The 71403-nt window shown below is 41.0% G+C and overlaps 1 protein-coding gene across 1 annotated transcript; it reads left to right on the top strand.

The window, feature by feature from the left end:
- Positions 1–38965: 38965 nt before the first annotated feature.
- Positions 38966–66398, top strand: ZNF318 (zinc finger protein 318). The gene is made up of 10 exons (XM_045843908.1): positions 38966–39721; positions 42537–42685; positions 47449–48085; positions 49440–50882; positions 52449–52548; positions 54861–55162; positions 59744–59947; positions 60404–60503; positions 61621–61739; positions 62006–66398. The coding sequence occupies exons 1-10, from the start codon at positions 39269–39271 to the stop codon at positions 65306–65308; spliced, it is 6810 nt and encodes a 2269-aa protein (XP_045699864.1). The 5' UTR covers positions 38966–39268; the 3' UTR covers positions 65309–66398.
- The last annotated feature ends 5005 nt before the right edge of the window (positions 66399–71403 follow it).

Below are 71403 nucleotides of genomic sequence, written 5' to 3'. Positions count from 1 at the left end.
TATTTCATTTAACGTAATGTTTTCAAGTTTCATCCACATTGTAGCCTGTATCAGAGTTTCAACCCTTTTTATTGCCAAATTATGTTCCATTGTATGGTTATCCCACAGTTTATTCATTCATGAGTTGATAGAAATTTGGATTCTTCCCACTTCTTGGCTATTAAGAATAATACTGCCATGAATATCACATAGTACAGGTTTTTGTGTGGGTATATGTTTTCCCTTCTCCATGGTACACAGCTAGGAGTGGAATTGCTGGGTCATATGGTAACTATATTTAACATTTAACTACAGCTGCCAAATGGTTTCCCAAATGACTGCACCCTTTACAACTCCAGCAGCAATGTATGAGTGTTCTAATTTTGGTACATCCTCTCCAACACTTGTTAATGTCTTTTTTGTTATAGCTATCCTAGTCAGGTAAAGGAGAATTTCATGGTTTTAACTTGCATTTCCTTAATGACTAATTATATTAAGCATCTTTTTGTGTATTTATTGGCCATTTGTAGGCATTTTCGGGGAATGTCTGTTTAAGTCCTCAGTTAAAGTATGTTTATTTCTAATTATCTCTTAAACTGTGGACATAGCCCTTTGGGATGCCAGTCTTATTGGGGGTGTATTCTCTTAGAAGAACTTTGGGATGATCCTGACTTTGAACTGTGAGTCTCAAAATCCAGTGTTGAAGTTCATTTGGCCTGACAATACCCTCTTAGTGAAAGCTCCTACAATGATCTTTCTGTCTGGTTTTCTGTCTTTATTCTGTTTCTGGACTGAACATTTCTCATTATCTTCTTAACTCATGGGTGCATTCAAGAGGATTTTTTTCTTCTATTTTCAATAGCATTTTAGTTGTTTTCAGTGGGAAGTTTCAAACGTGACTCTTACTTTACCATGACATCAGAAGCAGAGGTTGACATTTTTTTGTCCTCACCTGAGGATATTTTTATTGATTTGAGAGAGAGAGGAAGGGAGGGTGAGAGGGAGAGACAGAAACATTGATGTGAGAGAGAAACATTGATTGGTTGCCTTCTGTACGTGCCCTCACTGGGAATCGAACCGACAGTGTTTTGGTATCAGGATGACACTCCAACCAACTGAACCACCAGACCAGGGCTCAAAAGTTGAATTTCTTAATAATTCTTCTAATCTCTTCTATTTTTGTTCAGTTAGATTTTTAATAATTAAATTTATTGAGATAAAACTTACATGTAAAATTTTACCAATTAAGTGTATAGTTCATTGAGTTTTGACAAATGTATAGATGTCCTCACATAACTACCATCACAATAAAAATATAGAACATTTTTCTTTTTTAAAAATATAGGTTTCTCTTTTTATTTTTAAAGATTTTATTTATTTGTGAACCAAAGTGTCACCAGTTCGATTCCCAGTCAGGGCACATGTCTGGGTTGCAGGTCAGGTCCCCAGTGGGGGCCACGTGAGAGGCAACCACACATTGATGTTTCTCTCCCTCTCTTTCTCCCTCCCTTCCTCTCTCTCTAAAAATAAATAAATAAAATAAAAAGATTTATACAAACAAACAAAAAGAAACGGAACACAATAGGAATCAGTGTAATCTAAACAGGACTTTATTTAAAACAGCCCAGGTGCTTTAAAAAAATATTTATTTATTTTTAGAGAGAGAAGAAGGGAGGGAGAAAGAGAGGGAGAGAAATATCAATGTGTGGTTGCCCCTCACGTGTCCCCAACTGGGGACCTGGCCCACAACCCAGGCATGTGCCCTGACAGGGAATATTTACCAGTGACCCTTTGGTTCCCAGGCTGACATTCAATTCACTGAGCCACACCAGCCAGGGCTGTACCAGGTGTTTTTGTTTGTTTGTTTGTTGTATCAATTTATCTACCGATGGGCACTTAGGTTGTTTACAAATCTTGGCTATTATAAATAGCACTGTTATGAACATGGGGTTGCACAGTAAATTCTTTAGAATTGTTATTTTGGGATTCTTTGGGTATGTTCCCAGCAGTGGAATCACTGGGTCAAAAGGCACTTCCATTTTTAGTTTCTTGAGGAAACTCCATACTGTTTTCCACAGTGGCTGCACCAGTCTGCAGTCCCACCAACTGTACACTAAGGTTCCCTTTTCTCCACATCCTCACCAGCACTTGTTGTTTGTTGATTTATTAATGATAGCCATTCTGACAGGTGTGAGGTAATATTTCACTGTGGTTTTAATATGCATCTCTCTGATGGCTAGAGTTGTTGAGCATCTTTTCATATGTCTATTGGCCATCTATATGTCTTCCTTGAAAAGGTGTCTATTCAGGTCCTTTGCTCATTTTTAAATTGCATTATTTGTCTTCCCAATGTTCTTTTTATATTTTGGAGTTTAAACCCTGGTCTGATGTGTTGCTGGCAAATACATTCTCCCATATAGTCATTTTCTTTTTTATTTTGATGATGGTTTCTTTAGCTGTGTAGATTTTTAGTTTTTTTCTAAAATATATTGTATTGATTATGCTATTACAGTTATCCCATTTTCCCCCCTTCACTCCCCTCCACTCTGCACACCCTCTCCCACCCACATTCCCCTCCTCTCATTCATATCCATGGATCATACTTATAAGTTCTTTAGCTTCTACATTTTCCATACTGTTCTTTCTTTTTAAATATATTTTATTGATTATGCTATTACAGTTGTCCCATTTCCCCTTTTCATTCCCCTCCACCCTGCACACCCCCTCCCACCCACATTCCCCCCTTTAGTTCATATCCATGGGTCATAAGTTCTTTAGCTTCTACATTTCCCATATTATTCTTGCCCTCCCCCTGTCTATTTTCTACCTACCATCTATGCTACTTATTCTCCATACCTTTTCCCCCTCTCTCCTCCTCCCACTCCCCTGCTGATAACCCTCCACGTGATCTCCATTTCTGTGGTTCTGTTCCTGTTCTAGTTCTCTTAGTTTCTTTTTATTTTGAAAAAGATGTGGTTGTTAATAATTGTGAGTTTGCTGTCATTTTACTATACATGTTTTTTATCTGCATTTTCTTAGATAAGTCCCTTTAACATTTCATAGGGCCTTGGTGATGATGAACTCCTTGAACTTGACCTTATCTGAGAAGCACTTTATCTGCCCTTCCATTCTAAATGAAAGCTTTGCTGGATAGAACAATTTTGGATGTAGGTCCTTGCCTTTCATGACTTGGAATACTTCTTTCTAGCCCCTTCTTGTCTGAAAGGTCTCTTTTGAGAAATCAGCTGACAGTCTGATGGGAACTCCTTTGTAGGTAACTGTCTCCTTTTCTCTTGCTGCTTTTAAGGTTCTCTCCTTCATTTTAATTTTGGCTACGGTAATTATGATGTGCCTCGGTGTGTTCCTCCTTGGATCCAAGTTCTTTGGAACTCTCTGAGCTTCCTGGGGAAGTTCTCCTTTATTATTTATTCAAATAACTTTTCTACCTGTTGCTCTTCCTCTTGTTCTTCTAGTGCCCCTATAATTCAGATGTTGGAATATTTAAAGATGTCCTGGAGGTTCCTAAGACTCTCCTCATTTTTTGGAATTCTTATTTCTTCATTCTTTTCCATTTGGTTGTTTCTTTCTTTCTTCTGGTCCACTCCATTGTTTTGAGTTTCAGTTTCCTTCCCATCACTATTGGTTCCCTGTACATTTTCCTTCATTTCACTTAGCGTAGCCTTCATTTTTTCATTTAATTTGTGATCAAATTCAACCAATTCTGTGAGCATCCTGATCACCAGTGCTTTGAACTGTGCATCTGATAGGTTAGCTACCTCTTCATCACTTAGTTGTATTTTTTCTGGAGCTTTGATCTGTTCTTTCATTTGGACCATTTTTTTTTTGTCCTGATGCACCTGTTACATAGTGAGGGGCGGAGCCTTAGATGTTCACCAGGGAGGGGCAACCCGCATCGCTGGGTTGTGATGCTATATGTGGGGGAGGGGTCTGAGTGGGAACAATGGCACTTGCTTTTCTCTGGTGGATTTCAGTCATTTCTGCTACTTCCCACAAGCAAACTGGGCACATCTGGTGCTGATTCCCATGTAGGTGGGTTTGTGTAAGTTCTAGGACCCTGTAGGTCTCTCCAATGAACTCTCCTGTGAGGCTGGGAGTCTCTGCCCACACCTCAACCCCCACAGGTGTTTTCACTCGGTGTTTTGAGGCTTTATTTCCTGGTGCTGGTGCCCTGGGTTGCTCGGTCTGTCTCACTCTCCAGTTTCACCTAGTTTATCTGTGTGCAAATGTGGAACCGCCCGGTCCGCCAGCTGCCTTGTGCGCTGCTCCCCTCCGCAATCCACTGCCTCGCTGGGTCCACCCGCTGCTGCTTTGCATGCCCAGGGTCTGCCAGCCAACGTGTTTTTTTTCCGCCTGGACCTGTTTGCACACGGCCGCCCAACTCCGTCCTTCTTACCGGTCTGGATGAATATGTCTTCTTTAACTCCTTGGTTGTCAGACTTCCATACAGTTCAATTTTCTGTCAGTACTGGTTGTTATTTTGTTTCTGAATTTTTGTTGTCCTTATTTTGGTTGTGCAAGGTAGACACAGTGTGTCTACTTAAGCCTCCATCTTGGCCAGAAGTCCAAGATTTTTAGTTTGATGTAGTCTCATTTGTTTATTTTTTCCTTTATTTCCCTTGCCCTAGGAAATATATTGGCAAAAACAATGTTACGCAAGATATCCGAAATTTTACTGCCTGTGTTTTCCTCTGTGATTTTTATGGTATCACAACTTATATTTACATTTTTTATCCATTTTGAGTGTATTCTGGTGTATGATGTAAGAGAATGGTCTAGTTTCATTTTTTGGCATATACTGGTCCAGTTCTCCCCACACCATTTATTGACAAGACTGTCTTTATACCATTGTATGCTCTTGCCTCCTTTGTCAAATATTAATTGACCATAGAGATATGGGTTTATTTCTGGGCTCTCTATTCTGTTCCATTGATCTATGTGTCTATTCTTATGCCAGTACCAGACTGTTTTGATCAGAGTGGCTTTAGAATATAATTTCATATCAGGTATTGTGATGCCTCCAATTTTGTTCTTCTTTCTCAAGATTGCTGAGGCTATTCGGGGTCATTTTTGATTCTGTATAAATTTTTGGAATATATGTTCTGGGTCTGTGTAATATGCCATTGGTACCTTAATAAGAATTGCATTGAATCTATGGATTGCTTTGGGTAGTATGGACATTTTAATTATGTTAATTCTTCAAATCCATGAACACAGTATATAGCTCCACTTACGTATATCTTCATCATTTTCTTTCTTTAGAGTCCTATAGTTTTCCAAGTAAAGATCTTTTACCTCTTTGGTTAAATTTATTCCTAGGTACTTTAGATCTTTTTGTTGCAATTATAAATGGGATTCTTTTATCACTTTCTCTTTCTTTTTTAAAAATAGATTTTATTGATATGCTATTACAGTTGTCTCCATTTTTCCCCTTTTGCCATCCTCCACCCAATACCCACATTCCCCCCAACAATCTTCCCCTCTTAGCTCATGTCCACGGGTCATGCATATAAGTTCTTCGTCTACTCAGTTTCCTCTACTGTTCTTAACATCCCCTTGTGTATTCTGTACATACCAATTTGTACTTCTTAATCCCTGCACCTTCTCCCCCCATCCTTGCCCTTCCCCCTCCCAGCTGATAACCCTCCAAATGATCTCCATATCTATGATTCTGTTCCTGTTCTACTTGTTTGCTTAGTTTGTTTTTTAGATTTGTTTGTAGATAGTTGTGAATTTATTGCCATTTTAATGTTCATAGTTTTGCTCTTCTTTTTTCTTATGTAATTCCCTTAACTTGTCATATAATAATGGCTTGGTGATGAGGAACTCCTTTAGTTTTAACTTGTCTGGGAAGCACTGTATTTGCCTTTCCATTCTGAATGATAGCTTTGCTGGTTAGAGTAATCTAGGTTGTAGGTTCTTGCTTTCCATCACTTTGAATGCTTCTTGCCAGTGCCTTCTTGCCTGCAAAGTTTCTTTTGAGAAATCAGCTGACAGTCATATGGAAACTCCTTTGTAGATAACTATCTGCTTTTCTCTTGCTGCTTTTAAGATTCTCTCTTATCTTTAAACTCTGGCATTTTAATTATGATGTGTCTTGGTGTGGTCCTCTTTGGGTCCATCTTGTTTGGGACTCTCTGTGCTTCCTGGACATGCATGTATATTTCCTTCACCAAATTAGGGAGGCTTTTTTTCCATTATTTTTTAAAATAAGTTTTCAATTTTTTGCTCTTCCTCTTCTCCTTCCAGCACCCCTATGATTCAGATGTTGGTACATTTGGAGAAGTCCCAGAGGCTCCTCATTCTATCCTTGTTTTTTTTTTCTTTTTGTTGTTATGATTTAATGCTTTTTTCTTCCTTATGTTCCAAATCATTGATTTGATTTTGGCTTCATCCCCTCCACTGTTCGTTCCCTGTACATTTTTCTTTATTTCACTTAATGTAACCTTCATTTCTGTCTAGGTCTCTCTTATGCTGTTAAAGTACCTAAGGAGTTCCTTGAGCACCCTGATAACCAGTATTTTGATCTCTGCATCTGGTAGCTGGCTTATTTCCATTTCATTTAGTTCTTTTTCTGGAGTTTTCTTTTTTCCTTTCATTTAGCCCATATTTATTTGTCTCCTCAGTTTGGTAGCCTCCTTGTGTTTGTTTGTGTATTAGGTAGAGCTGCTTTGACTCTCTGTCTTAGCAGCATGGCCTATTGTAAAACAGTGAACCTGTAGGTTGTATGGGGCAGAGTCTTATGTAATCACCAGGGTGGGACAGCCTATCACCACTTGTGGCTCTGTGTAGGGGAGGGCTAGAAGAGGGGACAATGCTGCTGCCTGGCCTCTTGAATTTTGCCCAGGAGGGAGCTGTTTCCTGGCTCTTGCCCTGTTGCCAAACACTTCAATTTCTCCCCGTATGCCTTATGCCACTGGTGCCCTTCCAGGTGTTGTCCTGGTGCTGAGTCCCAGAGGGGGTGAGTCTACATAAGTCCTAAGTCCATTGTAGGCCCTTTATGGGGAGTCTCCAGAGTATCCTGCAGTTTCTTCTGCCACCCCAACTGCCACTGGTTCTTACAGCCAGAAGTTATGGGACTTATCTTGTTGGTGATGGAATCCTGGGCTGGGTGGTCTGGTCTGGGGCTGGGATCCCTTGCTCTCAAGGTATCACTCCTGATTTTTATCCATCACATGTGGTGTTGGGACTATCTGTTCCACATCTCTGCATCTCTCCATGTGTCTCTGCATCTCTGCCCCTCCTGCCCATCTGGATGGTTGTGGCCTCTTTAAATCCTTGGTTGTTGGACTCCCATACAGCTCAATTTTCTGATGAATCTGGGTGTTATGTGTTTTGTAGTCTAGTTGTAATTTTTGCTGTAGTTGTGCAAGGAGGTAAAGAGTGTTTACCTACACTTCCATCTTGACCAGAAGTCCCATGCTGCTCCTGCACCTCCCCTGCAGGCGTGCTTTCAAGGTCAGCACTGCTCTAGTTTCTCTTTCTGATCATTCATTATTGGTGCATAAAAATGCCATCAATTTCTAAATATTGACTTTGTATCCTGCTACTTTGCCAAATTCATTTATTAGGTTAAGTAGTTTTTGTGTGTGGGAGGGGGGGGATCCTATGGGGTTTTCTATGTACATTATCATGTCATCTGTGAAGAATGACAGCTTTACTTGCTCTTTCCCAATTTGGACACCTTTTATTTCTTCTTGTCTGATCGCTGTGGCTAGGACTTCTGGTATTATGTTGAATAAGAGATGTGAGAGCGGACACTCCTATCTTGTTCCTGATTTTAAGGGAAATGCTTTTAGTGTTTGCCCATTGAGTATGATGTTGGCAGTAGGTTTTTCATATGTGGCCTTTATTATGTTGAGGTATGCTCCTTCTATTCCCATTTTGCTGGGTGTTTTTATCATAAATGGGTGCTGGGTTTTATTAAATGCTTTTTCTGCATCTATTGATATGATCATGTGATTTTTGTCCTTCATTTGTTTATGTAATGTATCACATTTATTGATTTGTGGATTATACCATCCTCGCATCCCTGGAATAAAACTGACTTGATCATGGTGTATAATATTTTTGATGTATTGCTGGATCGAGTTTGTTAATATTTTTTTAAAGATTTTATTTATTTTTTTAGAGAGAGGTGACAAGAAGGAGAAAGAGAGAGAAAGAAACATTGATATGTGAGAAAAACACTGTTTGGCTGCCTCTCACATGCACCCAACTGGGGACCTGGCCCACAACCCAGGCATTGCAAACTTTTTGGTCCACAGGCTGGTGCTCAATCCATTGAGTCACTACAGCCATGACCAGTTTGCTATTTTGTTGAGGATATTTCCATCCATGTTCATCAGAGATGTTGGCCTGTACTTTTCTTTCTTTGTTGTATCTTTTTTTTAAGATTTTATTTATTTATTTTTAGAGAGGGAAGGGAGGGAGAAAGAGAGAGAGAGAGAAACATCAATGTGCGGTTGCTGGGGGGCCATGGACTGCAACCCAGGCATGTGCCCTGACTGGGAATCGATCCTGGATGCTTTGGTTCACAGCCCACGTTCAATCCACTGAGGTACACCAGCCAGGGCCTCTTTGTTGTATCTTAACCTGGTTTTGGAATTAGGATAATACTGGCCTCATAAAAAAAAGTTTGCAAGTCTTCCCTCTTCTTCAATTTTTTGGAATAGTTTGAGAAAGACAGGTGTTAGTTCTTCCATGAATGACTGGTAAAATTCGCCCTGTGAAGCCGTTTGGTCCAGGGCTTTTGTGTGCCAAGAGTTTTTTGATTACTGCTTCAATTTCACTGTTGTATTTGGTCTATTCAGGTTTTCTGCTTCTTTCTGATTTAGTTTTGGAAGATTGTATGTTTCTAGAAATATACTCATTTCACCCAGGTTGTTCAGTTTCTTGGTATATAGTTGTTCATAGTAATTTCTCACAATCCTTTGCATTTCTGTGGTATCAGTTATTACTTCTCCCCTTTCATTTCTGATTTTATTTATTTAGATCCTCTCTCTCTTTTTTTTTGATGAGTCTGTTAAAAGTTTGTCAATTTTGTTTATTTTTCACAGAACTAGCCCCTGGATTCAATGATCTTTTGAATTTTTATTTTATTTATTTTTTTTTTAGTCTCTGTGTCATTTATTTCTGCTCTGATCTTGATTATTTCCTTCCTTCTACTTACTCTGGGCTTTGTTTGTTGCTGTTTTTCTAGTCCTTTTAGATATGGGTTTAGGTTGTTTATTTGAGATTTTTCTCTTGAATTTAGCTTTTAATACAAACTAATAAAATTCCAGAGCCTGGTCTTTAAAAGCAAGATTCAAAAATCAACAGAAAGACATTTCTAATGAAAAAATGAAGATGTTTTCTCTTCCTTACAGCAACAGAGGAAGAAATATCATTCTGCATTATAATACAAGTTCAAGGAATATGATTTGATAAGGTGTTAGAATAGGACCATTTACAAAAATATCAATCTTGTTTTCATTTTCTACTAGTGCAAATGGAGACTTGGTGACTATTCATAACTATTACCAACTTGCTCTGTTCTCTTTTAATATAAATATATCCTTGAAAGTATAACTTGAATGAAGGGGTCATGTAAGATTTTTTCCTGGGAAAATTACTTTCAAAATAAACCTATCATTCTTATTAGTTTTCTTACTTGATCATGTCCTTGATTTATCACCCAAATAATATTGTGCTAATTGGTATTTTTATGTTCCTAATACAACTACTGTAAGTATAAATACTGTCTTCTCAAATCAGAAGAGGATTGACATACTGTAAAACATAACCCCGCACCCCAATTCTGCTCTGTTTTTTATTACCACAAAGAGATTGAGCCTGGCCTCATATAAATTAATGAATGGGAATAATTGTAAAAGAGGCTGTCTACAGGGGAAGGAGAGCATAAGAATCATTTACACTGATAACAATAGCATACTTACAAAATCACAACATCACATGTGTGAAGAAAATATACATTATTTTCTATAACTGGTCAAATCTTCACAACCCTGATACCACTAGTTGATTGGTAACTTAAATTTGCCAACTAACAGAATCTCCATCTCTTTCAGTTTAAACAGATTCTTCTTGGTAAAATAACACTTTTAAGCAAATTCTCAGATCCTTAGAGAGTCTCCTACTCCTCTTGCTTCTTGCTAATATACCTTCAGGAAGTGCGAAAGCACTATGTGACCTCCTATGTGACTTTCCACATAGGGGGTGGAAAGTCTTAAACCTACTCTCACGGGGTCTCTGGCACACTTGGTTTCTGAAACAGTTTTCTGTCTTTCTGACCACTGGGAACCTTGTTGGCAACTGCCCTTGAGGTCTGCATGTAGTCAAGTATTGGTCTAATCTCTTGGCTCAGACAAGACTGAGCAGTGTCTCCATTGATAACTCAGTCTTATATTGGGTCTCAGATTGGCTCTTGTTGATCCTAAGATCTCCCTAAGTGCCATCTATGTTCTGCATGAGTTGCTGACTCAAGCTGAAACACTATTCTTTGGAAACACTGGGATGTCTCAGGAAATTTAAGCGGCTGCCTTGTGCCCTCTTTGCCTGCTTAGGGCACATTACCGTGTCTATGTTTCTGTGTATGGCCAGGGAGAGAGGGGAGTTGAGGTGCAAGTCACCCACTCTTGAATACCTCAAAGTCCAAGTTCTTTGCTTTACCCCTGACTTCCCTTTTCTTCCTTGACTCAAGGAATTTTTTATTTTTCTGAGACTATAAACAAAAACATCTGTATCAGAAAATTTTCTTTCAACATTATTCTTTATAAAATTTATGAATTGGGGTTGTCAGTCTCCTGGGTTTTTACACTAAAAACTTATCTCTCAAACTTTATCTACATAAGTTTAAAGTAGCAACTTTAAAATGGAGTTGATAAGACATCAAAAAATGCCATTAAGAAAGTAAAAAAGCAAGACACTATCTGGAAGAAACATTCACAATATGTATAACTGACAAATGACTCATGGCAGAATATATAAAGAACTCCTAAAAATCAGTAAGAAACAGGGAGACAATCCAATAGAAAAATAAGCAAGAGAATCAAGCAAGCAATCCACAAGAGGATATCTGAATGACCAATAAACCAATATTAAAAGATGCTCAATCTCATTTGTCATTAGGGACATGGAACTTAAAACAACAATGATATAGTACTTGAATCAATTGTGTCTGCAGGATTCACAGATGTGACTGGGTGACAACTTGGAGAGGCTAATGGCACTGAAAAGTTTTTTATTATTTAGCATTTCCAGGAGAATGGGGCACACACTCCATGCAGGGCCACATGGGGAAGCACCAGTTTGGGTCAGGAAGCAGAAGCAGGAGTGATGGGAAAGCATCGGCCACAGCCTTTATTGAGGCTTTTGCAAGAAAGGCAAGGCTAGAGAAGGTAAACAGATTAGGACTGCCTGGTTTGAATAACACCAGCAAGCTCTGGACTGTAGGAGTGGGCTGTAGTTGTCTGGTACCTAGCCCTGGGTGATTCAGGGCAGGGGGAATATTGGCTTGATGTGTGAGGGTGAGATAAAAGACAGAGTTGGGGATATAAAATTGGAATTGGTTGGGGAATTTGTCATATGATGTTTGCATGCTCACCAAAGCTGGACTGCAGGGAAGATGCAGACAATTTTAGCTATTAGTTTGGCCCTAAGGTTAATGTATGCCAAATAGACAAATATAGAATCTAGGAAAGCACAGTTAGAACAACACTACTTCTAGAAAGGCTACAATTAAAAAGAAAAACCAACAATACCAAAAATTTGGCAAAAATGAAGAGTAGCTCTAATGCTCATACACTGCTGGTATATGAAGTTCAAGAATAGGAAAAGCTAATCAAGGATATCATAAAAGTTGGAATAGTGGTTTAATCTTCTTGGGGGGAGTGTTACTTGAGGGACATAAAGAGGCTACTGAAGTGTTTTTCTTTGGCATAATTAACAAAAAACAACAGATAAAATACATAACAATAGGTATTTACCTATTGTCTCATGGTTACATGAATTCTCTGGCTCTACTACAATTTAGTACATAGGGGTCTTGACTATCTTGCCCATTTCACAAGATATCTTGCTGGTTGTGACATAATAAGAAATATATATTTGGTCTCTGACCCCAGTTCCTGACACCGAGCTCCTAATACCCTTGTAATTCCTGGTGATGGGAATGCTAGAAGCATCTTACACTGAGCTCCTGATTCCCTTGGGGTTCTCTGGATGACTGAAGTGTGTTTTGTTCTAAGGAGGTGACTCTTGGCGGGCTCCTGGATAGCTTCAGGATGGGGCCTATCACCAGAAAGACCAAGCCATGATTAAAAGCTTGAAACTTTCAGGTTCACCACCATCTTCTGGAGAAGAGAGAGAGGCTGAGATTGAGTTAATAATCAATGATGCTTATATGGTGAAGCCTCCATAAAAATTCCTGAACTCTGAGAGTTGGACAGCTTCTGGGTTTGTGAATACATCGACATGCTAGGAGGGTGGTACACAGAGCTCAGGACCCTTCTGGGCTGCACCCTGTGTGTCTCTTCATCAGACAATTCATTTGTATGCTTTATTTTTTAAAGATTTTATTTTTAGAGAGATGGGAAAGGAGGGAGAAAGAGAGGGAGAGAAACACTGATGTATGAGAGATACATTGACTGGTTGCCTCTCACACGCCTCCAACCAGGGACCTGGCCTGCATCCCAGGCGTGTGCCCTGACTGGGAAATGAACCAGAGACCTTTTGGTTTGCAGGCTGGTGCTCAGTCTACTGAGCCACACCAGCCAGGGCTCATTTTTATTCTTTATAACAAACAAATAATAGTAAGTAAAGTGTTTCCCTGGGTTTTGTGAGTGATTGTAGCAAATTATGGAGCCTGAGAAGAGGGTTGTGGGAACCCCTGATTCGTAGGTAAATAAGACAGAACTGGTTCACTGAACTGATGACATCTGACTGACAAGACTAGTAGAGTATGAAACAGCAGATTCCTGACATGCTTTAGGAACCACATACATACTGAAGGACAGAGACACCACAGTATATAGAGGCCTTCACTGAAGTTTCCTGGAGTTTTGTGGTTTTGTATACAGGTGTCCCCTCCAAAATGAAAGACAGGTTGCTTTACTTTGTGCTATCTAAACGAAATGAAATAAAAGAGATACCACTCAGGTGAGTTTAGACACAATGTTCACCATATCTTGGTGTACTGCTCTGACCTCCTATGGTCACCTGAACTGAAGCCACGTTTAAGTGAGATTCATAGAAAAAGAAGGTTTTCCAGCTGGCTCAGTCTGCAGTGTAGCTTGGTCCTTATTATCCCATTGACGTCTACAGTGTCTGTGGCAGATTCAGTTACTGCATGGCCTGTGTCAGATTCTGAAAGGAGAATTCAGCAGAGGCCCTTTGACCATGACCTCTGTCAAGTAAATATTCTCCCTTTGAGAATTAGTTCTCAACTTGCTGCTGGACTTTGGACACAAAATGATGACGGAACTCAAATTGGTCATCACGAGCTGGTTACTATGTTGTCTTCCTAGGTATGAAACTTAGTATGGATCCATCCTCAAGTAGAAATGATGTATACAAGATGAGGCTTGAGCAGATTGTGAAGACCCAAGTGGCTCACAGTACCCATACCCCTTCTTCTGCTACGTTACTACTTCTTCTACCACTATGACATGAGGAGATGTGCCCTGTTACCAACTGTCTGCTGTCTCCCCAATATGGGATCATTAGAAAGAAATGGATTCCTGTAAAATTATGGCCCTCAATCAAGAGTGACCCTGAAGGACATTGAGAATAGGCAGGACTTCAAGGAATACATCTATCTGTCTCGTTTTCCCAGGTAAGAGGGCCTGAGGGAAAGCATCTACACTGATCTACATGGTTCTGGTGGGTAACACCCTGCAAAGCAAAGGTCAACAGTTCAATTCCCAGTCATGCCTCGGTTGCATGTACAAGAGGCAACCAATTGATGTTTCTCTCTCACATCAATGTTTCTCTCTTTCTTTCTCTGTCCTTTCCCCTCTCTCTAAAATAAATATATAAAATCTTTAAAAAATCTATACTTATTCTTAAATAAATTCTTACTGGTTTAGCTAGATGAGGAATTAGGAATAATATTGAAATGAAGTTTGGAGAAGAATAATGTGGACGAAACTCTCAGGATAGGTCCCAAATGTGAGAGTATCTGTCAGGCTTCAGTTGCAGACCACAGATACCCTACCTAGTTTAGGGGGAAAGGATTTATAACCAAGGATTAGGTAGTCTATGCAATATTTGGAAAGGCTGGAGGAATAAGTTTTATGTGGAGCCTGCAGGAACAACTCTGTCCCCAGAGCCTCACTGATTCTCCTGTGCTTGGGTAAGCTGTGACTGCCACCATAGGAGACCATCAGACCAGCAAACTGGTAACCACAGAACCGCATTCCTCTGCCATAATCCACAGCATCCAAGTGGATACTTCACACTTTGCCTTCTCTCCACTTAACCCAGTTAATTCGGGTTTAAATTCAAGTCTCATATAAATGCACCTGACTGGCAGAATCTCAATCACATCTAGAACCCTAACTGAAACAAGATCTAAAACTTATAGTTTTTAGCTTCTATACTATGAGTATAGAAAGGCACACTAGAAAGAGGTTGGAATATATGCTGAGCAAACCAATCTACAGTAGAGAGAATATTCGTGTCCTAAGAGTAGAAGAGGCTCTTAACAATCAGGTGGATAGCATGACCTGTTCTGAGTGGTATCAGGTTTCTATGCTAGTTGCCTCAGAGGTTGGTCTGTGAACTCATGAACAAAGTGGCCATGGGGGCCATTGGTGGGGGTTTATGAAAGGAATCAACAATCTGGACTTTCTCACTAAGACTGATCTGACTACTGTCAACTTGGATCCCTTCCATTATAGGGAGGGCAGCAATTTGTTCTCATTATAGAAAAAACTTGTTTTGGATTTCTTTATATTTTTCCTGCCTACCTATACCTTTGCCAGCATCACCACCCAGAAACTTACTAAGTGATATATATTTTAATGTATTTATTTATTTTCAGAGAGAGAAGAAGGGAGGGAGAAAGAGAGGGAGGGAAACATCGATGTGTGAGAGAAACATCGATTGGTTGCCTCTTGCTTGCCCCCAACTGGGGACCTGGCTCAAAACCCAGGCATGTGTCCTGACAGGGAATCAAACCGATGACCTTTTGGTTTGCAGATGGGTGCTCAGTCCACTGAGCCACACCATCCAGGGCTAAATGCCTTATATTAACATATCACACAACATTGCTCTTCACCAAGGAAATTCCTAGTGAAAGAAATGAGGTAGTTGGGATACACAAGCCAAACCCTCACGGGATTCCTTAGTCTGGCCTTATAGAGTAAACCTATTGAAGTCTAATTATTTTGCTAACTGGAAGACAAGATCTTGTAATATTAGAGTGCTGTCCTACAGAATGTGTCATGTGCTCTGAACCAGTGGCAAACTACAGCAGTGCTAGTTCTCTCATACTCAGAATTCATAAGTCTAGGATGGGGGTATAAGTGAGGTGGTGCCACTTAAACTTATACTTTCACCTGGAACATATCATCACAAATGTAGTGGCCAAAAACAACACATATATTACTTTACAGTTCTAGAGGTCAGAAGTCTCAAAATGGTTCTCACTAAGCCAAAATTAAGTGTCATTATGGCTGTGTTACTTTTGGAGGTCAGGGTAAATTTGTTGCCTGGACTTTTCCAGCTTCTAGAGGTAGCACACATTCCATGGCTCATGGCCCCCTTCCATTTTCAAAGGCAGAAATGGCTTGTCAAATCTTTTTTTAAATTACATTTTACTAATTATGCTATTACAGTTGTCCTGATTTCCCCCCTTTTCTCGCCTCTACCCAGCACCCCCTCTCCCTCAGGCAATCCCCCCACCATTGTTCATGTCCATGGGTCATGCGTATGTTCTGTAGGGACTCCATTTCCTATACTGTACTTTACAAGCCCATGGCTATTCTGTAACTATGTGTACTTCTTAATCCCCTCACCTCTTCACCCATTCTCCAACACCCCCGTCCCATCTGGCAACCATCTAAACGTTATCCATATCCATTATTCTGTCTCTGTTCTTGTTTGCTTAGTTTGTTTGTATTTTTAGATTCAATTATTGATAAATATGTATTTTTGCCATTTTATTATTCATAGTTTTGATCTTCTTTTTCTTAAGTAAGTCCCTTTAATGTTTTATATAATAATGATTTGGTGATGGTGAACACCTTTAGTTTTTTCTTGTCTGGGAAGCCCTATCTTCTCTTTGATTCTAAATGATGACTTTACTGGATAGAGCAATCTTGGCTGTAGGTCCCTGCTTTTCATGACTTTAAAGGTTTCTTGCCAATGCCTTTTACTCTATAAATTTCCTTTTGAGAAATCAGCTGACAGTTTTATGGGAACTCCCCTGTAAGTAACTAACTACTTTTCTCTTACTGCATTTCAGATTCTCTCTTTATCTTTAACCTTTGGCATTCTAATTATAATGTGTCTTGGAGTGGGCCTCTTGCATCCATCTTGTCTGGAACTCTCTGTGCTTCCTGATGTGCATGTATATTTCCTTCACCAAATTAGGGAAGTTTTCTTTCACTGTTTTTTAAAATAGATTAGCAATTTCTTACTCTTTCTCTTCTCCTTCTGGTACTCCTGTGATACGAATGTTTGACTTCTTGAAGTTGTCCCAGAAGCTGCTTATACTATCCTCATTTTATTGGATTCTTTCTTCTTGTTCTTCTGATTGGTTGTCTTTAGTTTTTTTATGTTCCTATTGATTTGATTCTTGGCTTCATTCACTCTACTGTTGTTTCCCTGAAAATTTTTCTTTATTTCAATTAGTATATCCATTTCTGACTGGATCTTTTTTATGTTGCTGAGGTCCTCACCAAGTTTCTTGAACATCCTTATAACCAGTGTTTTGAACTCTGCATCTGATAGATTTCTTATTTCCATTTCATTTAACTCTTTTTCTGAGATTTTGATCTGTTGTTTCACTTGGGCCATGTTTCTTTGTCTCCTCGTTTTGGCACCCTCCTTGTGTTTGTTTCTATATGTTAGGTAGAGCTGCTTTGACTCCATGTCTTAGTAGCATGGCTTAATGTGGTAGGTGTCCTGTAGTGTCCAGTGGCACAGCCTCCCCTCTCACCTAAGCTGGGTACTTGAGGTGCACCCTTTGTGTGAGCTGAGTACACCCTTCTCTTGTAGTTGAGCCTTGGATGCTGTTGGCAGATCAACAGGAGGGATTTAGCCAGGCCAGTCAGCTGCAAGGATTGTCTGTGACTGCTGACCACCAACCTCCGCCCTTGGTGGAGGATCGACTGTGCAGGGGCAGGGTGGTGGTGCGTGGTCTGTAGCTGTCCACTTGGTGCGCTGGCCTTGGAATTTCCTGAGTGATGCAGGCCAAGGTCAGGCCCCACCTGTGTTTTGCCCAGGGCATCCTGCCTGAGCTATAAAGCAATCTGAGGTGGCTGCTACTTATATTGGGCTTGGAGATTCCCAAGTGAAGCCAAGCTATGAATCTGAGCTGGCTGCCACTAGGGCTCACGGAAGCCAGCTGTTGCTTGTTGGATAGGATTTAGTAAATTGTAAAAACCTGAGGCAAGACCTGCCATTCATATGGAAAATAGCTTGGGTGGTCCTGTAAGTTGGGTGGGGCAGAGCCTCAGAGAATCTCCAAAGCAAGTCTAGCCAGGTTGATGGAGTCAGATAAGGCACCAGCTTTCAGGCTGTCTGTGGGGAGGGTTTAGAAAACGGACAATGGCTTCTGCTCACCTTGATGGCAGACACTTCAGTTTCTCCCTGTATGCCACTGGTGCCTTTCAAGCTGCTACCCTGCTGCTGGAGCTCAGAGGAAATGAGTCTGAATATATGAGTTAGTGTGTGGGTTCTTTAAGAGGAACTGCTTGGGGCTCCAGAAGTTTCTTCCAGCAACTCAATCCCTGCTGGTTTTTTGCAGCTGAAAGTTCTGGGGACTTATCTTCCTGGCACTGGAACCCTAGGCCAGGGGGTCTGGTGTGAGGCTGAGACTCCTTGCTCCCAAGATATCCCTTCCAAATTTCTACCCACCACATGTGGGAATGGGACCAGCCCATATGCCCCTCATCTATGCCCCTCCTACCAGTCTGGATGGATGTGGTTTCCTTAATTCTGTAATTGTCAGACTTCCATTAAACTTGATTTCTGACAGTTCTAAATGATGGTTGTTCTATATTTTGGTTGTAATTTTGATGTGGTTGTGTGAAGAGGCAAGCCATGTCTGCTTATGCCGCCATCTTGACCAGTAGTCCCCATCAAATCTTTATCATACTTCATCACTGACACGGACTCTCCTGCCTCTTCCTTTCATTTATAAGGTAACCACATGTGGTTACAGTGGGCCCACCTGGATAATACAATATGGTTTCCCCATTACAGGTCAGCTGATTTGCAACCTTAATGCCTTCTGTGACTTTAATTCCCTCTTTCCATGCAACCTAATGTATTCACGAGTTTTATAAGATCTAAATTTTCTGCCTACCACATCATCCCATCATCCATCACCTCTGAGCTCTGCTGGTAGTACAGATTCTACCAGTAGGCCTAGCATTTGAGGGTCAAATTGCCATGTAACCACTTTGGGCTCTTCTCTGAAGTGAATAAACAGAGAAAAGTAGAAATTACAGTATTGATAAGAATCACTAATACCTGTAGGAGACTGTTCTGCGTAGCATGGGCCCAGCTCCCACTCAGAGATGCACAGGACCCATGCCCACAGATAGGTTCTCCCATGGGGAATCAGGCCTGCAATATACCTAGGCCACATTGAGACTTGTTTTTGCTAAAACTCCCTCACCCTGAATTGAGGCAGCAAACATTTACTGCAAAGTAACTTCCTAAAATCCATGCTAAACCTTCCAAGGATGAGTGTAACCGGTTCAACCACTTTTCCCTTTGCAAATATCCTTCTTTTGTGATGTGATTAGCGGCATCGTCTCCTTTGCTTTCTGTAAAAGGTAGCCACCTAAAGCCAGCCTGGGCATAGTAAAGGAGAACCATCATGTAATGTGCCCAGAAAAGAAATAAAGGCCTGTCATGGAGGAGGCCACGGCTTTTGCTCCCCTTGAGAGAAAAGCCATGCTCACCCTTTTCCTCCACAGGACTCAGTAGTCTGTGTGAATTTCTCATAACACATTCACAATGTGGTGGGACCCCACAAGCCAGGGTCTGTATCAAATCCCAATTTTCAAGGAGAAATAAGATTGTGACTACACAATAGGTCAACAGGCATATGGATGGGACCCAGGGGGCCTCCTGGGGTACATCCTCATATGGCTGTGTCCAGTAGTGAAGCTAAACTAATGAAAGACTCCTTCACCCTCTTGAATAAGCAGGACCACCAAGGGCTTGGATCCTTCTGAAAAGAGATTTTGGACATGTGCTGGGTGATGAGCACTAGCTAGCTGAATTTCTACCTAAAGGCAAATGAAACATGGAAGTAGTAGAGAGGGTAGAAGTCATAAATAGCCACATCCTTATAGTCAGTTGTGAAAATGAGAACTGTAGTCTCTACCCATATTTCCTTTTGTTTTCCCCTGCATATATTCATATATATAGATGCAGTTTCATTTTTTTTCTCCCTTTCCCCTTAAAAATGGTGTGTTGGTGATTGGTAACTTTACAAGTTAGTCTACAGAACTATCAGGATGAGAGTGGGCACAACTAGAAGTGGACGTCTCAGAAACACTGGACTTGGAGCTGGATGCAGGGACTGTGGAAACTTCAAGTTGCCTTTTTTGGAGGAGGTAGTGAGTGACTTTAATTTGCATAAGGAATGTTTCAAGTGTGTTAGATAGGAGAATTAGTTGTTGGAAGATTAAGTTGGGGAAAAGAATGTATATGGACAATGGGCCACAAGAGGGATTTTCTGAGCCTTGGTCTTTAGATTTCCCATCAATAATGTGAAGTGCATAATTTACATTCAATCATTTTTTGTGTGTATAAGTTAGTCAGAGTTTTTCTTTTTTGCTTCCAACTAGCAACCCTTAGTTACACAGCCTGTCTTACCCCTTCCTCTCTCTCTTCACACCTATCAATTTCTTCTTCCTAAAATACAGAAAATGTAGATTACTTTTTTTTTTGTCATCCTACGCAAAAACCTCCAAAGGTTTCCCCACTACTGTGGGGAAAACTCTTAGCTCCATACTCTGGAATCTAAGGTTCTCACCAGGCTGATGCCAAGCTGCCTTGCCAAGTGTGTCTTTGGCTGCTCTCCTCCAAAAGTGCAGAATTCAAGCCAAATTATATCCTGGATGCCTTGAGAATCACCCAAGAACATTACAGGGTAACCTTTTCTCAGGACAGAAGAGTGTAGCCTTCTTTGGCCAGCCTAGTCCTCAAAAATGTCTCCATATGCAGAATTCTTGTCTGTAACAATTGGATTTAATGATGCACCACCTCATGATGTTTTTTATTTTTATGAATATCTTGAACCACTCCAGAAAAATAAATCTGTGAGCATCTCAAAGTTAAGGGCCACATCTTTATAGAATAGAACCTAACAGTGTTCCTGGAAGCTATCATTAGAGTTTTACAACAATTCAGGGATATATGTATATATATATTATTTTTGCAAGTAACTGATGTGGATACTGGCCTGTAGTGTCTGTGGTGTTATGAATGAGATGAAATAAATTCACACAGACTACCAAGTCCTACGGAAGAAAATAGACAGTGTGACTTCCCTCTCAAGGGGGGAGCAAGCCTCAAGCATCTCAGCCACTGTCTCAAGAGGAGAGTGCCCAGACCCTTGCTTAGAGATGCTTTTATTGGATTCAATTTGCATAGGAATACAGGGTGTATATGCAAAGCTCCTTAATCATTATCAGGCAGTAAGGATCAAACAATAGATAACATACAAAGAACTCTGAGGGCCTATTTTGAGTCAGAGTCAGATAGCTAAAGGGCCATAAAACTTTGAGGAACAAACTCAGTTCCTGCTTGGACCCTTATCATTTCATTGACAGTATTCCAAACAAAGCAGGTTTCACAGGATTTTACATATTCTTTCTTAGGCCTGATCGCCCCAGGGAACCCACCCTTTACAACACAGGGCTGCACCCACCACCAGCATTGTTTCAGGCTTAAGTCACCAAGGAGAAGTAAGGCAGCCAAGAGATTAGCAGACTCAGGCTATGTCAAAGCCAAGGGGTGAGGGTCCATCACCCCTTTTCTGTAGCCCCCGAGTTCTTCCCTGGGGCCCCCCATGATTGTGCCTGTCTTAGGTCATCCCTCCCTTGAGGAATCTTACCTGTCATTGGCTAACCGATCAAGCACTGGGGGCCAGACAGGGTGAAGTAAAAGGAGCAGAGGTGGCACCACTGGCAGGGAGACAAGCTTTGTCTCCCCAGTGGCCTATGGTCTGAAGGTCACTCACTCAGCCTTAGCTATGGGGGGTTACAGCTTCTGAAACCAGGCAGGGCAGTTCCCAACAAATAACAGTAATGATGTGAACTAGCTACAACTTAAAAATAGAGTCTTTGAGGTTTCTGTTATGTGTCAACTTGGCTGTGCCATGGTGCCTAGATTTTGGTTAAACCTTATTCTGAGTGTCTTTGTGCAGGTGTTTTTTTAATGAAGTTAACATTTAGATTGGTGGAGTAAATCAGATTACCTCATGCAATCAGTTGAAGCGACCTCCCCCAAGCAAGAAGAAACTCTGTTAGCAGACAGCCTTCAGACCTGAATGGTCCCCTGGGTTTGTAGCCTACTGGCCTACCCTGCAGATTTTAGACTTGCCAAGCTGCCACAATTGCAGGAGAAATTCTTTATAATAAATCTCTCTGTATATATTCACATCCCATTGGTTTTATTTCTCTGGAGAACCCTATCTAATACAGAAGGTTGTTAGGTTATCATGATATGTTAAGAAATATATTTGGTCTTTGTCCCCAGTTTCTGGCACAAATCTTCTAAAAACCTTGGGATTTCCTGAGCAATAGATGTGTCTTTGGTTATTCCTAAGGAGCCCCTTATGAGTACACCTGAGTTATTACAATGAGGTAATTTAGGATGGGTTCCCTAAATAATTTTAGAATGGGGCTCATCAGCAGAAAGACCAAGTGATTAGAAGGTTGTAACTTTCAGCACCATCAGCCAGCCTTTGGGAAGAGGAAGAAGATGGGATGCAGGGGCTCTATAAAGTCTTGAACAACGAGATTTGATGAGCTTCTAGGTTGGTAAATGCCGGGGTCCAGCCTCAGCAGGGTCTCAGGGTCCCCAAAGGATACACGGCTAAGGTGAAGCAAATGAAGCGAGACACTAAGTAGGGTGCTGGAGGACAGCCAGGCTTTTTGGGCCTGGCTAGCTCACCAAGAAAAATCCGTCTTTATTTTTATAGGTGAGGTTATACAACATTCAATGCATAGTATGATTATTAAAACAGAAACAGTTACCATAGAAATAATTTTAAAAAATACAGAAGATTTTACAGATCAATCATGTTAAACAAAGAAATAACCGAAAAGTACAGGAGGTCCCACAGATCAGCCATATTAAACAAAGGTTATTTTGACCAAGAGGGTCATTAATCAGATAGCCAATGAAGCTATACGGGCACAAACTTTCAGGTGCCAATTAGTAACTAGGTGTTTATTAAGATTCTAGGGACTGGTCTAAATTAAAAGGGTGCAAGGGGTGATTTATTGGTTATATAGAAATTAGCTATTGTCCATTGAGGTTAGATTTGTCTAGGTTAGGTAACTGATTTTTTGCCTAGGTTTTTTGATTTATACATCTTGGGGGGGCCATGTTTTTTGTTCGTTTCCATGTATTGAGAGTATTATTTCCAACTAGAACTCCTTGCTTCTTTACACTCCTGTCCAGGGTATGGGAGGGGTAGTGGCTCTAATTTATCTTAAGCTTTTGAGTGGTGATTCCTTAAGAAACATTCCTAGCAACAGTTTCCTTCAGTGTTCTGGCAGTTGGTCTGCCCATAGTTTAATTTTGTCCTTAACTTCCCAGGTGGGGAAGCAGGCAGAACTAGGGTTGCTAGGGGTCTCTATTCTGTGATCAGCAAGTCATTTTGTGCAAAATCAGAGGCATTGTGCAGATTTTTTGTTATAACACACAGGTATCCAAAAATCCCACCACCTATTGCTAGCAGGGACAGGCATACAGGAATAGACAGGAGACACCTCTGCTGTGCAGAGGTGTCTCATCCATCCTGACTGTGTCAAGAGTCGGCTGTTGGTCAGCCCCCAACAGGTAAATGCACCCACGTGCTGGGAGAGTGGCCAACCCCAGTCCCACAAGGCCAGAAGCTCTTGTTCTCAGACCCTTCTGGACCTCACTCATCTGGCTGTTCATCTGTATCCTTTATAATGAGCTGGTAAACATATATAAATGTTTTCCTGAGCTTTGTGAACCATTCTAACAAATGATTGAATGCCAGGAGAGGACTGCAAGAACCTCTGATTTATAGCCAGTCAGTCAGAAATACAGGTGACAATCTGGACTTTGATTGTTGTCAGAGGTGGGGACAATCTTGTGGGACTGAGCCCTTAAGCCATGGGATCTGATGCTATTTTCAGTTAAAATTTAGTTAAATTTGTAGGACATCCTGTTAGTTGGAGGATTTGAAAATTACTTGGTGGTATTGGAAAATATTCCAGAATTATCTCATGAAGTCCAAGAAAAAATTTAATAATCAGATATTGAGAAGAAAAGTAACCAGGGTAGCTTATGGAATCTAAGCAGCTGGAGTTATGCTAACCATTGCCAATAATGTTACTCAGCTTGTAACGGTTCTGTGCATTGGTGTCTCTCAATGCAAAACTCCCAGGAGAAAATAAATGACTGGCTCAACTTGAGTCAGATGTCCATCCATGCTTCAATCAACTATGACCAGGGAGTAGTATCACAGAACACAAACGTGGTTGGAAGTGACATATCTTTTGGGGGAGGCAGCTCCCAGAGAAGGGTGAATTTGTTGTGATGACCACAACAAATTATGGTATACCAAAAAAGAATATTATAATTTAACTTCTCATGTTATAATTTTTTGGTCCAAACTTGACCATAAGCACTTTGAGGGTAAGAAAGTTAAAGTATAATTATTAATCTCTCAGAATTTAGCTCACCTGACAACTATTGATAATGTAAAGAAATCCAAGCTATGTATGCCTTGTGATTCATTCCTGCCTAAGCAGGTCTGATGAACCAGTGGGGAGGGCCTGGTAAACTAGTCTGATAAACTAGTCTGGGGACCATTCTTGAGAAAGAGCTCATTCTAAGGGAACAGAGAATCTGACATATAAACTTTGACTAATGACAAAGTCTCAATAATGGTTAATTTTATGTGTTAACTTAGATTGGTGATGAGGTACCCAGGTACTTGGTCAAATATTATTATGGGTGTGTCTGTGAGAGTATATTTGGATGAGATTAATTTTTTTATTTTGTAAATATTTTATGTATTTACTTTTAGAGAGGGGGCAAAGGAGGGAGAAATAGAAGGAGAGAAACAACAATGTGCAAGAGATACATCAGATTGGTTGCCCCTCTCCCATGCCCCCAACTGAGGGCCTGGCCCACACGTGCCCTGACCGGAAATCAAACTGGTCACCTTTCAGTTCACAGGCTGACACTCAACCCACTGAGGCACACCAGCCAGAGTGAATGAGATTAAAATTTTAATTGGTAGACTGAGTAAAGCAGATTGCTGTCCCTAATGTGAATGGACCTCATCCAATCATCAGGAGGCCTAAATAGAACAAAAAGGCTGACCCTCCCACAAGTAAGAGGAAACTACTCCAGCCTGACTGCTGAGCTAGGACACCAGATTTTCCTGCCTTTGGGTTCAACCCTAAACTTTGGCTTCTCTAGGGTCACAAGCCTTCCAGCTTTCGGGCTTGAACTACATCATTGGCTATTGTGGAAGAAAGGGGCCGCACACTAAACCTGAAAAGCTCAGATGAGGCTTGTGTGGCAGCCTTATTAACTCAGAGACCTAAAGTAACTACAAAGGATGGTCTGAAATTAAAACTTATTAAACTAAAAGCAGTTTATGGTAGGTAGTCATGTCCTAGGCTAGAATGTTCACTTACAAAAGTCAATCTTTACCTTAATTAAGCTTGTAGATTGCCTTTTTGCGTCTACAATAACATACCTTTGGAATGTCAGAATAATTTCCTTTTTCCCTGACCCCTCAAAGCACAGATACCGCACCAGAGCAGAGATCACAAATCCTATCATTGTTATTGACTGTTAAACTATCCTGTACCCATCTATGTATAAGAAGTATGTGTATCATTTTACTTCTTATCCAGTCCCAGAAAATTTCCCTGCTTTGCTTTCCCCTGCCTCCCTAATCTTTCACCAATGTATTTCATGTGACCCACTTACGTCCTCTTTTTTTATTATAATGTACAAAGCAGGGCGCAGAACTGCCATTCTCTGGAGCATTTCCTCAGTCCATTGAGATTTTGCTTCCCGGCAACTGTTGTCAGTTTGGCTCAAATAAACTCATAAAAATTCTTACAGGTTTGGATGTTTCTTTTCTTTTTTTAAATATATTTTATTGATTATGCTATTACAGTTGTCCCATTTTCCCCTCTTCATTCCCCTACACCCTGTACACCCTCTCCCACCTATATCCCCCCCTTTAGTCATGTCCATGTGTCATAAGTTCTTTAGCTTCTGCATTTCCCGTACTATTCTTGCCCTCCCCTTGTCTATTTTCAACCTACCATCTATGCTACTTATTCTCTGTACCTTTTCCCCCTCTCTCCTCCTCCCACTCCCCTGTTGCTAACCCTCCATGTGATCTCCATTTCTGTGGTTCTGTTCCTGTTCTAGTTGTTCTCTTAGTTTCTTTTGGTTTTGTTTTAGGTGTGGTTGTTAATAATTGTGAGTTTGCTGTCCTTTTACTATACATGTTTTTTCTTTATCTTCTTTTCTTAGATAAGTCCCTTTAACATTTCATAAAATAAGGGCTTGGTGATGATGAACTCCTTGAACTTGACCTTATCTGAGAAGCACTTTATCTGCCCTTCCATTCTAAATGAAAGCTTTGCTGGATAGAGTAATCTGGGATATAGGTCCTTGTCTTTGATGACTTGGAATACTTCTTTCCAGCCCCTTCTTGCCTGTAAGGTCTCTTTGAGAAATCAGCTGACAGTCTGATGGGAACTCCTTTGTAGGTTACTGTCCCCTTGTCTCTTGCTGCTTCTAGGACTCTCTCCTTCATTTTTACCTTGGCTAACGTAATTATGGTATGGCTTGGTGTGTTCCTCCTTGGGTCCAACTTCTTTGGGGCTCTCTGAGCTTCCTGGATTTCCTGGAAGTCTATTTCCTTTGCCAGAATGGGGAAGTTCTCCTTTATTATTTGTTCAAATACGTGTTCAATCTGTTGCTTTTCCTCTTCCCCTTCTGTTACCCCTATAATTCAGATGTTGGAACGTTTAAAGATGTCCTGGAGGTTCCTAAGCTTCTCCTAGTTTTTTTGAATTCTTATTTCTCCATTCTTTCCTTTTTGGTTGTTTTCTTCCTTTTTCTGGTCCACTCTATTGTTTTGAGTCCTAGTTTCCTTTCCATCACTATTGGTTCTCCGTGCATCTTCCGTCATCTCTTTTATGGTAACCTGCCTTTTTTCATCTAATTTGCGCCCAAAATCAACCAATTCCATGAGCTTCCTGATCACCAGTGTTTTGAACTGTGCATCTGATAGATTGGCTATCTCTTGGTTGCTCAAAAGGATGAGTCCTGGGGCATTGATCTGTTTTTCTGTTTGAGACAGGTCTCTCTCTCTCTTTTTTTTTTTTTTTTGGCCTGGTTGCTCCTGTTACAGTGAGGGGCGGAGCCTTAGGTGTTCACCAGGGCTGGGCACCCCAGTCGCTAGATTGTGACATTGTATGTGGGGGCCGGGGTGGGGGCAGGGGGGAACAATGGCAGTAGCTCCATTCTCCTGGTACCTCCGTCCCTTCTCTGGGATCCTGGGTTGCGCACTCTGCCCTGGTCCACAATTGCTGCCTCACTGGGTCTGCCAGCTGCCGCTTGCACACTCAGGGTCCACCTGCTGTGATCTTGTGCTCCCCATATGCCTTACGCACTCCCGGTTGCCTTATGCACCCAGTTCTCCCTGTTCTCTACGCACCGTGCCCCGTGCCCCGTGCCCGACTGCTCCTCTCTGCCCCTCCTACCAGTCTAGATGAATGGGTCTACTTCAACTTCTTGGCTGTTCGACTTCCATCCAGATAAATTCTCTATCAGTTCTGGGTGTTATTCTGCCTCTAAATTGTTGTTGTTCTAATCTTGGTTGTGCGTGGAGGTACAGTGCGTCCACCTATGCCTCCATCTTGCCGGAAGTCTGGATGTTTCTTACGTTGACACTATCTTGAGTCTCCTGCTTGCCAACTACAGATCTTGGGACTTCTCTGTCTCTATAATTGTGTAAACCAATACCTTATTTAAAAAAAATTGAAACAAAAATCCTCTCTCTCCTGAAATCCTAGTGAGAAATTTAAGTCAGTTCTTATTTTCTTAATATTTTTTAGATTTTATTTATTTATTTATTTACTTATTTTTAGAGAGGTGAAGAAGGGAGGGAGAAAGAGAGGGAGAGAAACATCAATGTGTGGTTGCCTCTCATGCACCGCCCCTGCCCCCAACCAGGGACCTGGCCTGCAACCCAGGCATGTGCCCTGACTGGGAATTGAACTGGGGACCCTTTGGTTGACAGGCTGGCACCCCATCGACTGAGCCACACCAGCCAGGGCTCCAGTCAGTTCTTAGGCTATTTTCATGTTTGCAACAAATCTCCTGGGTTTTTCCCCCCAAAAAAATCTCCCTCTTCCCTGCTGGTTTTGTTTCCCTGGAGAATGCTGATTATTACAGTCTCAGATGTAAAAGGAGTGCAGCAGGTATTATTTTTGATTCACAATTCAGGTAAGAAATAAAGCCCCCCTTATTTTCTATAACTCAATTTCATTTGAAAGTACTTATTTATTTTAGAGAGGGGAAGCGGGGGGAAGATAGGGAGAGAACATTGATTGGTTGCCTCTTGTCATGTACCTTGACCAGGAGACTGAACCTGCAACCTAGACACGTGCCCTGACTCTGACCAGGAAATCAAATGGGTGACCTTTCACTTTGTGGGGACGACATCCAACAAACTGAGCCACACTGGTCAGGGTTCAATTTCATTTTTAAATCTGAAATCCCTTCTGATATCAAAACCATTGTGTTAGATTAGTGAGCCCCAAGGAACCATAGCTTCAGGTACTCATTTGCCTTTGTGTAGTCTCCTCCTGCATGAACTCTGGCCTTGGTCACTTGACTTGCTGTAGTCAGTGGGATTTTAGCAAGTGTGTTGCCAGTAGAGGTTTGATAAGCATATGCATATGAAAAGCTTGCATATCCTCTTGAATTGTTTCCTCTTGGATACCAGGATGTTAAGTCTCTGTCTCTGTCTGTCTCTCTCTGTTCTCTCCCTGTGTTGTCCAGCATGTTACAGAATGACCTGTGGAGGGGAGTGCAGGGGGAGGACAAAATACTATTACCAAATGGATTGCCCTTCTCCCAGGGTCCCCCGTACTAGGTTCACTTTGCCTGCCACCAGGGAATTATAGCTCTCAATCAGACATTGGTGAAAAGGAAAGGAATTTATTTAAAAGTTATATGCGCTTAGAGTAATGACTTAATGTCTTCATTAAAATCCCAAAGTCCCTTAAAACACCCACAAACACACACAGTCCTTCCTTCCCTGCTTTGCCCAGTCCAGGGTACTGTATCTCAGGAAAAGAAATAGAAGTCCATGGTTCAGGTAGCCCCTAGTTCTAATCCATGCTCAGCTGGCAGGCCTCGCTCAGTTCCCAGCACCATCAGCTGTGTCACTGGGATCTCCAGTTCTTAATCCAAACCCACATGGCACCTCCTCCTGGTCTGCCAGCAAGAGTCCTTTCACCCCTTTCCTTCCCGCAAGTCTCTCTTGCATTCCTCCAAACTGCTTACTTTCCAGCTCCCTAAACTGCGTGGCAAAGGGAGATCCAAAGCCGTATGGTTCTCCCTCTCTCTCCAAAGCTGCATGAGTTCCTCTTCATGTGGCTGTTGTGCCTGTGTTTAAATCCCAGCACCAATCTTCCTCTGCAGCCCCATTTTCTGACTCCTCCCACAATTGGTTACACCTGCCAGCATTCCCATATTTTCCAGCTTTTCTGGGTTGCCATAGTGAGTCTGGACAGGCATGGCCCATGGCATGGAGCCAACCATCTCCAAGCTCTTCACAGGCACTATAACCAGGGGGAGCTGCTTCCCAGTTACATCCTAGGTGGAAGTCACTCCCTTCTCCCTGGCTCAAACCATGGCCACAGTTATTTAACATATCCATGAAACCAGTTAAAAGTTATTGATATGTTAAATGACCATGCCTGAGGCTATCTGCAAAACTGTTGCTATGCAGAACAACTCTCAAAGGCCCTGCTCCATGTGTCCCATCCCCCAGCTCAGACTTGTGGGGGTGAGGACATCCTATATTTTTAATATTTCCTGGACACCCTGAGTTCTGGACCCCATTACAAATCCCTTTTTGGGGGGCCTTCTGGCTGCACCCTGTTACAAGCAGAGGCTAGACTTCTTATGTAGCACCTCAGACACCTAAAAGCTAGGCACATAAAAACATTCTAAAAAGGAAAAAATGGAAGCTGCTAGACTTCCTGAAGTTCAGGCACAGAACTGGCACAGTGTCATTTCCATGATATTCTACTGGTTAATGTGAATCATAGATCAGGCTACACTCAGCGTTGGAAGGGACTACCCAACAGTATAATAATTAGGAGGTTTAATTCATTGGGAGCCATCTTGGAAGAGCTTCCACAGATGGTTTGGCTGGCTATTAGGTCTAAATTGAAATTTGTTTTTCACTCTGTATTTTGCCGCACTGTATCTGTTAAGAAGTCAAGTACCACTCTGAAACCTGATCCTCTATTGCAGCCTCTTTTTCTCTCTGGAGGATTTTAGGATGCTTTCTTTATGTTCTGATGGGCTTTTAGAGGGGTCTTTGTCTACTCATTGTATTGGGAACTCAGAAGGCCTTCAAAACATTATTTTATTTCTTTGATAATTTCTTCCCCTCCTTTAGCCCTGATGTCTCTGGAATTCCTATTAGTCATATATTAGATTTTCTGAACTTGTTGATAGAAGAGACCTGGTTCTTCTTGCTGACGCATGTAAAGAATTATATATCAGCAAATCTAGTAATATGTAATCAGTTTATTAGTGGACTGTTCCCATGGAAGAGAACAGGACTGGGTAGAGTAGGGGGTAAAAGGCAAAGTTTCAGTGCAAAGCAGAGTGAGAAAAGCAAGAGAGGCTGGAGACCAGGGTGGCAAGCCCCTGGGCAGCCTGAGGCCAGGTGGCCAGAGGTCCTGTGGCCTGAGACCCAAGAGCCAGAGAGAGAGAGAGAGACAGAGAGAGACAGAGAGAGAGAGAGTCCTTTGTTCTCAGGACTTATATAGTTGGTGGGATAGGAGTAAAAAATCAAACATTTACCTGTTTGATTAACAGGTAAATGTGGCGCCAGCTTTCCTGGGGGTCTGTTAGCCGGAATCCTTATCTTGCTCCAGACCCCATTTGGTCATCTTGTTGTAAAACAAATACGTGACAGGAGGCAGTTAATTAAAATTGGGGCACTTTCCAAAGTTATTTATGGGTCCTTTCTGTAAAACAGACAGTGACCAGAGGTAGGCAATTAACCAAAGTTGTTTTATGGGCTCTTTCTTTGGGCACCAGGGACGCTCTCTCACATTCAGGCCTCGGGATGAAAGCACAGTTTCAAGGCTTTCTTTCCCAGTCAGTGGAAATGCTACACAGAATTTCAAGGACTTTCCTTCTTTCTTGCTAACATACTGTTTCTTGTGATGTTGGAACACCTGGCAATATTATCAGACCAGGCTTAGGACTGCTGAGTTAGCATGTGAGACTTGTCTCCTTCCTCCTTCCTGCCTCGGTTTACTATTTTTCTACCTAATTGGTAAAAGGTGTTTTCTGGCAACCAGGGTGCTAAATGCTGGCCAGTGACAGTATTGCAGTCTCAGAGTTCTTCCTATGCTATCTCCTGCCTAAAACTGATCAGCTAATCTTTAAAACTTTTGGTTGCCTCTCTTGTCCATATCATTGGCATTTGTTCCACTTTCTAGATTTCCTTGTCTTTAAATTCCACTCTTCAATTTAAATTGTTATCCTGCCCAGTAGGTTTTTAATTTTCAAGCACTCTTTCTCATTTTACATTTGTAGCCTATTTCTTTTCTTTGTTTCATGATTGCAATACCATCTCATAGCTTTTTGAGGATATTATTTTTAGTTTTAATTTTCTTTTGGCCCCCTTTCTCTGTTCCTCAGAGTCTACCTCCCTTCCTCCTTTCCTTCCTTCCTTCCTTCCTTCCTTCCTTCCTTCCTTCCTTCCTTCCCTCCTTCCATCTCTGATGTTCAGGTAGAGGTTGTTCTTGGGGGTGATCCTTGGCCATCACCTAGAGTTAACAGAAACACTAAGAAGCTGAGCAGCTCTAGGTGCTGGGTGTGTGCTTCATTGCAGAGCTCCCCAAATGTTAGCATTTACAGACCTTTTCCCTAGAATGATACAGTTTCTTCAAGGGAGAATCCTCCAGTCTCCTGGCTAGAAATATGGACCTGCTTGCTTGCATTCTGGAAACAGGTAAGAAAGGATTGAAAGGTCTTGCCAGGCTTTTGTCCTTTTGTCAATGTAGTGTCTCATCATCGTGCTCTGCTGTAGAGACTGCTTCAGAAGTAATCTCCCATCTTCTGCCAGGAAAGGGAAGGAGCAGTCATCTAGCCATGTGGGCTAGGAAGAGGTGAGGGATCCATCTGCTGCTTATGCCAAATTTAAAGCCAATTTTAATGTTCCAGCACTGCTCCCAACCTCACCTTCCGAGTTACCTGGAATCTCTAAGACAGCCAGGGTTCTGAGTATGAATCGTTGGGTTTCTTCTTGGCTACCTCTATTTCTCATTCCCTTTGTTCTGTATATTTGTATCTTTTTTGTTCTTTTGCCCTTGTTTTTCCTCTTCAAGTTGAGGTAACATTCACATCACAACAACAACAAAAGTTTTTAAGTGAACAATCCAGGGGTATTTAGGGCATTCTTATCTTCAAGAAAGGTCACATTTTGAGATATTGGGAGTTAGGACTCCAATGTATCTTTTTCTGGGGTACACAATTAAACCTATAAAGGTGGTGTGGATATTAGGTGGGACTAGCATTGTTTGCCACACTTACTTAGAGAAAGAATCGTTGGGCTCGTCATCTGTAGCAGGGTGAGGAGCTTGTCCAGGCGAGGGTACCCTGGGAATAGGAGTTAAGCCCATAGGGGTAAGGAGGGCTTCTGTTCCATGAGGGTGAACTGCTGTGGGGTGTCGGAGCATGGGTGGGTTCAGAAGGGTGTTCCCAAGATGGCAGCTGGCAGCAGCAGCCTGGCGCAGAGTGCCCGCATCCAAGTGAAGTGAGAAGAATATTTGCACAAAGGAAAGGGTGGTGACGGCAGTGAAAGGTCGGTAGCGTACTGGGAGGCTGACTGATAACTGAAGTTCGCCGGCTATTTGGATTTCCTCCCTTGAGCACTTATTCAAATAGTTTGTCCATGTTTCAGTTGAAGTGTCTGTCTTTTTCTGATTTTTTAATAGTTGTTTATATATTGTGGTTATGAGTCCTTTTTATGTGTAGCATATACCTTTTCCCACATCATTCTTTTAATGGTGTCTTTCCATAAACAGAGTTTCTTAATTTTCATAAAATCAAATTTGCCTTGTTAGTTGTGTTAGCCTCACTACTCCAGAAACCAGAACCTAACTTTATCATTAGGAAGTTTAAGGAACAAGTGAGAGCAACAGGGTGCATGAAGCAGGAAGGAAAGGAGACACAACAGGATGTTTCATCGTCCTGCTGCCACTACATTAAACTGATTGCTGGATCTGGAGACTGTGCCCTCAATGAACAAACTTCATGTCAAGACCATCTTGGGAGAAGTAAGACAAAGGAAGAAATGGGGGGAAATTATTCATTGGCTTCTGTCTCCCATTGATCAAAACTCCACTCCACGGGGCATTATCTTCCTCACATTTCCAGCTTGCACATATAAATTTATACCTTAAGAAAAGATAAAACCCTTTACTGTCACTTTAATGAGGTTTAGGGACTTAATAGTGATAAATGCATGGATTGAATCTACCATCTTTAACATAAAATTATATTTTCTTTTTTTTTTACAAATTTTTAAAGATTTTATTTATTTATTTTTAGAGAGAGGGGAAGGTGGGGGGGGGGGAAGAGAAGGAGAGAAACATCTGTGTGGTTGCCTCTCATGCAGCCTCTACTGGGGACTTGGCCGGCAACCCAGGCATGTGCCCTGACCAGAAATCCAACTGGCGATCCTTTGGTTCACAGACCAGCGCCCAGTCCATAGAGCCACACCAGCCAGGTCAAAATTATATTTTCTAATTGGTTACTACTGGTATGTAGAAATGCTGATGATATCAGGGAATTGCCATTCCAGCCACCGAACAGGGAGCATTTATGCTCTGTTCTCATCTAAAGCCTGTCAACATTTTTGTCCTCCCACCCACTTGACGTACAGCTTTACCTAAAGCTATAGCCCCAAGCAGAAGTTTTGCAATAGTTTTGTTCAACTTGCATGTAGTGGCTGAGATATTCTTGGCTTCAAGCTGAAAACCTGGCCCAGGCCCTCCACCTCCTGGAAGGCACTTAAATCTCTATCCACAGGAGCCAAATGTCTGACTGCTATCTTTGCTTCTGGAGTTATTTCAAAGCCCAAGAGGCCTATACCTCCAGCATATTCACAAGGGTGTTTATCTTATTTCAAAGCCTATGTCTTTACTGTTCTCTTTTTAAGTTTTATCTGTCATTGCTGTATGTCTGCTACAGGTGTGTGTGTGTGTGTGTGTGTGTGTGTGTGTGTGTGTGTGTGTGTTTTTGAAGGCTTTAACTCATTTTCATTTTCATCAGAAGTCTAGTAAGTTTCTTGAACTGATGACAGATAACAGTTGTGACAGGATATTAATTAGATTATCTCTGTTGTCTTTGGAGTTTCAGAAAAGGCTTCAAAAACAGAAAGCAAGACAATAGATGCCAGATAGCCTCTTCCCTCACCGAGAGTTGGGAAGAGATTATGAATCAGTCTGCCAGCATCATCCACAGTAAGTCTTTATGAGAGAATGAGGACTGTGTTGGAGAGTTACCCATGGGCTGGGAGAAAGAAGGGTCCATTCCCTTTGCCTAAAGCCAAGTGAGATAGAGGCCTCCACTAACACCTCCCAATATTTGGCTTATATATCCCGGGGTTTGGAAGTCTATAGGGACTGATGTGTGGAAGTTAGGGACTAACTTCCACCTGACAATGTTCAAAAGCAAGATGCTGGCTGATTAGCTGTCCTGGGCAGCATGGAGAAGGAGCTGCCAGCAGGGCAAAGATGAATACATTGCCCCATGGTCAAGTACACCTAGGTGGAAATTGACCTGGAGTAATTTAAAAAGGATCCTTTTCAGCCCTGGCTGGTATAGCTCAGTGGATTGAGTGTGGGCCTGCAAACCAAAAAGTGGCCGGTTTGATTCCCAGTCAGGACACATGTCTGGGTTGCAGGCCAGGCCCCTAGTTGGGGACACATGAGGAGCAACCACACATTGTTGTTTCTCTCCTTCTCTTTCTCCTTCCCTTCCCCTCTCTCTATAAATAAATAAATAAATAAATAACCTTTTTTTTAAAAACAGGATCCTTTCCATGAGGGGTTCCCAGAGAGAAAAGGGCACCAGGAGACTGAACTTTAAATGGGATGAACCTCCGGAAGGCCAAGGACTGGTAGGGGAGAGGAGTCCTAGGCAGCCAACCAGAGGAGGGTCATTGCTTCAGTCCCAGCAACAGAGTCATAACAAAGCCCACAAAGATGACATAAGAGAGAAAGACCCATTTGTGAGACTGCCATGTCCATAGGGAACCAACTATAGAAGACAACAGTACCCTGCCATGATCACAAAAGACTGTGCTCTTTTCTCCTAATTTCTTCCCCCGTACCAAACCCTTAGTATGTGTGTAGGATGGGTTGGGGTTGGGGTGTCAGAAATAGCTACTAGCCAGTGGGAGAGGAGGAGTGTGCTCTGAGGAGTAAAAGGGATCTGGAGAAGTCTGGCACGCCTCCCTTCATCACAGCAAACTGTGTGTGAAGCAGGCAAGAGCTGAGGGAGGAGAGAAGCTTTAGCTTGAATGAAACTTTAGAGTTGCAAGTGTTATCCTGGACGAGATATTTTCACTACTGCAACAAGACTACTTGTGTGACTAAAAAATACTTGAAAAGTAAAAGGGTCTGTGAAAGATTCCAAGCAGGACATTGGAAGAATTATTCAAAGGGCAGGTTGAAGGGGAAACAGAAGAGTTTTTCCATTATACACCACGGGGTCCAGCTGCCTTGATAAAAAATAATTATTCAGTATTAGAAAACGATTGAGAAAGAGAAGTTGATACAAAGTATAACTAACCCTGATTTAAAATGTATTAACTCCATGTATCTATAAATACCTATTCATATTTTTAAAACAGATTTTACTTATTATTTCAAGAGAGAGGAGAAGGGAGGGAGGGAAACATCCATTTGTGGTTGCCTCTCAGGCATCCCCCACTGGGGACCCAGCTGCAACCCAGGCATGTACCCCGACTGGGAATCGAACCAGTGGCCCTTTGGTTCATAGGCTCTAAGGCCAACACTCAATCCACTGAGACACACCAGCCACAGCCACATTCTCTTCACATTTACTTAGATCCCACCAAAACATGGGTAACCAAAATTCAAATATAGGCTAATAAAGACAGGGCACATCTCTGGCATATTTTAAATTATTTTTCATTAAAGTAATTTTTGTGGCTTTTTAATTTTATATAAATTATATAAATAGCCCCAAAGTCAGAAAATACAGATGAGAAAACAAAAACCAAAAAACCCCACCTCCATAATACTCATATTATGTGAGGTCATACTGCAGCAGCAAATTATCCTTCAAATCTCAGTGCTTAACACAACAAAGTTTTATTTCATATTCATAGTACATGTTCAACTGAGACAGGAGTTATGCTCAGCTTTATTCAGGGACCAAGACTGACAGGCTGAACCATCTGGAACACATGGCCTCCTCAGTTGCCCACATCAAGGGAAAAGAGGGCATGGAAAGCTTATAGTAACTACTCTTTCTTGATTAGGCTTGGAAGTTATACAAAGTGCTTCCATTCAAACCCCATAGTGACTAGAACTAGTCAGATGGCCCCCTTTCTGAAAGCAGAAAGGAAGTATCCTCTTTCTCCTACCCAGAATGAGAAGAGAGCCAGCTATCTGTGGTAACATGGTCTAGATCTCCTAATTCCACCAACCCAGAGATTATTAAAATCAAGTTCTCTATACGATTTTATGTGGCAACTTCACTTACATAGACTGTCACCATTTTCTGACAGGTCTTTTCTGCTGTAGAACTCAAGTATCCAAATCTCAGAGTTCAGTTCTTTGTTTCACAGGACATATGAAATATATTCTAGATTGCTCAGAAACCTTGCATATAACTCATTTTTTGGTTAAAAATAATCATTTTCTCAGACTGCTTTATTTTCTTTTACTTCCATCATCTATCCTGGTATTTCTTTTACTTCCATTATTTAAAAATCTTTTTATTGTAAGCAAGACAACGAAAAGAGAACACTAAAATTGGATTTAGAGGTGGAATGTTAGTATTTGGCAAGGTTCATTGATTGGCTGAGAAACTCATTTCCTCACTATGGCTTTCCAGTGTATAGGTAATCTCAATTCATGTTTCAAACAAAATTGGCTATCCATTTGTAAAAAATAATTTTAGATTTTAATTTAACAAATTATATGAGGATCTATACATAAAATCTCCAGTAAACTGAATATGGAAACAAAAAATCATTAAACTGTTAAAATTTATATAGAAGATTTAATAACTTTGATATGATTAAGGTCTCTTAAAGAGCTGCAAAACCCAAAAGTCAAGAATTGGAAATTCAAATGCCTATGGGGAACAGACAGGTAATGTTGAGGAGTGAAGTAAGCTGAGTAAAATCAACTGGTAAAAATGTTTCTTTACTTTTGCTGAGCTATGATTAAAGCATATGCCATTATATAAGTATGTGAAATTGGGTACATTTTGAATTAAATATATAAATATGTAAATTAGAAAATGGAAACTTTTTATACTTAATTTTTTCTTTGTTTTGAAATCAGAAATTTGATTTTCATACCAGTTTCAGAAATTGTGTTTCTAATTGCTAGATGAAAATTTTTAAGCCACTGGTTTATTTTGAAGAGTTTGACTGGTTAGGGTCAACATTTTTTTGCATGTGTGTTGCCTTCTTCTTTACTTTTGTACTTAATAAGCAGGGCCCTACAACTGGGGACTACTCTACAGACAAGTGTCCAGGAACATTATGGTCATAAATTAGGGGGTGTCAGTTGTTCACATCCTTCAGTCACCCACAGGTCTTTTTGATATGGACTTGTTACTAGCAATGTTGGCTCTTGGGTTTTGAGTTTAGCAAAGAAAGAATTCAGAACTCCAGTGCAAGAAAAATTTCATTTAGCATGCAAAGTGAAAGTACATGTGAAGAGAAGATTCAAACAAGCTGCTCAGAGAACTGCCTTGGCCCTTTAGAAAGTCACGGAAGCAGAAGAAGTGAGTCAGCGGCGCTGCTGGATTTAGGAAACAAGTTACAGAGACAAAATAAGGGCCACTGGAGACAGGTTCAGGGGATTAACCTGGGAAGAGCTGCCTGCTGCTCCCCTGGTTGAAAGCCTCCTGAAAAGCTTTAGAGCTTAGGAGAAAGCAAGCAAAGTTATGTGCCTGAAAGAGGAAGGGGAAGTCCAACTGGGTTCTTTGTCTTAAGGGTCTTTATCTGCTTTCTAAAGGCAAGAAATTTAGGGGAGGTCTCAGGAAGGATCTCAATAACTATCCATCAGCTTTTCAGGTGTATCCTTTAATATGCTGATAAATCAAAATGAGCATGTAGGTCATTCTCTGGTCAGTTTCACCTTCTAAAATGTCACTGAAGAGGAACCTGGACCAAGAGGGTCTACTCTAGAAGAGTCTGGAATGTGTAAGATAGACCTTACAATTAAATTATCTGACTGTAAATTGCTGGGCCAGTTTGTTCAGTTGTCTGTTTCCCCATTCCACTTACCAAGGAATTTTCCTAGCTTCTTACTACCCTGCCTCAGGGTAGTAACCTGGGCAGCTTGTTCTTCCACATGAACATAAGTATTTTGGTTGAGAGACTGAAATCTTACTCTGATGTTTGCTTTGATTTGGATTCTTACCTTCATCCCACACTTTCCTGCCCTCAATTTCATCCTCTAGAAAGAAGGCAAACTGGAAAGTAAACTGATGGTTGTCACTGGGCTTCTGTGGGGGCAAGACTTTGGTGGTGGCTGTTGCTGAGGTGCACAACCTATGACACATCTAATATTTGGGATGTTATTTATATTTCCATCATTTATAGCCATTTATTGCCCACACCTAAATTAATAGGGTTGGCGAACAAGAGAACAGCTAAGGTAAGGACAGGAGATTGAAGGTGCTCGCCAAAGCCTCAATGCCTACTGTGTTCCCACGCCTCCAGAATCTCAGCAAGAGCTGCCACGCTCCGCTCACTCCCGCTACTCCCCTCTCTTCCTCCCGGTTCACCCCAAACAGAACCCCCGTGTCACGTGGTTGGGGGGAGGGGAAGTGGGCGGTCCAGCGGCCGCCATCTTGCGGGTTTGGAGGCGGAGCTTGTTGAGTCTAGGTTGCATGCTTCACTTCCCCTCCCCTCGCCCTTCCTCCCAGCTTCTTCCGCGCTCCTCCCTCCTTCCTCCCAGCGGCTTCCACGCTCCTCCCCGTTTCCAGCTCGTGTAGCCGCTCCCTGACTGGAGAAGCGGGGAGCCCCGGAGGGCGGGGGGGTGTGTCGGACGCGTGCTCGCGCCCTCCAACCGCTAGCCGCGGGCCGCGGGCACGCGCTCCGCCGCCCCCCCTGCCGCCCCCGCCACCCCGCATCCTCAGGCGGCGCGGGGCAGAGAGAAGGGGGCTGCCTCCACTGTGGGGGCAGCGGAGGTGGCCGTGGTGGCCGTGTTGGCCGAGGCTGCAGCTGCTGCAGTACGCTGGAGCCGCGCATCCAGGGCGCCCGCGGGTCAGACTTGCCGCCGCGGACCCTGCTGCCGGAGCCATGTACCGCAGCGGCTCGCGCTCCTCCGTCTCCTCACATCGGCCTAAAGAGAGCGGCGGGAGCTGCCCGCGCACCAGCCGAGGCTCCGGCTCTTCCTCAGGCCCGGCTCGCCGCACGTCGCCGCCCTCCGGCGCCTCCTCGTCTCGGACTTCGGCTCGCCGGCCCCGCTCGCCTTCAGGGCACCGCGGCCGCCGGGCTTCGCCTTCCCCGCCACGGGGTCGCCGCGGCTCCTCGTCTCCACCCCGCGGCCGCCGGGCCTCGCCAACCCCGCCGCGGGGTCGTCGAGTCTCCCCGTCCCCGCCGAGGGCCCGTCGCGGTTCCCCATCGCCACCACGGAGCCGACGACTCTTCCCACCGGGCCCGGTGGGTTTCCGAGGCAGCAGCCGAGGGGAGTCTCGCTCCGACTTCGCCCGGGACGGCCGCGGAGACCATCCAGGCGACAGTGGCAGCCGGGTAATCCTACCTCTTGGCCGGGACTCTCTTCGTACCCCAGCCCCTTCACCCGAGGTTTTCGCTTCGAGAAACGCCCTAAGCGCCCGCGCCTCCAGGCCTCCAGGCCAGGGTCCCAAAATCGATCCTTCACCCCCTCAGCGACGCCAGAACCTGGAGGTTCCCTGTCAGCCCCGGGAGCTTCAGCTGCACAATAAGGACTCGGGACCCGCTCGGGCGCCTGGTCCTGAGGCAGTGCTCAGTTTCCTGGGAATAAGCTGTGTGTCGCGCTCCCGGTGAGGTGTGGAAAAGTTGGCCAGGGCCGGGGGAATTTTCTCCAAGTCGTGTGTCTGGTACTTTTTCAATAGTTGATGTTTTCTCAGAGTTCTGTGGTTTTGTATCCCCTAGAGTTGTTTTAACTGTGCCAGGGTACACACCGACAGTGTAAATAAACTGTTGCCTGTCTAAATTGGAGCTGCTTCTCCGAAATGAGGTGTGTATTCCCACAGTCATTTTAATAACTGCTGTCATTTACTGCGTTATGTGGCAGGAATTAGGTTTAGCCGTTCACTGTACACATTCTTTTTGAACACTCACCGGCCTTTGAGGTGCGGCACTTAAAATTATTCCCTATTAAAGAACAACTGAGGGACCCAGAGTCTTTTAAGTAATTTAATCAAGGCCACCCAGTTAAGTGGTGATGCTGTGATTGAAGTCATATCTGCCTAGTTCCCTTTGTTTGTTTGGTTTGGTTGTTTTAATCGTTCTGTTTCCCAGCTAAAGGGACAGTGCATGAGGTTAAAAAGTTTAGTTTGGACATAATATTGACCTGTCACCATAAGCATCACTCTCCTAGAGCCTCTGGGTAGGGTCTGGTGTTTAGATTTTGATTTTATTTGCAGTTCACCCAGTGACAAAGTTTCTGTCTTCTTGAGGGGCCCTTTAACAGTATGCTCTGGACACTCTGGTCATAGGTGAATTGACTTGTCAGTAAATTAAGATTTTCATAGATGAGTAGCTACAGTCTGAGTGTTAGTTATAGAGTAACCAAGGAAAACAACATTTGTTTCCAAACCTCCCTTTGCTTCTCCAATGCACAACCTGTTTGCTCCAGTCCTTTCTGCCTCTAGTGACATCACCCATTGCTCAGACCCAAACAGTGATGATCTCCCTTCTCCCAAGCCTAATCTGTCAGATTAATTTCGTATGTCTAACCTGTCAGCTCTACCTCCAAAATACATCCCCAAAACTCCTTCTCCTACCATCACTCTATTATGTCTTCCCTGGATTATTACATTAGGTTCCTTTACACTCCACTCTAGTTACCTTCCAGTTTATTCTGTACCTAACAATCAACATGATTTTTAAAGCTTTATTTTATACATTTGGGAAGTATTTATTAAGCATCCATCATGTGTTAGGTGCTGTTCTGGGTCCTGGGGGCATGAGTGAGCAAACCACTTAAAAACTGCTTTCGCAGAGTTCATATTTTACACAGGAATTGGGTAATAAATAAAATAGGGGAGCAAAATAATTGGCATGTTAAATGCCTAAGAAAATAGAGAAGGCAGTTATAATTTCTGATAGGGTAGCCAGGGAAGGCCTCCGGAAAAGTGACTTTTTTTTTCTAACTACTTTTTATAAGTTTTCCCTACTGCTTTTCTTTTCTTTTTTCTTTCTTTTTTTTTTTTTTTTGATTGATTGATTGATTTTTAGAGGGAAGGGAGGAAGAGAGAGAAACAACAATATGCAGTTGCTGGGGGCCATGGCCTGCAACCCAGGCATGTGCGGTGGCTGGGAATCGAACCTGCGATACTTTGGTTCACAGTCCACGCTCAATCCACTGAGCTACACCAGCCAGGGCAAAAGGTGACCTTTTAATAAAGACCCAAAAAAGATGAAGGCATGGGCAATGTGAGCATCTGGAGGAAGAATATAGTCAGATCATATCACTCTTTTGCTTGAAACCTCTCTGGCTTCTTATTTTATTCTTAAGAATAAAATCTAAATTTCCTAACAGGAAATCTTCTTTCACTCTATGCAGTCACAGTGGTCACCTCTCTGTTGTTACCCAAAACCTGCTAAGCTCATTACAGAGCTTGTTCTTTTTTCCTGAAACATCTTTCCATCTGTTCTTTACAAAACTGACATCATTCAGATCTCAGGTTAAATGTATCACCTCAGACAATCCTTCTCTAACTATCCTGTCAGATGTCAGATGTAGCTCCTTTTTCTCAGTCTCTTTTGTATTATTTTGTTTTAATGACTTTATGGCACTTAGCTATCAGAAGTAGTTTTCATTTTAACTGTTTTTTTAAAGATTTTATTTATTTATTTTTAGAGAGAGGAGAAAGCAAGGACATCGAGAGGGAGAGAAACATCAATGTGTGGTTGCCCCTTGCACGCCCCATGCTGGGGACCTGGACCAGAACCCAGGCATGTGCCCTGACTGGGAATCAAACTGGAGATCCCTTGGTTCACAGTCCTGCGCTCAATCCACTAAGCCATACCAGCTAGGGCTCATTTTAACTGTTTTTGACTTGCCTCCTTCACTAGAAATATATAGGTTCTGGGAGCAGACTTAATTCACTTCTCTATTCCCATGCCCAATACTAGTAAAATGAAAGAAAGATAGATCAGTGATTGGGAGGGTTGAAAGTATGGGCATTCCTCTAAGCAAATGATAATATTTTTTAAAGTGCTGTATTTTTGGAGTAGTATGGTACCATAGCCATTTTTCACCTTGTTGGACTACAACTTTGTGACTAGGGAGGAGGACATTTTTGGGTTTAGGGGTGTTTTGACCTACTGACTACTACATTATATTTTGCTTTTGTAGAGACGTTCTCCTGGTCTGCGATCTGACTCTTTGGAACAGAGCTTAAGGATCACTGTTGGCAATGACCACTTCTGTGTTGGCATTCCAGAACGGCGGCGACTTAGTGATCGACTGGGTTCACCAGTGGATAATCTGGAGGATGTGGACAGGTGGGCTTATCTGAGACAGGGCTATTATAATGGTTGAAGGTAGGAATGTTGAGGTTTTCTGAATGATATATTTGAAAGAGTAGTGCCAGCAGTGGAGTTTATCCCTGATGTCCAGTACAAAGTATAACATTGGAAAAGGCTTTCTAAGTGGGGAGAGTATGTTGACGTAGACTTTGTTGCTGAAAGAATTATAGAAGAAAATACTAGTCATCCTAGTCCAACTGGAAAGAGGAAAGTTGAGGGGATATAAACAGTTTCCCAAACTAAAACAGTTGAGATGATATGGATTCTAAATACTGGTATTAGGGGTTCTTTCTGCAAAGTTCAGTTCTGGACAAAATAGAAATCTTTAATAGTGTATTTTTCTGCTTGTCCAGGCTGAACTATAGATTCAGAAAGGGTTTAGATAAATTCATGTGTAATATAGATATCCATATTAAATACATAAGCATTAATAGAAAGTTCAAGATCTTTAAAAATATTACTACTTTACAACTATTAAGTGCTGAGGAAGGGCAAATACACTCCACTGAGTATTAAATATAGATGTCAGATACTAGGAACTTAACTATAAATGCGAAGTTAATAATCATATTAGGTGTTTTTTACCTCATAAAAGTAAAAGAGTAAGGAGTGCAGGGAAAGTACTCGGTTTCTGAGAGCTGAGAATCATGGCTGTGATGATGTCTGCCCAGCACATTGGGAGTTTTCAGAAATGATTAGCAGTAGCAATAAGTCAGTGTAATGTTCTTTTAAACTAAGATGTCATGCAGTGGCACACAGAGGCAGGCAGGTGGGGGACAGCTGGCAGGAAGTCTGAGGACCAATGCTGCCCTTTGGTAATATTTACTTCAAAGCTCCAGTGGCTATTTGATGCATTGAAACAAGGCAGTCCAGTCCAGTGTCATATAACACCGAAGCTTCTGAAGATAGGGCTGCAGGGTATGTGACTATATCACTTAATTGAGGAAACAGCCCTTGCCCCTCTGGCTGCTTCTATTTTAGGAGATGATTGAGTAGGCAGTGTAAATGGGTGGTGCATGAAGTGATTGTGTTCCTTCCTTGCTGAGGTTTTGAGGTAACTTTAACATTTCCTCTTGGTAGGCCTAGGGTGTCACCTCCCTTTCCATGAGCTTCATTATGCACACTTACTTCAGAGAGCCAGTTGTCAGTTTTTAAATTATAAAAATTAAAATTTCCCTCCTAGGGAGTTTGGGGCAGTAATCTTTCTAGAATCATGTTCAGAGAGACAAGTCTATTTTAGAGAAAGTGAGATAAAGGTTCTAAAAGGAGGTTTCAGGCCATTCTTTTGACTTTCTGCCCCCTGTACTCTTGCATAATATAGTTTGTGTGGATAATTACTCTCCACTAAAATCAGGCCATAGGACAGTTGGCATTCTCAGGATGTCTTCTGAAAGTGAATCCAGTTTTCAGCTAATGAAGCAGTCCATGTCCACCCTTTATATGTAGGTTTTTATTTTTCTCCTGAGGTCCCCAAATTCTTTCTCTTTTATTGAATCTGTTAAATTTTATATCAGGTTTGGGTTGTAGCCACATTGCCATGATTGGCAGTATTCTCACCTTGGCAGCTCTGGATGTAGGAATGTAACATTCTGAAAAGGGAACATGATCAAGTTGTATGGAGATAGTTTCTAAAGACTTGTGGATGTCAGGTGGATTTCCTTTGGTTATCAAAACACATTATGCATTCCATTCATGAAGTTAGGAATTATTATACCCTAACTTCTCCTTGCCCTGATACACGTAGAAGTAGTGGGAATTTTTTCCCCACCTCTGATTTGCCTGAGGGAAAAGGCAGAAGCAAACAGCTTTCTTCAGGCATTTTGGGGAATTAGCAGAGGAAAAGAATGGAAATTTTGGGCTCTGGAGGATCTTTTTTTAAAACAGCTTTATTGAGCCATAAATCATGTAACATACAATTCACCTGTTTAAAGTATTCAGTTCAGTGACTTTTAGTATATTTAGAGTTTTAGTATATTCAGAGAGTTCTGCATTCACACCACTGTGATTAATTTTAGAACATTCTTATTACCTGCATCCTTAGCTATTAGTTCTCTATAATGCCTGCCTAGCCCATCATTAATCTACTTCCTATCTCTATGGATTTTCCCATTCTGGGTATTTCATATAAATAGAATCATATAATACATGGTCCTTTATGACTGGCTTCTTTCACTTGGTTTTTCAAGATTTAGTAATGTTGCAGCATATAACTGTACTTCATTCCTTTTTATTGCCAATAATATTCGTTGTAGATATTTTGTTTATCCATTCATTAGTGATGTATGGATGGGGGTAACATTTGGGTTGTTTCTACTTTTTGGCTATTATGAATAATGGTGCTGTCAATATTGATGCATAAATTTGTGAGCATGTTATATGATTTTTAACTTATTTAATGAAGTTTGTAAATACAAAAAAAAAAGAGAATAGTACACCAAGCCTCATGTACCCATCACCCACACCCAGTGATCACTTCTTTTATACAGATTATCCTTATTTTAGGAAAGAGTTGGCCTTAACCAAAGCTTTTAGGGAGAGTCTGACACTGGATTATTCTGAGTTACAGGGATCAGGTGGCCCTTTTTAGGGCTTACTTTTACTGCAGCCAGTTTTCTCAGTTATCCTTTGGGAGACATGGGAAGGAGGATAGGAAACAACCTGATTTTTCCTTGTATTTACATGATAATTCATTATTTTAACCGTTTCTATGTCTTCTTTCATGGGTTGTTTTGTTTTTGTTTTTGTTTTTTGGCCGCCTTTTGCTGGAGATTGCAAATCTGAACTGAGACTTTCTGAGAGTTATCTCATTATTTCTAGCTTCTTGGTATTTAGTGCTGGATTAGATCTTGGGTTAGTATGCCATTTGGTGGTGACATTTAATATTTCAAGTGAGGAGCTGAATATGGGAACATGGATGAACTTGTTACTTGTATTTTTTCCCCTTCGGTATTAGTGATCAGAGACTTTTTATATGGTAGGTAGGTAAGTCACTCTAGCAATGGAGTGACTTACCTCATGGAAATTACTCTCTGGAAATGGGTGTGTTCATGGCTGACAAACATACAAAGTAAAATATCTTACTCTAGTTATATTTGATTACAGAGATTGTCCTTGGTTTGTTCCCATTTTTTCCTATTTCATTCTACATTGAGAAATTAAAATTCCTCACATTCTTGGGGATGAGGTAAGTAATAAGGAATCTGGATTCCCCCAGGTGGCATCCTTTTAGAGGAAGGTGACGAAGTTTATCCTTGATAGTCTTTCATAAAGTTATTTATAGCTGTTAACCAGGTCTAAAACTGAAAAAAGACTGGGCTGGTGAATAAGAAAAGGCAATTCTTCAATATTCTGTTAACTTAATCCTAGAGACTAGAAAGCGGCTGTTATAGAAAAGAAGAAAAAAGAAAAGTTGTTTCTAAAAACTCACAAAAATTAAAAGTAGCTACCAGAAACTGTAGAAAACACCAATAACTACCATCCTTTGGATGGTGAGTCACTCTGGAATGTGAGTGACACATAAATTTTTCATTCAGATTACTTAAAACTTGTATGCTTAAAGTGCCAGAGGATCTTTATTTGCATCTATGATTTAAATCAGAAACTTTCCTTTTGGGCAGTAGAAGCTCTGTGACCATAATGCCCAGAAAGTTTAAGACTATTGTGTGTGGTATAGAGCTCTGAGTTGAAAAGACAGATGTCCCATCCTGTATTTTTACCTTCATGTCTCAAAGGTCCAAGATCTTTTTATTTCTACAAAGTAAAAATATGTAGTGAGCCAACCATTACATACTCTTTCCTGGGCCCAATATTAGCAGAGTACATGTGGATATTCAGGCAAGGCAGGAAAAGAGAGTAACAAAACAGGCTGTGAAGAAGTTTTATGATTTTTATAATATGTGAGCCAGCAAAACAAAGCATTGGAGAACCTTCTGAAACTTACAAGAAAATCATGCCAATTTTTTTCCTCACAGTGAAATGCTCCTTTTCCAAGTGAGATATTATATAGAACTTTACTATGTAAACAGATGAAGTTGAGGCTAGTATGGTTCAATGAGGTGGAAGGTAGGGCCCCCCTGGGCCATGTAGACTCTACTTTTCCTAGAATATCCTTCCTTCAGGTAGCTCCTGAGTACTGTTCAGCATCTCGTGGAGCACAACTTAAAAATCTATGATCTGGACTGGTGTTCTTCAAATTTTAAGGTGCATACAGATCACCTGGAGATCTTGTTAAAATGCAGATTCCAATTTAGTAGGCCTCAGTGGAGCCTGAGAATTTGTATTTCTAAAAAGTTCCTAGGCAATACTGATGCTGCTGATTCAGAAAACACTTTTAGTAGCAAAGAGCTAGAATTTATCTGGTGTGGAGTTGTGTAATCCAGAGCTCTTTCTTTGTAGACTGGTGGTGGTATTTTCACTTTTCCCAAATCCTAGCATGATATTCTACATCCCCAATGTCTAGTCAGTTAGCCTAAGAGCTCTTTCTATATAGATTAGTAATATCTCCCCTTGGTTAGAGGCTAAAGCTGCTTGTACCTTGCCTGGGGAAAGAGAGGGGAAATGATAATATATTTTTTTATATTTATATTTATTATTTATATTTATATTTTATTTGTTCTTGGACTTCATGATTATTGTCTTTTGTCCTAAGCATTCTATAGCATCCTTGTCAAATGTCAGTCTTATCTGGTCTTGCTCTTTCCAAGTCCATTGTATTTGGTAAGTCATGTCTCTTTCCTCAGGGATGATTTGACTGATGATTCTGTCTTCACGCGAAGCTCCCAATGCTCTCGAGGTCTTGAACGATATATTTCCCGGGAGGAAGGGCCTCTTAGTCCCTTTTTGGGACAGCTTGATGAGGACTACCGAACAAGAGAAACTTTCCTGCATCGTTCTGATTATAGTCCTCATATCAGTTGTCATGATGAGATGTTGCATGGAGCAGAACGGAGTAGAGACAAACTCAAAGGCTCCTACTCTATACGACCTGAGGAAAGGAGCCGGGAAACCAAACGGCCCCGTTATGATGACACAGAGAAAATACACAGCATGGGAAGTGATCACCCAAGTTTTACATCAGGAACCCGCAACTATCGACAGCGTAGACGGAGCCCAAGCCCTAGGTTTCTAGACCCTGAGTTTAGAGAGCTAGACCTTGCCAGGAGAAAGCGAGAGGAAGAGGAAGAACGAAGTAGGACCTTGGGTCAGGAGCTGGTGGGAGTTGACGGTGGCACAAGCTGTCCCATTCCTGGATTATCAGGTGTTCTGACAGCATCGGAACCAGGATATTCTTTACATCAGCCTGAGGAAATATCTGTGATGCCCAAGAAATCAATTCTGAAGAAGCGGATTGAGGTGGACATGGAGCCTTCTGTGCAGGTCTCTGCTATGTTTCTTCTATGGTCTCTTGCTAATTCCTTTAATATCTTAAAGCCTGGTTACCTATCTGGGTGCTCTGTCCCTAATGGTATCTTTGTAATATATGCTAGACCAACATTCTTAAGCCTATGATCTGCACTTTCCAGAACTCTCCAAAGGAAACTAGGTCTCATAGTGCATCAGTAGAGGGCTTCTATTGTCATATATTAGGCTTCCTAACAAACATTTTGGAGACTATTGTAGCTATTTCTCTAAATTAAGTCTCCCTGTAGGAATCTTTGATTATGAATTCCTTGGAAATCAAGCATAAAGGGCAAAGGAAAGTGATCTAAATTTTCCTCTTTTCAGAGAGAAGACAAAATATATGAGTGGTAGGACACTAGACCAGAAATCACGTAATTCTGATTCTGGGCCCACCTCTGCCATCAACTTGCTTTGTGATTTTTAGACAAGTCACTTCATTGTTCTGAGCCTTGGTGTGTGTATACACACACACACGCACACATAATTTTTTAAAGATTTTGTTTATTTATATTTAGAGAGATGGGAAGGGAGGGAGAGAAACATAGATATGTGAAAGATACATCAATCGGTTGCCTCTTGCACACCTGGGGACCTGGCCTATAATTCAGGTATGTACCCTGACTAGGATTTGAACCAACGACCTTCCAGTTCACAAGCTGGCACTCAATCCACTGAGCAACACCATCCAGGGCTATATTTTTAAACTTTATTTTTATTGTTGACACTATTACAGATGTCTCCCATTTTGCCCCTGCTTTGCCCACCACCTCTACCCAGCCCCTGTCCCATCTCTCTCTGGCCTTGGTATTTTTTTCTCACCTGAAAAGATGGTCAGGAATGAGCACTGATTTTTAGCTGTCCTCTTAAGATCTAAAGATTTCAGAAGAGGTGCCTATGGGCACTTAGGGAAACAAGTTCAGGCTGATCGATTAGTTTTTGAGTTTCCTAACTCCACTTCAGCCAAAGCAGCTCTACTTTTATATGTTTTTTTTTCCCCTTCGGGAATTCATAGAAAACAAATAAGCTAGGACATCTCTAAAGTTCTTTTGAATTCAATTTCCTTGATAAGGACCTCAATGAATGGGCAAAAGTGAGGATTCAATCCAATCTGCCTTATTTCCTATTTCTCTTGGCAGACATAGCAAAACCATCTGGAAGTTGGGGGCCCAAATCTTGAACCTACCTGACTAAGGATACTATATCTTCCCTTTATCCATACTTATCTTTCCCCTATTAATTCAAGAATAACAAAGCATCTGAATATTTATCTCAATTGCTAGTTTTCTGAGTTTCTGTATAGAGACCAAATTGGTTGTGTTTATCTTTTCAGCTTGAGAGTTTTTCCAGCAATACCAGCTCCAGCCAGGATCACCCTCTCTACTCTGGACACCCATCTGTCCCACTGAGTGGTGCTATTGCTGCTTTTGCTTCAGAGATTGAAAACAAGGGGACTATGGTAGACACTAACCTGAAGGAACCTCAGGGCAACCTCTATCAATGGGGTCCCCTCCCTGGGATGCCCAAAGACAACAGTCCTCTCAGAGAGAAGTTTGGAAGTTTTCTGTGCCACAAGGAGAAATTGGATATGAAGGCTGAGGGACCTGAGCGACACACAGACTTCTTGCTGCCCCATGAGAGAGCTACCCAGGATGGCAGTGGTTTTTCCCGTATTCTCAGCATGTTGGCAGATTCTACCAGTACACAGGAAAAAAGACGACGTAGCTTTCCTGACATTGAAGATGAGGAGAAATTTCTCTATGGAGATGAAGAAGAGGATTTAAAGGCAGAATCTCCACCAAAGCCCCACGGGGGCTCTGAGAGTGAAGTTATACGGCAGAAGGCAAGCTCCCTATCGTCTTCAGCTCCAGCTGTAAAGCTAGAATCAATAGAAGAAACCAATCCAGAATATGCCAAGATTCATGACTTGCTCAAGACCATAGGCCTGGATATTGGGGTAACAGAGATTAGTAAACTGGCTGCACGTACCCAGGAACGACTTCATGGCAAGAAGCCATCACGTTCCTCCACTGACCGCCGTTCCTCAGTTGACCGACACTTTTCAGCAGACCACTGTTCCTCAGTTGACCGCCATTTCTCAGCTGATCGGTGTTCCTCAGATCCTCACAAGTTGGAGAGCAGGGAGGCACACCATAGCAATACTCACTCCCCAGAGGTGTCCCATCCACATCCAGTCTCCCCTGTGGATCCTTACCTGCTCACAAAAAACAGCCCCCCATTCCTAAAATCTGACCATCCAGTGGGTCATATTGCAGGACCAGAGGTGGTTGGCCCTGGGTTTCAGTCATCTGTTGCAGTCAGATGCCTATTGCCATCTGCCCCATCTGCCCCAATTAGACTTTCACACCCTGCGTCTTTATCTCAGTTTCATGTGCCCAGGGCCTCTCAGTTTGCTGCAGCTCGAATACCTTCAAACTACCAGGGACCTGCCATTCCTCCTGCTTCTTTTGATGCCTATAGGCACTACATGGCATATGCAGCCTCAAGATGGCCCATGTACCCCACCTCTCAACCATCAAAGCACCCGCTGCCTGAACCACACAGGGTAATGCCAGTTACCAAGCAAGCTACTCGTAGCCGTCCCAATCTCCGTGTGATCCCCACTGTGACTCCTGCTGAGCCCAAGCAGGAGGAGTCAGTGCTAAGCTCAATTCCTACTGCCCAAGTGCCTATCCAGGTGTCCATCCCATCGCTCATAAGATATAATCCAGAAAAGATCTCTGATGAGAAGAATCGTGCTTCCCAGAAGCAGAAGGTAAATATTAGCTTTGGGGATCCTGTGCCTGAGTCTTTTAACATAAATTTGTATTTGTCTTTTAGAGGGAGCTGAAAGGTTTTAAGGCCCTTTTACTTTAAGTTCTTTGAAGGCTGCTGTCATCACCCAAAGTAATGTATGTGTCCTCTCTGTTTTTCTCATCTTTTTGCATTAAGACTAAAGTCTGGCTCTAGGTCCCACTGTGATTGCTAGACTTCTTTTTTCTTATTTATTTATCTGTTCAAATTATTTGCTTTAGAACACTATGGATAGGAGCTGGGAGCGTTGAAGTCTTTGATATGACCTCATCAGGGAGTAAGGAACCAAAATTGGGTTGTATAAAGGAGAATCAAATACATATTTAATTCCAGTAAGTTTTGGATCCTTTTCCTGTAGTGATTATGAGGGTTAATAGCTAATAAGTAGTTGTTGCTTGGCAATTAAATATTAATTAACAGCTAGTCATTAGCTATTTCTTATACTGGTTTATGTTAGAGTCCAGGAATAATATTTTTATGACTTTTTAAAAGTAGTTTTAATACTGTTATTGGGTCCCCAGGCTGTAGGAAGGGAGTAGAGGCTGGGTTAAAGATATAGTAATTCTAGATATTTTAGGGCAGCAGATAAAAATTATGCGGGGACATGCAATACTAAATAGAAGTTCTAATTTTGAATGGAAAAATACTGTTAATTTTAAACCAACTTATAACTAGTAACTCACTTTGTTTAGGAACATAGAAATGTCAGGTATAAATTTGATTTGCTAATAAAATAAGACCTAAGGAGAAAAAAAGAAAAGGAAAAATTAAAGGGCCAATCTTATTTTTTTCCAGTTTAGGAGAAATTTAGCTTATTTTTGAGAAGACAAAAAAAATCTATCTTTCATTTTGTTGAAATCTTTTAGAAAAGAAGGGTAGGTTCAAAAAGACAAAACCTGATTGAAGAAACACTAGAGACTGGGCTCTTTCCTTTTAAGAACCTAGCACTTAAGTCAGGACAAGTTTTTCAAACTTGGCATTATAAAAAGTCACTTTTGTTTTTCATTAGGTGGTAGTAATATAATTGAAAAAATCATGAGCTTTAGGTCACTTAAATCTGGATTTTAAACTCTTAACTATATGACCTTGAATATGTTACTTAATCTTTTACAACCTCAATTTTCTTATTGTAAAACAGAGATAATGTCATGAGGATTAAATAAAATAGTATGTAATGCAGCTAACACTGCTTCACCCATAACACATACTCATTTTCTTCTTGATGGTTCCTTTTGGGCTTACAACCACTTTACAGTTTCTGTCAATAGCATTAAAATTAATAGTGCAATGCTTCCCATGTCAAAATAATACTTTTTGGGCCATGTAGCTCTAGATAGGATGATTCTATTCTGGAACTTGGATTAGAATGAAGTATCACCTTCACTTATAAAGTCAGACCCTCAGTGTACAAGCATTTAGATTCTTGTATTCAGGTATTATCTAGCATGAGGGCTTATGAATGAGTGCAGTAGGAAAGGGAGGATGTTGGAGGCTGAAGCACACTCTTAATCATTTTTGTACTTTGCAGGTTATTAAAGAGAGGGAAAAACTCAAGAGTGACCGGGAAGCTCGCCAGAAGAAGATGTACTATCTCAGGACCGAGTTGGAGCGACTTCATAAACAGCAAGGTATCAGACAGTCCTTTGCATGACTGCCTTTTTTGTAGTAACTTGAGTAAGTGACCCAAATGAAGAGCTTTGGGCACTCTCTCAGATAGGTCCAGTGACCTAAAGTCACACTTCAAAATTTTTTTTTGAGATAATTAGACTAATAGAAAAGTTGCGATCATGGTGTAAATAATTCTCAGATATTCTCCGTGATTATTATTAGCATTTTACTGCATTTGCTGTATCTCTTTTGTTTCCTCTCTCAATCTGTGTGTGTGTAATTATTCCTGACGCCTTTAAAAGTAAGTCATAAATATGATGCTCATTTACTCCTAAATACTTCAGTGTCCATCTACTAACAACAAAAAAATTAACTTGCATAACCATAATACATTTACCAAAATTAGGAAATTAACAGTAATGTTCTAGTCTACTGATACTATTTATATTTTACGAGAGTCCAAATAATGTCTTACCACAAAAAAAAATACAAGATTATGCATTGCATTCAGTTCTTTTAGTCTCCTTTAATCTGTAACAACTTCTGAATATTTATATTTCATGACATTGACATTTTAGAAGAGAAGTGGCCTTGGCCAGGTGACTCAGTTGGTTGGAGCATCATCCCATATACCAAAAAGGTTGTGGGTTCGATCCCCAGTTGGGGAGTGTGTGGGAGGCAGTCAGTCGATGTTTCTCTCTTGCATTGATGTTTCTCTCCCTTCCTCTCCCTCTAAAAATCAGTAAATACATTTTTTAAAAAGAATTCAACATATTTTGTAGAATGTCCTTTAATTTTGGTTTGTCTGATGTTTCCTTATTCAATTCAGGTTATCAATTCTTGGCAGGAACATCACAGAAGTGACGCTGAGTTCTTATCAAGTGTTAATTTGTCCCATTATTGGTGATGTCAACTTTGATCATTTGGTTAAAGTGTCTGCCAGGTTTCTCCATTTTAAAGTTACTATTTTACCCTCTTTAATTAGTAAGTATCTTGTGGGGAGACACTTTGAAACTATGTAAATATTCACTTGCTCCTCAAATTTACGCCTACTAGTTTTAGCGTTCATTGATGTTCTTGCCTGAATGAATTGTTATTATGATGGTTGGTAAATAGTGATTTTCTAATTTCACCATTCTATCTTTATTGGCTTTCTGTCGTAAGGAGGAGCTTTCTACCCACTCCTGCACCTCCATTTATTTATTCATTTATATCTGTGAACTCATGGATTCTTCATTCAGTAGATTATAATAAAGCTTCTATTACTTATTTTCTTTTTTTAATATTTTCTTTATTTATTTTTAGAGAGAGGGGAAGGGAAGTAGAAAGAGAGGGAAAGAAACATCAATGCATGGTTGCCTCTCAAGTGCCTCCCACTGGGCGCCTGACCAGGCCTGCATCCCAGGCATGTGCCCTGATTGGGAATCAAACTGGTGACCTTTTGGTTCACAGGCTGGCGCTCAGTCCATTGAGCCACACTGGCCAGGGCTCATTATTTATTTTCATGCTTAAAACACCCCAGATTTGTCCAGTGGGACCCCTTTAAGTTGACTCTGGTATCCTTTTGATATGTCCCCATCAGTTTTTGAGGACTTACTTTTTGTCCCCAAAAGATATTCCATGATACCTCTTTTGATTCCTTCTCTTCATCTGTTCTTTTAAGAATTAACGTATATCCCAAGGAAAGAATATAACAAGTTTTCTAAGTACTATAGTTTGGTGATAGCATGGAAAAACTGAGAGTGGGAGAACATATAATTTCTTCTGTTTGGGCTTAGACTATTTAGGGATCAGAATCTTAGTTTTTAATCCTGTGTGTATTTATTCTTGAGAACCTGCCATTTGGATAGGAGATAACAGTAGGTGAGCTTGAGGCAAAACTTAAAACTCAAATGTAGGCAATAGCGAAGGGTCTTTAAATCAGATAAAATCAAATATGTGACTGATTTTTACCCTCTGAGTAATTCTTTGCTTCTCTAAAGAGGACAGTCACTGGGTTCATAATTACAACATCTATAATTTTTTTTGGAGGATACATGCACACAAACTTGTATATACTATTTTGGGGATTCATGGAGGTTCTGAAACCTTTCTGTAGATCATTAGCTAATAACCCCTATATGAAAGATAATGTAATCACTCCTCTTTTACCTCCACGGAAGCTTCACCTAAACCAGCCCATGTGGATGGAGAGTTCCACTTGCTTTTAAAAAGTTTTATGGGAAAATATTTTGTGACCAAAAATCTTGAGAGGTTACTACTCATGACAGAAAAATAATTTGTCTTAATTTAGTTTCCTTGTGTTTCTTTCTGTTGACATTGAACTACTTAGGGGAAATGCTGCGTAAGAAACGAAGGGAGAAGGATGGCCACAAAGACCCACTCCTGGTGGAAGTGAGTCGGCTTCAGGATAACATTATGAAGGACATTGCAGAACTTCGACAAGAGGCAGAAGAGGCTGAAAAGAAGCAGTCTGAACTGGACAAAGTGGCTCAGATCTTGGGAATTAACATTTTGGATAAATCCCAGAAGTCTTCAAATGACAGTAAAGAGAATACAGAGAAGCCTGGAAAAGCAGAAAAGTCTAAGAGCCCAGAAAAAGTATCATACTCAAACTCCTCTTCAAACAGCAAGGTAAAAACTCAAGTTTTCCATTTTCATTATGTTTTTTATTTTCATGAACTCCTAAAGAAGCTTCCTAACTAACCATTTTCTTAGCTTCCTTATCCAAACTGTTTTTACTCTTATTAGAGTTTTGTAAAGCATAGATCAAATCATGATACTGACTAGAATTTTAGCAGTTTCCCACTGCCCACAAAGTGGAATCCCAAACCCTTCAGTAATCAGGGCCCTCTGTGTTCTTGTTCTAGCATTTACTCCTTAACCCACTCAAGTCTTGGCTTCTAATGTTATTATAACTTATATATACACCATTTTATGGGTTCATGTTTAGAACAAGGTCATGTACATTTCAATTTTCAAATCAGTATTTGATATTGGGAATCACTGGCTCTAAAAATGTTCCTTCCCTTACCTTCTATCACATTCCTTCCATACAATTATGCTGGCTGCTGTTGATTGGTCTCCTTTGCTGCCTATTCTCTTATACCTAGTCTTTAACTGTTTTAGTTTTCCAGGGCTCAGTCCTAGCTAAGTTTTCCAGAATTCTGCTTTCTTTGTAGGTCATTTTATCCAGTTTTATGCTGAAATACCATGCAGACACCTTCTAGTTTTACATTCTAGTTCGAATGATTTTTTTGAGTTTCAAACCTAAGTGTCCAAGAGACACTTTTCTACTTCATTTTTCTCATAGACACCTCAAATCAGAATATCCTAAACTAACCTAATGATTGTGCTCAAGCTCCCTCTAACTTTTCCTTCCTCTGGTGTTACCCCTCTCAATGAATGACACTATTATCCTATAGTTTTCATGCCAACAACCTAAGAAACGTTCTTAGTGCTTTCCTCTCCGTTACTGCTCCATACCAAATCAATTATAGATTCTACCAGCTCTCCCTCCAAAATAAATCTCAATTCCATCCATATCTTACCATTTCCATTGCCATCCAAGTTCAATCCACCTTCAATTCTTGCTTGTACCGCTACACTCTTATTTCTTTCTCCACATACTGCCAGTGATAATGATACTTCCTGCCTACCTCTTCAGCCTCATTTCATGTATCTTTTTCCCTTTGCTCACTATAATTTTATTACTGGCCCTTTTCATTCCTGAAATTTATCATTCCCTCTAACGCCTTTGTATTTTCTCTTCCCTCTGGTTACCATGCAAACCCCAGTTTTTCCATATCCCTTCTAACTCATTCATTCTTAGGGTTGCAGCTTAAATTATTTCCCTGACTCCCTTCCTGATTTCCCAGACTGGTAAAATTGACTAGTATACACTGACAATACTTTTATAATTTTTTGTCTTAGCATTCATGTGTTCCCCAAATTAGATTTTAAGGTTCAAGGTATAGGGACTATATCTCTCTCATTCTCTCATTCTCAGTCCCCAATATGTAGTGCTTGATACATAGTAAATGAGTAGTGCTCAATAAATATTAAACTATACCTTAGCCTCCTACAACCTCAGAATGCTTGCTCTTTTCCAGATGTGCAATATGCTATTTTGTGTTTCTAATTTTGTATTAATAATCTTCTTAGTCTGGATTTTCTTCTTCACACCATTCATCCATCAGACCCAACCTGAATACTACCTTCTCCATGAAGAATTCCTGAATTCTACCCAGATTTGATCATCCCTTCTTTAACACTCTTTTTCAGTTTTTTAAGATTTTATTTATTTATTTATGTTTAGGCAGAGGGAGAGGGAGGGAGAAAGAAAGGGAGAGAAATGTCATTATGTGGTTGCCTCTCACAGGACCCTTACTGGGGACCTGGCCCACAACCCAGGCATGTGCCCTGACGGGAATCGAATCGGCAACCCTTTGGTTCACAGCCAACGCTTAATCCACTGAGCCGCACTAGCCAGGGCCTTTCTTTAGCACTCTTACTATATTACATTGTTTCTTTATAAGATGTATTTCATTCTGTCATATTTAAAACATGATTTACAGCATGTCTGTTCTCACATCTGTCTCTTCTAGTAAATGAGAGCCTCTTGAGAATAGAAGTGTGTAACTTATTTATCTTTGTATTTACCATGGCATCCAGTATGTCTAGTATATAGTAGATGCTCAGTTAATGTTTGAGGGCTAAAGAAGAGGATATTCTGTATTTTCTATCAACCAAACTGCAATTATTCCATGTCTTTCAGAGAGAATTGTCTTTATCAATCAGGTAAGATTATACTCTTCTACCAGGGTTATTGAGTTAGGGCCTTTAATGCGAGAAGAGCCTGAAAGTTCTGGCCCTCTGTAGTTGAGTTATACATTGTTTGGGAATCTGTTTATGCACCAACCCCAGAGTAATCTGTCATCTTTATTTGAGTTGAGTATTCATGTTCTCTGAAGCTAACAGGGATATGTTGCAATTCAGTTTTCATTTCAGCAGTAAGGAACATTGTGTCTGTAACCTCTCTTTTCTACCTATTCTTGGTATTTTTTTCTTTCTTGGCCTCTCTTTAAAATGCATATTTGGTTTTTGGTTTTGTCTTCATTTCATAAAAGTAAATATTTTCATAATTTCATTCACCTAGAGACAGCTGTTAGTAATATCTTGGTATGTATCATTCTGAATACTTAACAAATATTTACTGATCTGTGAGAAAGTGCCAGGCACTATTTTAGATATGGGAAGTATAGCAGGAAACTGTATAGACAAGGTTCTTGTTCTTATTCTCATCAAATAGGAGAAGACAGACAATAAAAAAACAAGTTTGAATTAAGTAATGACAAATGTCTAAAAAAAGAAAACAGGATAACAAACATAGAGTAGTTAGAGAAGGTCTTTTGTATAAGGTAGCATTTGATATTCTGTGCCTATTCACATAACTTTATTGATTATTTAAATGTATTTTCTTACATACTTTTCACAGTATATAATGAACATCTTTCAATGTCAATAAATGGACTTCTCTAATAACATTTTTAATGACCTTATTTTTTTGTTACGTGGATACCAAAATTTATTTAGTCAATCAACTCACCGTTGTTTGACATCATAATTTCCTTAGGATAAATGTCAAGGAATGAAATTGCTGGGTCAAAGAGTGTAAAGAATTTTGAGATATATAATATGTATTTCTTGCCTTGGCTGGTGTGTCTTAGTTAAGACACCAGCCTGCGAACCAAAGGATCTCCAGTTTGATTTCCAAGTCAGGGCACATGCCTGGGTTGTGGGCCAGGTCCCCAGTAGGGGGTGTGTGAGAGGCAACCAAACATTGATGTTTCTTTCCCTCTTTTCCTCCCTCCCTTCCTCTCCAAAATAAATAAATAAAATCTTAAAAAAAAATATATATATATATATATATATATATATATATATATATATATATATATATATATCATGTATTATTAGATTATCTTCCAGAAAGATAGTGCCAGTTAATACTCACCAGCAATGTGAGCATATGCCCATGCCTCACCTGCTGGGTGTGTTCTCCCTAGTGTCTGTTGAATAAGACTCTAGCAGGGAAAGATTATTTTTGAAGTGCTAATTATTGCCCTTTCTCTATCCTGCCTGCCTTTTCCCATCAGTCTATATTACAGATGCCCAATTCCCTGATCTTGTCTGTTATAGGACCTCATGTGTACTTAGCTACTATGTGTTCCAAAATTATCTTTTTTCTGTTCCTCACTACCCAACATTAATCAAAATTCTTATTTTCTAAATGTCGTTTTTCCAGCTTGCTGACAAATGAATTCATATTAAAGCACTTACTATTATAACTTAATGTTTGGGAGTTGATATGTTTTAAAAGACAATTCATATTAACTGAGAGGTGTTAAATTGGTGGTATAAAATACCAATGGAGCCCTGGCTGGTGTGATTCAGTGGATTGAACACTGGCCTGCAAACCAAAGAGTTGCTGTTTCGGGGCACCTGCCTGGTTTTGGGCCAAGTCCCCAGTTGAGGCATGAGAGAAGCAACCAATCGATGATTCTTATACACATTGATGTTTCTCCCTTCTCTCTAAAAAATAAATAAGTCTTTAAAAAAATAAAAAAGTGCCAATGGTGGTATTTTAGGCAGTTAGAAATATTTTACCCAGATTCCTTTAAGTCATCCTACACAGACTACTGTCGGCTTTGTGCACATCAGCCCTGCTCTGCAGTGTTCCACCAGTGTGCATCTGTGATGAGTTCACTGTCATCTAGTCTCTGCATTTGTGTAACCTGTCAATTACCTTTTCCATTTGGTTTTCCTTCCCTCTGTAGTTGTCATTATGATTTTTAAATTTAACTATTGTATTTATTTGCATAGTAACATTTTCAACATCTACCAAAGGGTATGCAGTCCTCTATTTCCCTTTGCCAAAGGCAGCCAGCATTTCAATCTTGAGTAATCTTCTAGATATCTTAGGATATATAAGCAAATATATTACCATTGTGATTTATTCTCCATGAGAAGAAAGCATTGTGGAATCTAATTAGTTCTGTTTGAGCCTTAGAGACAGGTATCTTGTGGGGTTTTCCCCAGTTTATGCAGTTTAGGGACTGGAAATATGATCATTAGGCCTATTTCTATCATTGTGATAGGCTACTTGCTTTTCTGAGAAGACCAATCTAGACTGCTTTGAATTTTCCCCTGTAGGACTCAAAGGTAAACAATGAGAATTCTCATACTAAGAGCCCCATGCCTGCAGAGAGCCCCCAGCCAGCTGCTAAGCAATCTGAACAGCCCACTGCTGCCTATGAGTATTATGATGCTGGCAATCACTGGTGCAAGGATTGCAACACCATCTGTGGGACCATGTTTGACTTCTTTACCCATATGCACAATAAGAAGCACACACAGGTAAGTACCCTGAGCTCTGTTATTTCTGTTCTCACCCTCCTTTCCCTCAAACTTCTATACCCCCATCTGCATTACAAAGCTGGCAAATGAAACATTCTCATATGGGCAGGAGCCCCAATATGAAGAGCCAGGAGATACCAGCAAAGGAGTCACCATCCCCAGGGCTCAGTCCAGGGGACCTGCCTGTAACTAAAACACCATGACAAGTGTAAGTGAGGCTTTGGCCTCTTTTGATTCCTTGAGTACCTGATTATTTGTTTTATTTTATCCATTGCTGGTACTTGCTCTAACATGTTTTTACCTTTTCCACAGGTGATTTCCATTTAAACAGTTGGCAGAGCGGGTGGGGGTGGGTACCTGGGAGCTTCTGGTCCCTTTGCTGTGTAGGGAAAAAAGAGAAGTGGGGCATTGAGCTTTTAGTGCTGTTGTGTGAGCACCTCTGCCTCTTGCAAATAGACACTGGATCCCTACAACAGACCTTGGGCTTCAAAGACCCAGAGTGAGGCCAAGCAAGATGCTGTAAAGCGCACTGACAAGATAACTGTTCCTGCAAAAGGTATGTTTCCTTCCTGCCTTTTTTGTAGTTTCCTTATAGTTAGCCAAGGAGGAGGTGTCCCTGAACTAAGGTGCTAGGAAACAGCATAGGTTGAGGCATGAAAACTTGTTTTGACAAAGCTATAAAAATGCCTTTTATGTGCAAAACAGTGTACTCTAGGACTTGAAGAAATACAGACGTGTATAAGACAAGAATGATCTCTATCCATATGGCCAAAAATCTAACATATTAAGTATATGTATAATACTTTAAAATGTAATTTTCTTTGTCCCTGGCTTATGCACTAAAATTTTACTTATTTGAAATGTGGGTAAAAAAGAACAATGAGAAGTGCAGTAATTTAACTGCCTTTTCATCTAAGAAATCATTTTTAAAGGGGTAAATTGAGAAGTAGAAAGTTTCTTTGTCTTTAAACTTCTCAATTTCTTACCTTCATAAGCAGTCAATGCTGCTATATCCTTTAGATCTGAAGAAGGTAGATGATTCCTGAGTCATTAATAGCAACATGAGAGATTCTCATATAAATGCTACTGGGCTAGCTATTTGGGATTGTAGTGTTGTTTTCTGGGGTTGTTTTTTTTTTTTTTAAGATTTTATTTATTTTTAGACAGAGGGGAACGGAGGGAGAAAGAGAGGAAGAGAAACATCAATGTGTGGTTGCTTTCCATATGCTCCCTGCTGGGGACCTGGCCCTCAACCCAGGCATGTGCCCTGACTGGGAATTGAACTGGTGACCCTTTGGTTCACTGGCCAGCGCTCAGTCCACTGAGCCACACCAGCCAGGGTGAGATAGTTTTTATATCTTCTAAAATACTTAGTGCTAGATGAAGTTTGAGGAGAACTGGCAACAGAAATGCATCTAGCACAGAAAACTCCTGAATATACTAGTTAGTATTCCCAAGAGGTAGAAGACATAGAGGTCCTGAGTTCAAACTTTAAGTTGGGAAGACCATACCATTGGAATTCATCTAAATGCTACTTCTGACCAAAAAATGGGTAAGGTCCTGTGTACCATTAAACATTTTATTACAAAGGGAAAGTGGGATTTCCTTTGATTGATTACTGTCATCCTGGGTGGAAATGACTTATTTTCTTGACCTTTTTCCACTTCTTCCAGGCTCTGAGTTTCTGATTCCCATCACTGGATATTACTGCCAGCTCTGTGAAGAATTTTTGGGGGATCCAATTTCTGGAGAGCAACATGTGAAGGGTCACCAACACAATGAGAAGTATAAGGTTGGTCTTTGTAGTAGCCTGTGGAGTTTCTCACTTCCTGCAGTAATCCTTTTGACTTTATCAAATGAGTTGAGAGCCAGAAAAAGTCATTAACACTTCAAATTCCATATTACTACTAGGAAGTTCTCCATCCTAGTGAGAGATGCTGACCTGATAGAACCATCTACATCCTTGAGAAAAATGACTTCTAGAGATTAGTGGAGCCAAGATTTTCTCTCTTATAGTATTTTGACCAGTTGTTAAGTCTTTATCCTTTCTCTTCCCAGAAATATGTGGTTGAAAACCCATTGTATGAGGAGCGGCGGAATCTGGACCGCCAAGCTGGCTTGGCTGTGGTCCTGGAGACCGAACGGCGACGTCAGAGTGAGCTAAAGCGCAAACTTACTGAGAGACCAAAGGAAGAAAAGAAAGAAAAAAAGGCAAAGATCATGAAAGAAGTAAAGGAAGATGAGAAGGTCTCTGAGGAATTAGAGGACCAACTCTCTGAGGGTTGGAACTCCCCTGAAAAGGCTGAAAACAAGAAGAAGAGTGGCATCAAACTCCAATTAAAAGAAGAAGTAAAGAAAGAATCACCAGCATCTTCCTCTTTTGGGAAATTCAGCTGGAAAAAGCCAGAAAAAGAGGAGGAAAAAAGTTCGGTGGCCCAGAGTATTCACAAGGAAGAGATAGAAAGCAGTAAGGACAAAGAGGATGTCAAAACTGAAGCTGGGAAGGCAAAGCCCATAAAAATCAAACTTTCTGGGAAAACTGTTGTTGCACATACTAGCCCTTGGATGCCTGTTGTAACAACTTCAACCCAGACTAAGATCCGACCCAACCTGCCTATCCCATCCACAGTGCTCCGCAAGTCAGGGTCAACCACAGTCAGCAAGCCAGCTCCTCTTAACACCTTTCTGTCCATCAAGTCCTCTGGAACCACTGCTAAGCCTCTGCCAGTTGTTAAAGAGACTTCATCTGATCTCCTCTTGCCACCAGACATAATCTCCAAAGCATTTGGAGGGGAAGAGGTGATTCTAAAAGGGTCTCCGGAGGAAAAAATGGTGCTGGCTGAAAAGAATGAGCCATCCCATATACCTGAACAAATGCTCCTACCTCCTCCACCACCTCCTCCACCCCCACCCCCACCACCCCCAGTTATACCTCATCCAACTGCAGCTGCCCCTTCTCCTGCTCAAGCAAAGGCTATCTTGGCTCCAGTAAAATCAAATCCGACTGTATCTCACACTCTTAGCTCTTGCTTCCTGGGTCCTAACATTTTGAATCCAGTGTTGCCAGTGGCCATTATGGCCTCAGCACAGCCAACTGCCATTCCTTCTGATGAGACAGCTCCTGGGGTGAGTGAGAGTGATCGGGACCAGACCCTATTCTCTGTGTTAGTGCGTCCACCACCTCCTCTCTCAAGTGTGTTCAGTGAACAAGCCAAAAAATTGGAAAAGCGAAATTCATGCTTAGCCACAGCCAATGCTAAGGACTTATATGACATATTTTATAGCAGTGGTGGAAAGGGGACCCCTGAGACTAAACTGAGTGGTGGCCCATTGGCCAATGGGGAGAATAGCAACTTTTCTAGAGGTGAAAGTTCAGACACATTTTCCACTTCTACTGTGAACAGCAGTGCATCCCAAGAGGAGTTCCCTCCAGATAGAAGTTTGGTTTCTGCTCCTGCTCCTTCAGTCGGAAACCCTAAAAAACCCATTGCAAAAAGTCTGGTGTCCCTAAGGAAATGGTCAGTTGTAGAACATGTAGACTCAAAAAACAGAGGCAGCAGCTATGGCTTCCTACAGCCTCTGACAAGGTTGTGCCAAAGCAAGCCCTATGAAACTATTACCCCAAAGACAGATACTTTGGCTTTGTGGACTTCTAGCTCCTTCCAGGGTGACACTAATAGGGTTATATCTCCAGAAGGAAAAATTGAGCTTGACTTTGGAGAGCTGGGACCTCCAGGTGTAGGGTCAGCCCCTCAGCTGTCAGATATACACTGTAATACCATGACATCTCAGAAGTTGGTAGAAACCCGCCTCATGGAACCTGGTAACAAGGATGAGGAAAGCCAAAAGCTCCACCAGTCTAAGGATTATGGAGAAAGTGAGATAGAGACAAACACTGAACTAAAAGAAAAGGGAGCAAAGCTTTCTGAGAGGATGGTAGGAAAAGGAACAGGCATCAATGTTGGGCCTAATAACATAGAGGATTCTAATTTGAACCATAGGAACAGATACATATGTGAGGGAAAAATAGAACAGCCCAAGTTTCAAATGACTGACAAAAAGACTGGACAATCTAAGAAACTGGTGACAGGAAGTGAAATTCAAAGTAAAGTCATGATTGAAGTGAGTGCACAGACTCTCTCTTCCACAAAGGCAAAAATAGACTCATTTCCACCAGAAGCTAGGTCTGTACTCCAGAATCCACAAGACACAGCTGTGAAAATTTCTGCCCCAGAATTATTTCTTCAGTCTCCAGCCAGATCAGATAGTGCACAGGAGCAAGGAGTTTCAACTGGTAGCAAGGAGTGTCTAGAAAATTCAGCTCCAGAGTCAGCTTCCAGGGCCTCGAGGTACAGAAGCCTCAAGGGAGAAAAATCAAAAGACATTCAGGAGAAATTGATCTGTGATCTGGCTGTTTGGAATGAGAAGCAGCCAGAAACTTCAGAGAGCCCAGGGAAACCAGGAGCAGAAGCCCTGGAGCTACGAGATGGCTGTACAGAATTAGCAGTGACAATAGGAGGCAAGGCCTTAGAAGACTTTGAAGTTACAGACTTGAAAGTGGAAGAGCTGGCTCCCCAAGGGAACCTGGGGAATATGGGTGTTGATTTCTGCAGTACTCCAGTAGATTCAGTACACAGATCCCCAACTGTGCTGTCTCAGAAAGTATGTGAAGAAAATTCTATGTCACCTGTAGGATGTAATCTCTCCACTGTCACTGACTTTGAACCAATCCCCTCCTTTTCTGAGTTTCCATTAGAGTCTCCTAAAACCAAGGTGCTTAACTTCGGAGCAGAGGGTGAACAAAACTCATTTAATTCCAGAAGTGGAAGGATCACTCCTAACATTTTGAAAACTGGACTTCCTATAGAAAATGTTGACCTCGGCTTGGGGAGCCTAGAGGGAACACACCAGGCCCTTGACCTGTTATCAGGAGGAATGATGTCTGAGGAAGAAGAAACTTCTCAATTAGAGAGACAAGATTCACTTATGGAATCAGAAAAAATTAACCCTGCAGGCCTTGGGCCATCTCCTTGCCTTCCAGACCTTGTTGACTTTGTCACACGGACATCTGGAATTCAAAAAGAGAAGTTATGTTCTCATCTCTCTATGCCAGGTGATGCTCCTAAGTGCAGCTCCTTGGAGATGGGACCACTGCAGCTAGAAATAGTGAATGCATCCATCACAGAAGTAGCAATTCCTCAAGTAAATGAGGGCAATGACAACACTTCAAATTTGGTAAAATCTTTGGCTCCAGAGTCCCCTACAAGGGAGCAGGTAGTTCGAGGCGATACTGTCCCTCAGGAAATACCTACACAAGAAGCTGCCATCCAGGACCACGCAGAATCCAGTGTTCACAACTAAGAATACATATCCAAAGCTACTTGTGGATGAATCAAATTGGCTTCTAGAAATCAGGTGCCCAGATGATCCAGGACTATTTGGCTATCTCATCTAGAACCTACACCATGAGATGCAGTCAGCATCTTACAGCAAATGTTCATGGAAGCTAAAAAATTTACCTCCTGTTTTTTTTTCCTTTCTCCTTAAGATATTAGACAAATCAATCATAATTTCTATACATATCTGTAAAAAAAGTATTTTCTGTTACTATTTTTTTTTTTTGCCAATTTATTTTTCTCCTACTTTGTCATTAAAATCAAATGTCTATCTGGCTCACCACATAGTGTGCTTTGATTGTATTTTGCCTTTGACTGCCATTTCTGGAACATGGGGGAGGAGGAAGATAGAGTTGACTTCTCCAATTGCTGTGTTGTATCCCCACCTAATTTTCTGGGCAGCTTGATGGGTCTTTGGGAGAAACACCAGAAAGCCTGCAGAAATGGAAAACTGATGAATGAAGCATTGTTCATCTCTTGGGTTTCCATTTGGATGGGCCTGCCTTAACATTGTTTGAAATGCAGTGTGAGTAGCTCTTTTGTTTATTGTTTACTTCCTTGTGGCATGTCAATCCCCATACTTTCCTTACTCTGTTGCTTTTGCTTGAATTGGTCCTGCCAACCCACAAACCTGTTTGGAAATCACCTCAGTAAACATGGAAGAAAATCTAGCCGGCTCACTTTTGGAAGACAACAACTCGGTAAGGCTTATTCATGGCTCAGTGTCAGGAGCAGATGTGCTTTTTTTGGGTCACTTTTATTTTTGAAATGGCCTTTGTTCATTGTATTGTGATGTGGTTATTAAATTGCGTAGCAGCCATTTCTGTTCTGAAGAGGTAGATGATCTGAAACTTGTTCTGGGATTGGACTTATCCTCTGTTCCACAATCCATATGTATTCCTCTCTCTACCGCTCTCTTTCCCAAGTTATTTCCAACATAGTGTGATGTTTCAGGTTGTACATTTTTGTTCAAATGATTAAAGAATTTGTGAGCTGGCTTGGACAAGTTTAACTTTATTTTTAATGTGTTACTTGGAATAAATGCATTAATCTCATGTTTCTGGATTTTTGTTTTGAAACCACACACATTTGACTTACACAGGAAAACTAAAGCAATGAACCACCCCCTCACTGCCCTATTGTCTATGCCCGTCCAATTTTTTGGGGGGAGGGCTACTTCCTTCATGTCAGATTGTTAGCTTATAGTCTGTGCCCCAGTGCTGCCTATATGGGTAGTAAGTAGAGGACAGTGGTCTTGTTTTGGCATCTTTCTGTTGTGAAGCTTTTTATGTACTCGTATGTTGACACTCCCTGTGCTCCTGTAGAAACTGAGTTCCCCCAACACTCATGTTCTTGCTGAGAGTGCTCTTGGGACTCAGGGAACGTGGTCCTCGGATGTTATCTCTGTTCTAGTTTCCTCTTGACATCTGTTGTCAGCAATCTATAAACTCTCTCAACAGAGACTTCAGAGTAGTTTTCTCTGAGCCTCCTTCCCCAACTGCTCAACACTAATGGAAAGTTGTCAATCATTTTTCCTAAGAATTTTTTTTTCTGTTTCCTGTGTTCAGAGCTGCAGAATTCCTACGTTGAGTTGGGGGGGGGGGCTATTTACTTTTTTTTAGAGCCTTGACTAATTTTTAGAGGTTGTCCTGGCATCATGTGGGAAGGGCACAGACTTGGAAGATTTGGATCCTTGAATGTTCCTCAGCCATTTGCCCTGCTGTTATTTGGAACAAGTTACTTCACCTCACTATGCTATTAGGGATTTTTTTTTTTCCTTTGAGATGGTCATTATCTCCATCTCAGCACCAAACATGTACAGAGTCAGTCCTTCCAGAGTAGTTGTCTAGGGTTGCCTTTTAGGTTAAAGCCTGAGTTCAATGTACTTTTCTGGCCTGGAAACCAGACTGATTCAGAAGGTACCCTTTAGAAAAACATAAAGCCAGGTGAGCTTCAGAGATATATTTGTTTTTCCAGAAAACTCTCCATTCTAGAGAATTCAGAGAAAATAAAAGAGTTTAGAATGCCAGCTGTTACTAATTTTCAGGCCTTTTCCCTAAGTTCCACCACCCTTTGGGGATAGATGGGTAGGTTTAGACAGAGAGTCGGGTGGGCTTAATCCTATCCAAATCTTACTTCTCTCTTCATCTTGGATTCAGAATTTTTTTTTTCAGGTTAGGAGACCACTTGAGAAGTGGAAGAAGGGAAGACCACTTGAGAAGCTTGAGAAGGGAAGAGAGACAAAGTTTAGGAAGGGCAGAATGAATTCAGGTAGCTGGGGCTAGAGTACTTTGAGCAACTCCTCTTGTACTCTCTTGATAATTTGAAGCTTTATACCAAAGGCATCTGCCATTCTCGGGTTTTATAGAATAATGTGGCTTGTAAGAGCTGAAGCAACAGCATCCTTCCTAGCTGTTGTGAACCAGCAGAGAGCTTTTAGGATTCTGTGGTCTGGACAGGAAGTGTTTGTTGCTGGCTTCTTCTAATCAGTGGGATCAAGCTTTGGAACCTATCCAGAGAAGTTATGAAAGGGCAAAATTCTAACTCATTTGTTTGCTCCTAGAGGTAGGGCCTATTTCTTTTTAGTTGCTACTATCATGGTACTGGATAAATATTTACCTTAGAGGCAAAGGCCCTAATCTTTACATGTGGCTTATGGTATATAAATGTGTGTTAAATTTCTCCAAACATCAGAAACAGTTTTTTGTTGAATTCTCTCAACTGTGAGTTTGATTAATGAGCAGTTAGGTTTAAGTTTGGGCAAACACCGTATTTTACCTAAGTTGTATAGGTAACCCCCTAGCAATTTCCCTTGGCTTTGTGAATAGAGGCCTCTTGCTTTATAAGCCCTTTTTCTCATACTAACAGCTAGCTTCAGGACACACAATACTCTTACTAACCTTTTTATTAAGTATTCCCACTTTACCCCATGCCATTCCATCTCTTAAAAAATCAGGTGTGGCTAAGTTGGAACATCGTCCCATAGACACCAGAGCTGTGGGTTTGATTCTCAGTCAGGGCATGTGCCCAGATTGCAGGTTTGATCCCCAGTTGGGGCACATACTAGATGGCAACCAACCAATCGATGTTTTTCACATCAATGGTTCTCTCTCCCTGGCTCTGAGCAGTGAAAAAAAAAAAATGTCCTGAAGTGATGATTTAAAAAAAATTAAAATTCTCAAGTAAAAATGTTTTGGCAGCAAAGCATGACAAAATAAGCCCATGTATCAGACTGCCAGGTTCAGGGACTTTGGGAAGAATGATGAGAGGTATGTTTGTGTTTGGGGAAGCATGTTAAATGTATTTTTTTTTAATGGGTAGAGGTGAGTTCAGAGAGGAGATGGTGTAAAAAGGAAATGAGGAGGGGTTTTTTAAATATGTCTCCCTAAACCTTGGTTCTTAACAAAGCTTACCTACCAAGCCCAGGATGAGAATCTAATAAATAGGATCTTCATTTATTAACAATTTTGTGAAAAAAAAAAACAAATGAAAATTGTCTAGGGTTTTGAGTACATTTCTTCTGTGTGTAGAGTTTAATTTTGCAATAATGTTTATATAATTTTAAATGAAAAGCTGGGTATACAATAATATTCATTGAGGTGCCAAGTAGTTGAACTTACAATGAAAATCTGCCCTTAAAAAAATCACTATCCTGATTTGCCCTCAACCCTTACATGTTTTCAAAAGACCATATACTCTCTGGCTAGGTGGCTTAATTCATTGGAGTGTGTGCTATATACAAAAGATTGTGGGTTCAGTCCAAGTCAGGGCACTTAGTCTGGGTTGCTTATTTGATCTCCAGTTGGGGTGCTTATGGAGGGCAACTGATCAGTGTTTCTCACATTGATGTTTCCTCCCCTCTCTAGAAGCAATTAAAAAAAAAGTACATTTTCATTGTAGTACTTACTGTGGTTGTATTTTACATTTGTATGTTTCTTTGATTAATATATGCCTCACTTCCCCCACTCCCAAATAGATTATAAACTCTCCAAAGCAGTATCATCTGTCATTGCTTACTGTTTTTTCATCCTAGTGTTTACAGTGCACAGTTGCCTGGCACAAAAAGAGTGCTCAATAAAAATTCATTAAAAGAATCAATGTGGTAACAGTAACTTTTTAATTCAGTGTTAATACTTAGCAATTTATAAGTGAGTAAAAACTGTAAATTGCTGATTATATTTCTTGGGTGCTTAGCACTATAGAAGCCAACTGTCCTCTTGCTTCTGTCTTAGATCTTTGTATACAAAGCACTATCTATAACAGTGAGTGCATATCAACACTGCCAATGGCCCCTTCATTTTGACAGCATTCTGGCATAGTGGTGCCAGGCTAGAAAGGGGACACACTGGCTCTGAAGCTCCTAGAAGAAAAACTAAGGATGGAAAATGGGCGTAAACCCACCTTAGATTTAACAATAAAAGGCTTTGGGGACTCTGATTCTCAGATGGCTCCTTTTCTTCAGCCAGATTTCATAGGCATGTTGAAGTCAGTTGGTCAAACCCCAAATACCTCCGATTTGGCTGATGGAGTAATTCAACCCTTCATGACCCAACATCTTGTCACCTCATCAAAACTCTGCATCAGGCTGCCAATTTTATTTCTGGAAGGGAGCAAAAAAATTAACCAAAAAAGGTTGCCTTTGGGAGAGGGAAGAGGAATGCTTTCACTTTTTACTTTGTATCTTTGTTTCAAACATTCTGACCATGAAAATGCATGTTATATAAAATACAAATATTTTATACACAAAATATGTATGTGCATATATAAAATATATAAATTTTATATCAGAGTTATCTGATGCTGTGGAATTATAGACAAGGTTTTTCTTTTTCTTCTATATACTTTATAGAAAGTATAAATGTATTAAATGTATTAAAAATTGTTTTTTGTTGTGTCTTTCCCACTCAAGGCATTCCTGTCTTCGCTCATCTTGTCAGTTTTCCATCATTACAAATATGCCTTGTTTTTCCCTCAAGGCTCCTTAATTTCCTCTACTCCTATTAAGGCTGGGCAACATACATTCCTCAGGAATCCCCATTCTTGAAGAAAACCATTCTTTTTTTCTTCATCTGTTCCCTTTCTCTTGCCCATACTCCTATTAGCTGGTTATGCATTTCCTTTCATGCTATATAAGTACTTGGACATTAAATTACATAAATCAAGATACCTGTCTTCACAAGGCTTACTTTAATGAAGGTACACAAAGTTTTTGTTGCATGCAAAAAGACAAGGTAATCCATATGTATTGATTGAAAGTTTTAGTGGCTTTTGTTCCTTCTACTTGTGGGGGATCAGGCAAGAAAGGAATTTTGTAGAAAATAAGGGAAATGAGCACGCTTAACAAGTGAATGAGTGGGGTAAAAATGGAGTCAGAGTTACATAATGGTAGAAGATGTAGTGAAAGATAGCAGAGATAAAATCAACCATATTGAGGTATTATTTTTCTTTCATCTCTCTGATACTTTGCCCATGTTATAATTCTGTCCAGCTCTCCTATAGCCTATCTACATAAGAATAATGATGATGTTTACTGACTCTCACCTACCTATCCTTTCTTTTCAGGAGCAATTGCAGAAGTCTTCACATTTCCAGAAGGAAAGACTGCAGAAGACATCTCTGCCCCCAAAGAGGCAGGAATAGAAGCCAAAGATAACAAATGATGAGTGCCCTTGGGGCCAGTAGGCAGTCACCTCTAGAATCTGACTTCCAAAAGGTGGGTGTGGCTGCTGGGAGAGGAATGGGTTGTGAGAAGACCTTGTCATTTTAGCTGACAGTAACTGTTGAGTTGGGTGAGCAAATATGTATGTATGTATCTTTGTATTAGTAGAGGATGAACAAGATGAAGATAAGCATAGAAGGCATAGATTTTAAATTTACCACTCCTCATCTCAAATTATCTCCCAATTTCCATCACTCCTTTTATGCCATAATACTCATGGCTGTGGAGTTCAGCTCTTCTCATGCCTCCTGGACCCTGGGTTCAAAAATTCCCAGTCAATAGAACATCTCACATTTTTACTTCAGCCTTTCTTACTGGACCATATAAGAACTATATAAGAT

The sequence above is a fragment of the Phyllostomus hastatus genome, unplaced genomic scaffold, assembly GCF_019186645.2.
Source record: "Phyllostomus hastatus isolate PE091 unplaced genomic scaffold, TTU_PhHast_1.1 phas_contig_40, whole genome shotgun sequence".
NCBI lineage: Eukaryota > Metazoa > Chordata > Mammalia > Chiroptera > Phyllostomidae > Phyllostomus > Phyllostomus hastatus.
The sequence above is the reverse complement of the archived record's forward strand: the minus strand, read 5'-3'. Positions and strand labels throughout refer to the sequence as shown.

Coding starts and splice junctions, on each gene's coding strand:
- ZNF318 (XM_045843908.1), top strand. CDS start 39,269: ATGTACCGCAGCGGCTCGCGCTCCTCCGTCTCCTCACATCGGCCTAAA. Junction 39,722..42,536: donor CAGGCGACAGTGGCAGCCGG/GTAATCCTACCT, acceptor TTGCTTTTGTAG/AGACGTTCTCCTGGTCTGCG. Junction 59,948..60,403: donor ACAATAAGAAGCACACACAG/GTAAGTACCCTG, acceptor TCTTGCAAATAG/ACACTGGATCCCTACAACAG.